This window comes from Dendrobates tinctorius, unplaced genomic scaffold (assembly GCF_039654945.1).
Source record: "Dendrobates tinctorius isolate UK_male_01 unplaced genomic scaffold, ASM3965494v1 ptg000297l, whole genome shotgun sequence".
NCBI classification, from domain to species: domain Eukaryota; kingdom Metazoa; phylum Chordata; class Amphibia; order Anura; family Dendrobatidae; genus Dendrobates; species Dendrobates tinctorius.
The window spans coordinates 1,431,495-1,503,583 of NW_027361964.1; the positions used below are offsets into that span (position 1 = coordinate 1,431,495).

General features: G+C 49.7%; 1 protein-coding gene across 1 annotated transcript; it reads left to right on the forward strand.

The window, feature by feature from the left end:
- The first annotated feature begins 13,006 nt into the window (after nucleotides 1-13,006).
- Nucleotides 13,007-37,082, forward strand: LOC141073133 (uncharacterized). The gene is made up of 7 exons (XM_073560493.1): nucleotides 13,007-13,240; nucleotides 20,378-20,646; nucleotides 22,258-22,488; nucleotides 28,285-28,343; nucleotides 28,987-29,329; nucleotides 29,421-29,627; nucleotides 32,434-37,082. Exons 1-7 carry the CDS (start codon nucleotides 13,209-13,211, stop codon nucleotides 33,615-33,617), a joined length of 2,325 nt encoding a protein of 774 aa, XP_073416594.1. The 5' UTR covers nucleotides 13,007-13,208; the 3' UTR covers nucleotides 33,618-37,082.
- Nucleotides 37,083-72,089: the final 35,007 nt, after the last annotated feature.

A 72,089-nucleotide genomic window follows, 5' to 3' on the forward strand; every position in this document is an offset into this window, starting at 1 on the left:
CTACGACCATTACTACTATTATTACTACTAATGCTGCTTCTTCTAGTGTTATTACACATCTGTACCCGGCCTCTGTCCTCCTCCTCCAGTATATCAGTACATTACTACGAATATTACTACTATTATTACCACTAATGCTGCTTCTTCTAGTGTTATTACCACATCTGTACCCGGCCTCTGTCCTCCTCCTGCAGTATATCAGTACATTACTACGACCATTACTACTATTATTACTACTAATGCTGCTTCTTCTAGTGTTATTACACATCTGTACCCGGCCTCTGTCCTCCTCCTCCAGTATATCAGTACATTACTATGACTATTACTACTATTATTACTACTAATGCTGCTTCTTCTAGTGTTATTACCACATCTGTACCCGGCCTCTGTCCTCCTCCTGCAGTATATCAGTACATTACTACGACCATTACTACTATTATTACTACTAATGCTGCTTCTTCTAGTGTTATTACCACATCTGTACCGGCCTCTGTCCTCCTCCTGCAGTATATCAGTACATTACCATGACTATTACTACTATTATTACTACTAATGCTGCTTCTTCTAGTGTTATTACCACATCTGTACCCGGCCTCTGTCCTCCTCCTGCAGTATATCAGTACATTACTACGACCATTACTACTATTATTACTACTAATGCTGCTTCTTCTAGTGTTATTACACATCTGTACCCGGCCTCTGTCCTCCTCCTCCAGTATATCAGTACGTTACTACGACTATTACTGCTATTATTACTACTAATGCTGCTTCTTCTAGTGTTATTACCACATCTGTACCCGGCCTCTGTCCTCCTCCTGCAGTATATCAGTACATTACTACGACCATTACTACTATTATTACTACTAATTCTGCTTCTTCTAGTGTTATTACCACATCTGTACCGGCCTCTGTCCTCCTCCTGCAGTATATCAGTACATTACTACGACCATTACTGCTATTATTACTACTAATGCTGCTTCTTCTAGTGTTATTACCACATCTGTACCCGGCCTCTGTCCTCCTCCTGCAGTATATCAGTACATTACTACGACCATTACTACTATTATTACTACTAATGCTGCTTCTTCTAGTGTTATTACACATCTGTACCCGGCCTCTGTCCTCCTCCTCCAGTATATCAGTACATTACTACGAATATTACTACTATTATTACCACTAATGCTGCTTCTTCTAGTGTTATTACCACATCTGTACCCGGCCTCTGTCCTCCTCCTGCAGTATATCAGTACATTACTACGACCATTACTACTATTATTACTACTAATGCTGCTTCTTCTAGTGTTATTACACATCTGTACCGGCCTCTGTCCTCCTCCTCCAGTATATCAGTACATTACTATGACTATTACTACTATTATTACTACTAATGCTGCTTCTTCTAGTGTTATTACCACATCTGTACCCGGCCTCTGTCCTCCTCCTGCAGTATATCAGTACATTACTACGACCATTACTACTATTATTACTACTAATGCTGCTTCTTCTAGTGTTATTACCACATCTGTACCGGCCTCTGTCCTCCTCCTGCAGTATATCAGTACATTACTACGACTATTACTACTATTATTACTACTAATGCTGCTTCTTCTAGTGTTATTACCACATCTGTACCCGGCCTCTGTCCTCCTCCTGCAGTATATCAGTACATTACTACGACCATTACTACTATTATTACTACTAATGCTGCTTCTTCTAGTGTTATTACACATCTGTACCCGGCCTCTGTCCTCCTCCTCCAGTATATCAGTACATTACTACGAATATTACTACTATTATTACCACTAATGCTGCTTCTTCTAGTGTTATTACCACATCTGTACCCGGCCTCTGTCCTCCTCCTGCAGTATATCAGTACATTACTACGACCATTACTACTATTATTACTACTAATGCTGCTTCTTCTAGTGTTATTACACATCTGTACCCGGCCTCTGTCCTCCTCCTCCAGTATATCAGTACATTACTATGACTATTACTACTATTATTACTACTAATGCTGCTTCTTCTAGTGTTATTACCACATCTGTACCCGGCCTCTGTCCTCCTCCTGCAGTATATCAGTACATTACTACGACCATTACTACTATTATTACTACTAATGCTGCTTCTTCTAGTGTTATTATACATCTGTACCCGGCCTCTGTCCTCCTCCTGCAGTATATCAGTACATTACTACGAATATTACTACTATTATTACTACTAATGCTGCTTCTTCTAGTGTTATTACCACATCTGTACCGGCCTCTGTCCTCCTCCTGCAGTATATCAGTACATTACTACGACTATTACTACTATTATTACTACTAATGCTGCTTCTTCTAGTGTTATTACCACATCTGTACCCGGCCTCTGTCCTCCTCCTGCAGTATATCAGTACATTACTACGACTATTACTACTATTATTACTACTAATGCTGCTTCTTCTACTGTTATTACCATATTTGTACCCGGCCTCTGTCCTCCTCCTGCAGTATATCAGTACATTACTACGACTATTACTACTATTATTACTACTCATGCTGCTTGTTCTAGTGTTATTACCACATCTGTACTGGTCTCTGTCCTCCTCCTGCAGTATATCAGTACATTACTACAACTATTACTACTATTATTACTACTAATGCTGTTTCTTCTAGTGCTATTACGACTTCTGTACCGGCCTCTGTCCTCCTCCTGCAGTATATCAGTACATTACTACGACTATTACTACTATTATTACTACTAATGTTGCTTCTTCTAGTGTTATTACACATCTGTACCCGGCCTCTGTCCTCCTCCTGCAGTATATCAGTACATTACTACAACTATTACTACTATTATTACTACTAATGCTGCTTCCAGTGTTATTACACATCTGTACCGGCCTCTGTCTTCCTCCTGCAGTATATCAGTACATTACTACGACTATTACTACTATTAGTACTACTAATGCTGCTTCTTCTAGTGTTATTACCACATCTGTACCCGGCCTCTGTCCTCCTCCTGCAGTATATCAGTACATTACTACGACTATTACTACTATTATTACTACTAATGCTGCTTCTTCTAGTGTTATTACACATCTGTACCGGCCTCTATCCTCCTCCTGCAGTATATCAGTACATTACTACGACTATTACTACTATTAGTACTACTAATGCTGCTTCTTCTAGTGTTATTACCACATCTGTACCCGGCCTCTGTCCTCCTCCTGCAGTATATCAGTACATTACTACGACTATTACTACTATTATTACTACTAATGCTGCTTCTTCTAGTGTTATTACACATCTGTACCGGCCTCTGTCCTCCTCCTGCAGTATATCAGTACATTACTACGACTATTACTACTATTATTACTACTAATGCTGCTTCTTCTAGTGTTATTACACATCTGTACCCGGCCTCTGTCCTCCTCCTGCAGTATATCAGTACATTACTACGACTATTACTACTATTATTACTACTAATGCTGCTTCTTCTATTGTTATTACCACATCTGTACCGGCCTCTGTCCTCCTCCTGCAGTATATCAGTACATTACTACGACTATTACTACTATTATTACTACTAATGCTGCTTCTTCTAGTGTTATTACACATCGGTACCGGCCTCTGTCCTCCTCCTGCAGCATATCAGTACATTACTACGACTATTACTACTATTATTACTACTAATGCTGCTTCTTCTATTGTTATTACCACACCTGTACCGGCCTCTGTCCTCCTCCTGCAGTATATCAGTACATTACTACGACTATTACTACTATTATTACTACTAATGCTGCTTCTTCTAGTGTTATTACACATCTGTACCCGGCCTCTGTCCTCCTCCTGCAGTATATCAGTACATTACTACGACTATTACTACTATTATTACTACTAATGCTGCTTCTTCTATTGTTATTACCACATCTGTACCGGTCTCTGTCCTCCTCCTGCAGTATATCAGTACATTACTACGACTATTACTACTATTATTACTACTAATGCTGCTTCTTCTAGTGTTATTACACATCTGTACCCGGCCTCTGTCCTCCTCCTGCAGTATATCAGTACATTACTACGACAATTACTACTATTATTACTACTAATGCTGCTTCTTCTATTGTTATTACCACATCTGTACCCGGCCTCTGTCCTCCTCCTGCAGTATATCAGTACATTACTACGACTATTACTACTATTCTTACTAATAATGTTGCTTCTTCTAGTGTTATTACCACATCTGTACCGGCCTCTGTCCTCCTCCTGCAGTATATCAGTACATTACTATGACTATTACTACTATTATTCCTACTAATGCTGCTTCTTCTAGTGTTATTACCACATCTGTACCCGGCCTCTGTCCTCCTCCTGCAGTATATCAGTACATTACTACGACTATTACTCCTATTATTACTACTAATGCTGCTTCTTCTAGTGTTATTACCACATCTGTACCTGGCCTCTGTCCTCCTCCTGCAGTATATCAGTACATTACTACGACTATTACTCCTATTATTACTACTAATGCTGCTTCTTCTAGTGTTATTACCACATCTGTACCCGGCATCTGTCCTCCTCCTGCAGTATATCAGAACATTACTACGACTATTACTACTATTATTACTACTAATGCTGCTTCTTCTAGTGTTATTACCACATCTGTACCCGGCCTCTGTCCTCCTCCTGCAGTATATCAGTACATTACTACGACTATTACTCCTATTATTACTACTAATGCTGCTTCTTCTAGTGTTATTACCACATCTGTACCTGGCCTCTGTCCTCCTCCTGCTGTATATCAGTACATTACTACGACTATTACTCCTATTATTACTACTAATGCTGCTTCTTCTAGTGTTATTACACATCTGTACCCGGCCTCTGTCCTCCTCCTGCAGTATATCAGTAAATTACTACGACTATTACTACTATTATTACTACTAATTCTGCTTCTTCTAGTGTTATTACACATCTGTACCCGGCCTCTGTCCTCCTCCTTCAGTATATCAGTACATTACTACGACTATTACTACTATTATTACTACTAATGCTGCTTCTTCTAGTGTTATTACACATCTGTACCCGGCCTCTGTCCTCCTCCAGCAGTATATCAGTACATTACTGCGACTATTACTACTATTATTACTACTAATGCTGCTTCTTCTAGTGTTATTACCACATCTGTACCTGGCCTCTGTCCTCCTCCAGAAGTATATCAGTACATTACTACGACTATTACTACTATTATTACTACTAATGCTGCTTCTTCTAGTGTTATTACCACATCTGTACCCGGCCTCTGTCCTCCTCCTGCAGTATATCAGAACATTACTACGACTATTACTACTATTATTACCACTAATGCTGCTTCTTCTATTGTTATTACCACACCTGTACCGGCCTCTGTCCTCCTCCTGCAGTATATCAGAACATTACTACGACTATTACTACTATTATTACCACTAATGCTGCTTCTTCTAGTGTTATTACCACATCTGTACCGGCCTCTGTCCTCCTCCTGCAGTATATCAGAACATTACTACGACTATTACTACTATTATTACTACTAATGCTGCTTCTTCTAGTGTTATTACACATCTGTACCCGGCCTCTGTCCTCCTCCTGCAGTATATCAGTACATTACTACGACTATTACTACTATTATTACCACTAATGCTGCTTCTTCTAGTGTTATTACCACATCTATACCGGCCTCTGTCCTCCTCCTGCAGTATATCAGAACATTACTACGACTATTACTACTATTATTACTACTAATGCTGCTTCTTCTAGTGTTATTACACATCTGTACCCGGCCTCTGTCCTCCTCCTGCAGTATATCAGTACATTACTATGACTATTACTACTATTATTACTACTAATTCTGCTTCTTCTAGTGTTATTACCACATCTGTACCCAGCCTCTGTCCTCCTCCTGCAGTATATCAGTACATTACTATGACTATTACTACTATTATTACTACTAATGCTGCTTCTTCTAGTGTTATTACCACATTTGTACCCCGCCTCTGTCCTCCTCTTGCAGTATATCAGTACATTAATACGACTATTACTACTATTATTACTACTAATGCTGCTTCTTCTAGTATTACCACATCTGTACCCGGCCTTTGTCCTCCTCCTGCAGTATATCAGTACATTACTATGACTATTACTACTATTATTACTACTAATGCTGCTTCTTCTAGTGTTATTACCACATCTGTACCCGGGCTCTGTCCTCCTCCTGCAGTATATTGGTACATTATTACTACTATATCTGGTCCCTCCATTAACGTGGCTCTGACATTGGTATTTTTACTTCTTTTTCTATTACCCCAGTCGTGGCTCCGGCTTCCACCATGACTTACTTTTTAGTACTACCACTGTTACTACGATTATTTGATGCCCCCGTTGTTGCTTGCAGCTTCTTTCTGCAGAGACTTTGGACCTGATTAATAATAATAATAATAATAGTAATCATTTTATTTCTATAGCACCAACATATTCCGCAGCACTTTACATTTCAGAGGGGATTTGTACAGACAATAGACATTACAGCATAACAATAATCACATAGATCATAACAGATACCAAGAGGAATGAGGGTCCTGCTCACAAGCTACAATCTATGAGGAAAGAGGTAGACACGAAAGGTGGGTGGTAACAGTTGCCCTGATTGTATGGACCAGCCATAATGTTAAGTGTGTAACAGTACAGACACAGAGGGCTAATGGATGCATAAAGCATGTGGTAACATGATGCGGAGAACCTGGTGATGGTAAAACTTTTGGCTGTGCCACACAGGGATAGATTAGGGTAATGTGTTGAGGCGGTAGGCCAGTCTGAATAAATGTGTTTTCAGGGCACGCTTAAAATTGTAGGGATTGGGGACTAATCGTCTTGACCTGGGAAGTGCATTCTAAAGAATTGGTGCAGCATGTTTATAGTCTTGGAGACGTGAGTGGGAGGTTCTGATTATTGAGGATGCTAACCTCAGGTCATCAGCAGAACGGAGGGCGCGGGTAGGGTGGTAGACTGAGAAGAGGGAGGAGATGTAGGGTGGTGCTGAGCCATGGAGAGTTTTGTGGGTGAGGGTAATAAGTTTGTACTGGATTCTGGAGTGGATGGGTAGCCAGTGTAATGACTGGCACAAGGTAGAGGCATCGGTGTAACGATTGGCAAGGAATATGATCCTGGCTGCAGCATTCAGGACGGATTGGACAGGGGAGAGTTTGGTAAGAGGGAGACCGATTAGAAGAGAGTTACAATAGTCCAGACGAGAATGAATAAGAGAAACAGTAAAAGTTTTTGCGGAGTCAAAAGTAAGAAAAGGTCGAATTCTAGAAATGTTTTTGAGGTGCAAATAACAAGAGCGAGCCAGTGATCGGATGTGGGGTGCGAATGAAAGTTCGGAGTCAAGTATGACCCCAAGACAGCGGGCATGTTTCTGGGGAATAATAGTGGAACCACACACAGAAATGTCAATGTCGGGTATAGGTACATTAGTAGCGGGAGGAAACACAAGGAGTTCAGTCTTTGCAGGTACAGTTTCAGATAGAGGGAGGACATGATGTTAGACACAGCGTTTAGACAATCGCCAGTGTTTTCTAGAAAGGCTGGCGTGATATCAGAAGAAGTGTATAATTGGGTGTCATCAGCATAGAGATGGTACTGGAAACCAAATCTACTGATTGTTTGACCAATAGGGGCAGTGTACAAAGAGAAGAGGAGGGGGTCTAGAACTGATTCTTGAGGAACCCCAACAATAAGGGGAAGGTGAGAGGAGGAGGAGCCAGAAAAAGATACAGTAAAGGAGCGGTCAGAGAGATAGGAGGAGAACCAGGAGAGAACGGTGTCCTTGAGGCCAATGGAACGGAGCATAGTGAGGAGGAGCTGATGATCCACAGTGTCGAATGCTGCAGAGAGATCCAAGAGAATTAGCATGGAGTAATGACCATAAGATTTAGCTGTTAGTACATTATTAGAGACTTTAGTGAGGGCAGTTTCAGTAGAGTGTAAAGAGCGGAAACCGGATTGGAGAGGGTCGAGAAGAGAGTTATCAGAGAGATAGTGGATAAGACGGGAGTGGACCAGGCGTTCCAGGAGTTTAGAGATGAAGGGAAGATTAGAGACAGGTCTATAGTTAGCGGCACAGTTTTGGTCGAGGGATGGTTTTTTAAGTAGTGGATGTATGATGGCATGCTTAAATGAGAAAGGAAAGATAACAAAAGAGAGAGAGAGGTTAAATATTTTAGTTAAGTGAGTGGTGACAGCAAGGGAAAGGAACTGGAGATGTGACGGAATTGGGTCACTGGTGCAAGTGATTGGGCGAGAAGATGCAAGGAGCCTGCTTACTTCTTCTTCTGTGACTGGTTCAAAATCAGAGAGTGAGCTAGATGCAGTGGGGGAGGGAGGACAGTGCATGGTATGAGGTGATTGGGAGATAATTTCCTGTCGGATATGGTCATTTTTTTCCTTGAAGTAATTGGCCAGATCGTCAGCTCGGAGCTCTGTGGTTGGGGCCTGCACTCTTGGGTTGAGTAGGGAATGAAAAATGTCAAAGTGACGTTTCGGGTTATTGGATAGTGAGGTGATGAGGGAGTTGAAATAGGTTTGCTTGGAGAGGTGAAGGGCAGTGTTGTATGTTCGAAGCATAAACTTATAATGGATGAAATCTTCGTGTAGGTTGGATTTTCTCCACAGACGTTCGGCGCACCTGGAGCACCGCTGCAGGAAACGTGTTTACAGGGTGTGCCAGGGTTGTCGCCGTCTGTGTTGTGGTGTTCTATGTATAGCGGGTGCAAATTCATCCAGGGCACTTTGAAGTGTTTCTTTGTAATAATTCAGTGCAGAATCAGGAGATGAGAGGGAGGAGATAGGGGCCAATGAAGACTGCAAGTTCTTCATAAGTTTCTGGGTGTTAATGGCCTGTATGTTTCTATAAATATGGACAGTGGGGGTGACCTGAGCAGCCTGGCAGTTCTTGATAGAGAATGAAAGAATATTGTGATCAGAGACGGGGAGAGGGGAGTTTGCTAAATCATCCACTGCACAAAACCGAGAGAAGACCAAGTCGAGTTAGTTTCCGTCTTCATGCGTTGGAGAATTAGTAAGCTGCGAAAGGCCAAATGAGGAGGTTAGAGATAAAAGGTGAGAAGCAGATGGTGAGAGGGGAAGAGCAATGGGGATGTTGAAACCGCCCATGATGAGGGTAGGGATGTCACAGGAGAGAAAATGTGGAAGCCAGGTGGAAAAATGATCCAGGAACTGATGGGAGGGGCCGGGTGTCTCATCGCCGTCAGACACAGGAACTGCTGTTCCTGCCTTGGCCACTGGGAGGCGCTGGACTGTCACATCGCCGTCAGACTCGAGGACTGCTGATCCGGTCTCGGCCACTGGGAGGCGCCGGACTGTCACGTCGCCGTCAGACTCGGGGACGGCTGTTCCTGCCTCGACCACTAGGATGCGCTGTTGTTCGGCCTTGATTGGTGGTGACAGAGAATGGGCTCCTGCGCAGGCATCTGGTGGGCGCAGGCTCAGCTCCTCTGTCAGTCATGAAGGGGTTGGTGCATCACCATCTGGCCTGGTCCTGGGGCGGTCCAAATGACGTCATCAGACTGTGAGCCTGTGAGGGATAGCCTGATCCTTCAAATACCTTGGGGCCTGTCTTACCCTCCTGGTTTAAGACTCTGACCTTGGCCTGGATTTTGACTCTGCTACTGTCTGCCGATTTTATACCTCTGCCGCCCGCCTGGTTTAGACCTGGACTCCTGACTACTCCTTCGGTTCCGTTAATTTATCCCTTTCAGGCAACCGTCCTGCTCTGGTCCACTGCTCCTTTACAAACAGCTACCTCCTGGGCTCTGCTGTAATTCCAGATCCCTGTATAGGGGTAAAGGGTCTCAGGGTTGCTCGGGGTGCTGTCTCAATTGCAGTCCAGACTCGCACCAGGCAGTCATCACACCGGGAGGACGATACACCACCACCACTCGCATGGAGAAGGGGGTGTAGAGTCTGACGGCATGGACCTCAAAAGAAGGGAAGACTAGTGAGGGTAGTTGAGGGATAACCTGAAAGGTACATTTTGGTGATAGGAGCAGACCAACGCCTCCACCTGCTCTATTGTCTGATCTTGGGGTATGAGAAAAGTGTAGTCCACCATATGAAAGAGCAGCAGCGGTAGTGTCTGACTGCTGGATCCAGGTTTCAGTAAGTGCCAGGAGGTTAAGAGAATTAGAAAGGAAGAAGTCATGAGTGAAGGAGAGTTTGTTACACACTGAGCGACAATTCCAAAGTGCACAATTAAGAGAGACAGATGGCAGGCAGGGAATATTAATAAGATTAGAGGGGTTTCTGAGTGTAGCAGTCGGGGGGTTTGACTTTCTATAACATGGGGGACCAGGGTTGGGAGCAATGTCTCCCGCGACTAGGAGAAGGAGGATAGAAAGAGTGAGCAGATGGTTAAGTGATTTGTGAGAACGTCTCTTACGTTGAATGGTGGGACTGAATGGTTCTGCGCTGTTTAGCAATGTGAAAAGAGCGTGAGTGCTATACATAGGAGAGGAAAGGAGCGAGGGGCCGATATGGATGGAGTGTAAAGAGTTAATGCCAGAGCTTTGGCTGTGTGAGAATGCAGCGGCCAGGATATAAAGTATACAAATGCATATGGTGAATATTTGTTGCATTCCAGATGTAGAGGGAATAGATGTATATAAAGGTCTTACCTGTCTCCTGCCCTGTATAGCTGCCATGTTATAACTGCCTCGTACTTCGATTAAATGTGCATAAATGCATCCCCAAGCTAGGTCTGAATATATAGGAGGCTAATGCTTAGATGTTTTTTTTTTCTTTTTCTCCCCTCGTTAACAATCAATCAAAATAAACTACAACAGCAGGGCACAATAAATGTACTGATCACATAAACCAATGTCCAGCCCTACATGCTTGCTGGCATAGAATGGAGTGGATATACACAGGGGTGGAAATCAGAGCAGGAATTGAGTAGATATAAGCTTGCAGAGTTGAAAAGACATAGGTAGCATTCATTTGTTTTTTTCCATCACTTTTCTTTTTTCTCTTCTGGTTTTCACTGATTTCTTTTTGCACCAGATTCGTCAGATGTCGCCTGATTCTCGCGAACTTTGCTCAAAGGTAAAAATGTCCATTTCTGTCTTTTCAGGGGAAAATGTCTCGTGTTACAGTAAAGACACAAACTGTGAGCAAAATAAATGTATAATGTCCATAACATCCCTGCAGGGGACGGTGGGGACCGGGGGAATCTGTGCAAAAGATTTGTGACTTTCTAGAACAGTAAGAATGGTTGAATTGACCGCAAACAGAAGAACAAACAGCAAGATCATTGTGGGGACACGAAGACACCAAAAGGCACAAAGTGCAGGAAAAAGAACTTGGTGCAAATCGGAAACAGGAGAGAAAAGGTGCAAAAGTGACAATGGAGGAGAGCGGAAAAGTGATCTTCAGGGGCGCCCTGCCCCGCCATTACCTGATGCCTGGTGCTGCCCCGCCATTACCTGAGGCCTGGTGCTGCCCCACCATTACCTGAGGCCTGGTGCTGCCCCACCATTACCTGATGCCTGGTGCTGCCCCACCATTACCTGATGCCTGGTGCTGCCCCGCCATTACCTGATGCCTGGTGCTGCCCCGCCATTACCTGATGCCTGGTGCTGCCCCGCCATTACCTGATGCCTGGTGCTGCCCCGCCATTACCTGATGCCTGGTGCTGCCCCGCCATTACCTGATGCCTGGTGCTGCCCCGCCATTACCTGATGCCTGGTGCTGCCCCGCCACTACATGAGGCCTGGTGCTGCCCCGCCACTACATGAGGCCTGGTGCTGCCCCGCCATTACCTGAGGCCTGGTGCTGCCCCGCCATTACATGAGGCCTGGTGCTGCCCCGCCATTACCTGAGGCCTGGTGCTGCCCCGCCATTACCTGAGGCCTGGTGCTGCCCCGCCATTACCTGAGGCCTGGTGCTGCCCCGCCATTACCTGATGCCTGGTGCTGCCCCGCCATTACCTGAGGCCTGGTGCTGCCCCGCCATTACCTGATGCCTGGTGCTGCCCCGCCACTACATGAGGCCTGGTGCTGCCCCGCCACTACATGAGGCCTGGTGCTGCCCCGCCACTACATGAGGCCTGGTGCTGCCCCGCCATTACCTGAGGCCTGGTGCTGCCCCGCCATTACATGAGGCCTGGTGCTGCCCCGCCATTACATGAGGCCTGGTGCTGCCCCGCCATTACCTGAGGCCTGGTGCTGCCCCGCCATTACCTGAGGCCTGGTGCTGCCCCGCCATTACCTGAGGCCTGGTGCTGACCCGCCATTACCTGAGGCCTGGTGCTGACCCGCCATTACCTGAGGCCTGGTGCTGCCCCGCCATTACCTGAGACCTGGTGCTGCCCCGCCATTACCTGAGGCCTGGTGCTGCCCCGCCATTACCTGAGGCCTGGTGCTGCCCCGCCATTACCTGAGGCCTGGTGCTGCCCCGCCATTACCTGAGGCCTGGTGCTGCCCCGCCATTACCTGAGGCCTGGTGCTGCCCCGCCATTACCTGAGGCCTGGTGCTGACCCGCCATTACCTGAGGCCTGGTGCTGCCCCGCCATTACCTGAGGCCTGGTGCTGCCCCGCCATTACCTGAGGCCTGGTGCTGCCCCGCCATTACCTGAGACCTGGTGCTGCCCCGCCATTACCTGAGGCCTGGTGCTGACCCGCCATTACCTGAGGCCTGGTGCTGCCCCGCCATTACCTGAGGCCTGGTGCTGCCCCGCCATTACCTGAGGCCTGGTGCTGCCCCATTACCTGAGGCCTGGTGCTGCCCCGCCATTACCTGAGGCCTGGTGCTGACCCGCCATTACCTGAGGCCTGGTGCTGCCCCGCCATTACCTGAGGCCTGGTGCTGACCCGCCATTACCTGAGGCCTGGTGCTGACCCGCCATTACCTGAGGCCTGGTGCTGCCCCGCCATTACCTGAGGCCTGGTGCTGCCCCGCCATTACCTGAGGCCTGGTGCTGGGGTCTCCTCCTCACCCCGAATAACAGGAACCTGCCAGAAAAAGGGAAAGTGAAAGTAGAAAACAGAGGAGGAGGAGGATGGAGGCTGACTTATCGGAAAACACCCAGAGGCAGAGACAGACTGAGGAGAGAAAGAGAGAGACGTAAACGACAGCAACAAGAGAGAGACTACAACCGGAGAGATACAGACATGAGCTACATGAGCTCCAGTCATGGAGGGAGGTGAGTGCTGGACAAGAGCAAAGTCAGCAGCACAGATATGTATACAGTCAGATATATATACTGTCACATATATATACAGTCACCTATATACTGCCACATCTATACAGTCACATGTATATACACAACAGATATATATACAGTCACATCTATACAGTCACATGTATAGTCAGATATATACTGTCACATATATATATACAGTCACCTATATACAGCCACATATATATACACCACAGATATATATACTGTCATATATATACAGTCACATGTATACAATCACATATATATGGTCACATACTGTATATACAGTCACGTCTACACCACAGACATATATATATACGGTCACATAGAAATATTGTCACATATACAGTTCACAATAAAACATGTGAAGTCATATTTGAATGTGACACCAGCAGCTCATGTGCCCCCGACACCAGCAGCTCATGTGCCCCCGACACCAGCAGCTCATGTGCCCCCGACACCAGCAGCTCATGTGCCCCCGACACCAGCAGCTCATGTGCCCCCGACACCAGCAGCTCATGTGCCCCCGACACCAGCAGCTCATGTGCCCCCGACACCAGCAGCTCATGTGCCCCAGACACCAGCAGCTCATGTGCCCCCCCGACACCAGCAGCTCATGTGCCCCAGACACCAGCAGCTCATGTGCCCCCGACACCAGCAGCTCATGTGCCCCCGACACCAGCAGCTCATGTGCCCCCGACACCAGCAGCTCATGTGCCCCCGACACCAGCAGCTCATGTGCCCCCGACACCAGCAGCTCATGTGCCCCAGACACCAGCAGGTCATGTGCCCCCCGACACCAGCAGCTCATGTGCCCCCGACACCAGCAGGTCATGTGCCCCCCCGACACCAGCAGCTCATGTGCCCCCGACACCAGCAGCTCATGTGCCCCCGACACCAGCAGCTCATGTGCCCCCGACACCAGCAGCTCATGTGCCCCCGACACCAGCAGCTCATGTGCCCCCGACACCAGCAGCTCATGTGCCCCCGACACCAGCAGCTCATGTGCCCCCGACACCAGCAGCTCATGTGCCCCAGACACCAGCAGGTCATGTGCCCCCCGACACCAGCAGCTCATGTGCCCCCGACACCAGCAGCTCATGTGCCCCCCCGACACCAGCAGCTCATGTGCCCCAGACACCAGCAGCTCATGTGCCCCCGACACCAGCAGCTCATGTGCCCCCGACACCAGCAGCTCATGTGCCCCCCGACACCAGCAGCTCATGTGCCCCCCGACACCAGCAGCTCATGTGCCCCCCGACACCAGCAGCTCATGTGCCCCCCCCCCCGACACCAGCAGCTCATGTGCCCCCGACACCAGCAGCTCATGTGCCCCCGACACCAGCAGCTCATGTGCCCCAGACACCAGCAGCTCATGTGCCCCAGACACCAGCAGGTCATGTGCCCCCGACACCAGCAGCTCATGTGCCCCCGACACCAGCAGCTCATGTGCCCCAGACACCAGCAGCTCATGTGCCCCAGACACCAGCAGCTCATGTGCCCCCCCGACACCAGCAGCTCATGTGCCCCCCGACACCAGCAGCTCATGTGCCCCAGACACCAGCAGCTCATGTGCCCCAGACACCAGCAGCTCATGTGCCCCCAGACACCAGCAGCTCATGTGCCCCCCGACACCAGCAGCTCATGTGCCCCAGACACCAGCAGCTCATGTGCCCCAGACACCAGCAGCTCATGTGCCCCAGACACCAGCAGCTCATGTGCCCCCCCGACACCAGCAGCTCATGTGCCCCCGACACCAGCAGGTCATGTGCCCCAGACACCAGCAGGTCATGTGCCCCAGACACCAGCAGCTCATGTGCCCCCCCGACACCAGCAGCTCATGTGCCCCCGACACCAGCAGGTCATGTGCCCCAGACACCAGCAGCTCATGTGCCCCAGACACCAGCAGCTCATGTGCCCCCCGACACCAGCAGCTCATGTGCCCCAGACACCAGCAGCTCATGTGCCCCAGACACCAGCAGCTCATGTGCCCCCCGACACCAGCAGCTCATGTGCCCCCCGACACCAGCAGCTCATGTGCCCCAGACACCAGCAGCTCATGTGCCCCCCCGACACCAGCAGCTCATGTGCCCCCCCGACACCAGCAGCTCATGTGCCCCCGACACCAGCAGCTCATGTGCCCCAGACACCAGCAGGTCATGTGCCCCAGACACCAGCAGCTCATGTGCCCCCCCGACACCAGCAGCTCATGTGCCCCCGACACCAGCAGGTCATGTGCCCCAGACACCAGCAGCTCATGTGCCCCAGACACCAGCAGCTCATGTGCCCCCCGACACCAGCAGCTCATGTGCCCCAGACACCAGCAGCTCATGTGCCCCAGACACCAGCAGCTCATGTGCCCCAGACACCAGCAGCTCATGTGCCCCAGACACCAGCAGCTCATGTGCCCCCGACACCAGCAGCTCATGTGCCCCAGACACCAGCAGCTCATGTGCCCCCGACACCAGCAGCTCATGTGCCCCCGACACCAGCAGCTCATGTGCCCCAGACACCAGCAGCTCATGTGCCCCCCGACACCAGCAGCTCATATGCCCCAGACACCAGCAGCTCATGTGCCCCCGACACCAGCAGCTCATGTGCCCCCGACACCAGCAGCTCATGTGCCCCCCGACACCAGCAGCTCATGTGCCCCCCGACACCAGCAGCTCATGTGCCCCCCCGACACCAGCAGCTCATGTGCCCCCCCGACACCAGCAGCTCATGTGCCCCAGACACCAGCAGCTCATGTGCCCCCCCGACACCAGCAGCTCATGTGCCCCCGACACCAGCAGCTCATGTGCCCCCGACACCAGCAGGTCATGTGCCCCCCCGACACCAGCAGGTCATGTGCCCCCCCGACACCAGCAGGTCATGTGCCCCCCCGACACCAGCAGGTCATGTGCCCCCCCGACACCAGCAGGTCATGTGCCCCCCCGACACCAGCAGCTCATGTGCCCCCGACACCAGCAGCTCATGTGCCCCCCCGACACCAGCAGCTCATGTGCCCCCGACACCAGCAGCTCATGTGCCCCCCCGACACCAGCAGCTCATGTGCCCCCCCGACACCAGCAGCTCATGTGCCCCCCCGACACCAGCAGCTCATGTGCCCCCCCGACACCAGCAGCTCATGTGCCCCCCCGACACCAGCAGCTCATGTGCCCCCCCGACACCAGCAGCTCATGTGCCCCCGACACCAGCAGGTCATGTGCCCCAGACACCAGCATCTCATGTGCCCCAGACACCAGCAGCTCATGTGCCCCCCGACACCAGCAGCTCATGTGCCCCAGACACCAGCAGCTCATGTGCCCCAGACACCAGCAGCTCATGTGCCCCAGACACCAGCAGCTCATGTGCCCCAGACACCAGCAGCTCATGTGCCCCAGACACCAGCAGCTCATGTGCCCCAGACACCAGCAGCTCATGTGCCCCCGACACCAGCAGCTCATGTGCCCCCCGACACCAGCAGCTCATGTGCCCCCCGACACCAGCAGCTCATGTGCCCCCGACACCAGCAGCTCATGTGCCCCCCGACACCAGCAGCTCATGTGCCCCCGACACCAGCAGCTCATGTGCCCCCCCGACACCAGCAGCTCATGTGCCCCCCGACACCAGCAGCTCATGTGCCCCAGACACCAGCAGCTCATGTGCCCCCCCGACACCAGCAGCTCATGTGCCCCCCGACACCAGCAGCTCATGTGCCCCCCGACACCAGCAGCTCATGTGCCCCCCGACACCAGCAGCTCATGTGCCCCCGACACCAGCAGCTCATGTGCCCCCGACACCAGCAGCTCATGTGCCCCCGACACCAGCAGCTCATGTGCCCCAGACACCAGCAGGTCATGTGCCCCAGACACCAGCAGCTCATGTGCCCCCCCGACACCAGCAGCTCATGTGCCCCCCGACACCAGCAGCTCATGTGCCCCAGACACCAGCAGCTCATGTGCCCCCCCGACACCAGCAGCTCATGTGCCCCCCCGACACCAGCAGCTCATGTGCCCCCCCGACACCAGCAGCTCATGTGCCCCAGACACCAGCAGCTCATGTGCCCCCCCGACACCAGCAGGTCATGTGGCCCCAGACACCAGCAGGTCATGTGCCCCCCGACACCAGCAGGTCATGTGCCCCCCCGACATCGGCAGGTCATGTGTCCCCCGACACCGGCAGGTCATGTGCCCCCCGACACCGGCAGGTCATGTGCCCCCCGACACCAGCAGCTCATGTGCCCCAGACACCAGCAGCTCATGTGCCCCAGACACCAGCAGCTCATGTGACCCCAGACACCAGCAGGTCATGTGGCCCCAGACACCAGCAGGTCATGTGCCCCCCGACACCAGCAGGTCATGTGCCCCCCGACACCGGCAGGTCATGTGTCCCCCGACACCGGCAGGTCATGTGCCCCCCCGACACCGGCAGCTCATGTGCCCCCCGACACCGGCAGGTCATGTGTCCCTCGACATCGGCAGGTCATGTGCCCCCCGACATCGGCAGGTCATGTGTCCCCCGACACCGGCAGGTCATGTGCCTCAGACACCGGCAGCTCATGTGGCCCCAGACACCAGCAGCTCATGTGGCCCCAGACACCAGCAGCTCATGTGGCCCCAGACACCAGCAGCTCATGTGACCCCAGACACCAGCAGCTCATGTGGCCCCAGACACCAGCAGCTCATGTGGCCCCAGACACCGGCAGCTCATGTGACCCCAGACAGCGGCAGCTCATGTGACCCCCGACACCAGCAGGTCATGTGCCCCTCGACACCAGCAGATCATGTGCCCCCCAACAACAGTAGCTCTTGTGCCCCCCGATACTTGCAGCCCTCACTTTTGCATGCTAGAGCTGCCAATTGTCCCTGGATTTCACCGATTTCGTCTTCTTTGACCATTAGGACTTTACAGTTTGAGCAATTTCCACATCTTTATGTGACAACCACCACCGGCCACTATGGTGCTAATGTGCCGCTGCCGATCTGCAGATACAGAGAGAGTCACCAGAGTTCACCAAGTTTCTGCCCCCTTCCCCCTTGACACAATCCATCGTGCATCAGGGTTGGTTTAGGAAGTGACAATATGGGCGACTGTCCCATGTTTCGCAGGCTCTTGAGGATGGCCACTTCAGGAGCTCGCTAAGGTCTCCCAGGACTGTTCTGTATGTGATGTTATTTGGGAGTTGTTTGTCTTATTGAAGAATACATGGTGTGTTATGTAGGATCGTTAACGGAATTTGCTTGTTTATTATTTGCGCCCTATATTTTATATGGACAGTATACGGCAGGGGTGGGCAAATAATTTTCCTGACGGGCCGTATGAGAGACCATAACTGTTGTGGAAGCCGAACTAATAGCTTGAAATCAATTCTACTCAATATTAGTTTACTACTATTAATTGTATCACTTAATATTGTGCAGAATTAAGTATGGTGACCCCCCTATATATCTTTAAACCCCCCAAACAGCCCCTTATATAAGGCATGAGCCTCACGCAGCCTCTCCATATACTCCATGAGCCCCACACAGCCTCCCTATATACAGCATGAACAGTATACAGCCTTCCCATAGCCTCCCCATGTACTGTTGGTCACCCCATAGAATCCCCATGTTCATACACATGAAAAAAAAAACACCACATACTCACCTCGGTCCCGTTCCCAGGCGCCTTGCTTCTGCAGCTGTCTCCGATGCGCTGACTCTCCGGCGGTCATGACGTCATCGCGTCAGCTGTTTCACACACTGATTGGTGCAGGAAGTGGTCGTAGGCTCCGCCTCCACCATTGCTTTCTGCACCTAGGGAGACAGCGGGCAGGCACGGTGCGGCCGGCGGACCTCAGGTTTCCAGCCCCACAGCTGTCTCGGTCCACGGGCCACACTTTGCCCAGGTCTGGTATATGGCGATGTTACTTTGCCATTTCATAATTCAATTGGAAAACTTTCCTAAAAGGCCAGCAGGAGGGGGAGGCTTTGCTTGTTGTCACATGCCTTATTTTCTAAAGAATGGCGCTATATTCCATTGACTAGTCCTGAACCCAGATCACAATGGAGCTTGATCCTTTATCAGACGCCGAGTCCCACTCACACCCCCCACCGCGGTGATGACCTCACAAGGGGCCCGGTTGTGGGCTGGTCTCAGTCATGATTTTAGGATATCTTAGCGTATACGATAGCTCCTCTCCGGACGAGCGCAGAAGCTTGGGACTGGTCTCGTTTTTTGCATCAGGATTTAATCTATGCTTAGAGACCAAACATGGCCGAGCTGCTGGCGGTTATATGACCTCTGTGGATTTGGGGCCTTATGGCAGGGGTTATAGTAACAAGAATATATATATATTTTTGCCTAGTTATCCCGGTGCTGGAAACGTACGTCTAATTAATATCCGATGTATAGAAATTCCAATATTCTCTGTTTTCTTACGGAGACACGATGTCTGAGCTACTCGTTGTATCTGCAGGGACCATGGCTACTCGGGAAGGGGGCGAGATCTTCCTTTATTCCTCACAAAACCTAATCGCCTTTTCCTGTCTCTCTGTCTATGCCCAATACACGTCCTCCTCAGTCACCGGGGCATAAAGAGGAGTCCATGCGGTGACTGAGCTGCCTCACACCTCTTTGTGCACGGCCATTTTACAGGAAGACAGCTTGAAGTGCTAGCTCCTGTTTTGTTAGGGCAAATGGGAGCGGAAGGAAACAGCAAGGGGGGGATATGAGGGACCTCAAGGATTTTTAACATTTTCTACGACACTAAATATTATTTGGTTGCTCATCTTCATTTTGGTCAATTTTTGGTCTCTCGGTTGTTCCCTTAGTAGTGGTTACTGGAGGTTTGTCGCTGCCATATTGTGGGCATGACCTGTTGGAATTTTGTACCAATCTTTCTCATTTTAAATGTTTTTCACTTGTGTTTTCCTCTGTATAATAAATAATAAAATCTCTACTTTCTATACATCCGGGTGATCCCTTGCATAGCATGCCCCTTGTTCTTGTTTCTGACACCATTGATAAGATATTAAGTGCGCACGGACTATATAACACGGCCTCCACCGCTTTCGCACTTCATGCCGGCGACCGCTCTTCGTCATGTGAAGACCACAGTGCACATGTTGCGTCACACCTTGACTTTTTCTCTTGCAGTAACAAGATTGACGTGGGGATCAGTTCCAGATCTTCAGAGCAAGACTTACAATGGTTAATGGATTTCATAAGAAGGACATTCCGAGATCACGTGTCTGATGTGAAGTATCTGCAGATCTCCAACAGCAATAGAATAGAATGGGAGAGAAACGTGAGGACATGCTCGTACGTGATCCTGTATCACACAAAACGCCAGGGGCGGATCAATATCACAGATGTGGATGGAGCGTTATATGATGAGGAGCTTGAGATACTCTCCATGACTTTAGGTAACAATGATGTCCACACCTTTATTAAATATGGGCGCCATGTAGGTCGCTGACCGCGACTGATATTTTAATAAAACTGTCAAGGTATCAAAGCCTGAGCAGGTCACACAGAACCAGCCACTGTGATCTTTGTGTTGAACATCTCTTCTGTCCGCTATTGTCCAGACAGTTACACGATTGGCCGACGATCAATGAAGAAGGCCGCAGGCTGCTCCCACTAATAGGCCAGTTATCGGGAAACTGACACTGAGCGTATTGTACATACACCTATCATACGATCACTGCAAACCACAATAACCCATGACTACTCGCTACCACCACCAATCATTTTGTATACACAGGCTGACTAGATGCCTGATTTCTGGTAGTGTATGACTTTGAGGTACGGTTTACAGAACAAAAGGAACATAACTATTAAATTATATTTCTAATCTGAAGGGAGGCAGTGTGTATGAAAAATATATAAAAGATTTTACAAAGGGGACAAAACAATACTTCATATACAGTTACAGAAAATAAAAGGGATTAACAAAGGAAACTTGCTAAACCACTCACAGAGACAAGTCAACTTATCCGAAGGAGAGTGCTTCTCAGTGAATGAGACTCTTGTATACACGATGTGTATCTCTCAACATTGAATATAGATCATAATTTGTCTTGAACTTTTATTAGCACCTGAGATCCTGCCTTAGTGTCTAGTCTTGGTTTTCCTTGGCCAACCACAGTCTTACATTTTCAGTATTGGTGACCTCTGTGCAGACTTGGTCTCCACTGGGCAGTAATAGTCTTCTTGTCCTGTCACGTTTTTCCTGGTCAGTATTGGTCTTCACTGTCCACTCTTAGTCACCTCTTTCCAGTCTTGTTTTCCCTTACCCATATTGGTGCTATACACTGACTATTTCTTGTTTCTCCTGTTTAGTTTGTGCCCTCCTTCTCAAATCTTGATTTTCCCTGCTCATACTTTACTGTCCATAATTGATCTTGTCTGTGCAATTTTTGATTACCCCTCTAATTATTAGTCTGTGCTTTCCAGTTTCAGTTTTCTCTAACATGTTCAGGTCTACACTGTATATTTTGGTCTCCCTTTTTAGTCTTGGCAGATTTAGTTTTGGTCTTGCCTGTCATGTATTGTTTTTCCCTGCTCAGTCTTAGTTTTCTCTGTCGATTTTTGATTTTCACTTTCCAGTCTTGGTCTTCACATCATGTCTTGGTCTCACTGTGTAGAAGTGGTCTCCTCTGCATGTCTTGAACTTTGCTGTTTAGTCTTGGTCATCCCTGTCGACTATTGGTCTCCCAGGCCAGTATTGGTGTCACCTGTCCCATGATGGTCTACTGTATTCTCTTGGTCTCTCCCCTGTTCAATCTTTTAGTATTGGTCTCTTTTCCACTTTTGTGCTCTCCTGTACATTTTTGGTCTATGTTGTCTATGTGAGTGGATAAGGAAACATTGATCTTCATCCTGAGACTCTACAGGTGTGAATAAGATCAGACTCTAATGATCGCCAGTGATGTGAGAGGTGTTAGCTGTTTGCCTGTGACTTATCACAGATTCTTTGTCTTCACGTTGTCTTCTCTAATGGTATCTTTTGTTTGAAATGCCCATTTCTTCAGGCAGAAGTAACGTCCTGGTCGTGTTGGATGATTTGGATAATTGCTCAGACACAGAGAAGAAGAGGATCCTGATCTCACAACCCAGCCTAGAGAGGCTTTCTTCTGAGTTCTTCCTTTTTCCTGAAGAAGGCAAAAATAAAGAAGCCATGGAGAAGAAGGCAGATTTCATTAGGTTCCTTGGCATAAAAGCAGCAGCCAGGGATCCACAACCCAACGCCACAAAGAATAAAGGTAGTAAAAGGGGAAAGACATTTGTATGAAATACCAGGTAATGGGATTTGTACTGACAGCATATCCTCACAGACCTTTACCCCGGTTTTAACCCCTCAATGACCACAGCTATTTTTTGTTTTGTGTTTTCGTTTTTCGCTCCCCTTCTTTCCAGAGCCATAACTTTTTTATTTTTCCGTCAATATGGCCGTGTGATGGCTTTTTTTTTGCGGGACGAGTTGTACTTTTGAACAACACCTTTGGTTTTAGCATGTCGTGTACTAGAAAACAGGTAAAAAATCCAAGTGCGGTGAAATTGCAACGAAAGTGCAATCCCACAGTTGTTTTTTGCTTGGCTTTTTTGCTAGGTTCAGTAAATGCTAACACTGACTGGCCATTATGATTCTCCAGGTCATTACGAGTTCACAGACACCAAACATGTCTAGGTTCTTTTTTATCTAAGTGGTGAAAAACAATCCAAAGTTTGTTAAAAAAAAAAAAATTGCACCATTTTCCGATCCCCGTAGCGTCTCCATTTTTTGTGATCTCGGGTTAGGTGAGGGCTTATTTTTTGCAGGCCGAGCTGACGTTTTTAGTGACGCCATTTTGGTGCAGATACAATCTTTTGATCGCCCGTTATTGCATTTCAATGCAGTGTCACAGCGACCAAAAAAATGTCATTTCGGAATTTTGACTTTTTCCTTTCTGCTCCATTTACGGATGGGGTTAATCCTTTTTTTTCATTGATAGATCGGGCGATTCTGAATGCAGCGATACCAAATATGTGTATGTCTGATTTAGTTTTTATTGTTTTATTTTGAATGGGGCGAACGGGGGGTGATTTGAACTTTCATACTTTTTTTTTAATTTTTTTTTAATTGTTAAAAATATTTTTCTTTAACGTTTGGCATGCTTCAATAGTTTCCATGCAAGACTAGAAGCCATAACCCGCTCGGCTCTGCTACATATAGGCAATGATCAGATGACCTCTATGTTGCAGATTTACTCCCTTGCTATGAGCGCCGACCAAAGGTTGGTTCGCATAGCAATCCGGCACTGACAACCATAGAGGTCTCAAGGAGACATCTGGTTGTCATGCCGACGAACCGATGACCCCCGATCACGTGACGGGGGGTCACCGGTGCCCGTATTTCCGACACAATTGCCGAAAGCGTGCATTAAATGCCGCTGTCAGAGTTTGACAGCAATATTTAACCAGTTAGTAGCTGTGGGCGGATCGCGATTCCACCCGCGGCTATTGTTCAAAACAGCTGACATGTCCCAGCTATGATGTGGGCGCACTGCCGGAGCCCTAATCAAAGGGAGGGAGTCTGACATTGGGGTATTGTTATGCCTGATGTCGGTAACGGGTTAATACATTTTTGGAAATTTTCAGCCAGTATTGGCGGGGTGATGGAGAGCGAGGATGCACCAACCACAGGTCCAGGTCCTTGTGGAGGAGCAGAGATTCCCATTAGTTGGAGTTTGCCGTGTGTCTATATAATAAGTGTATAGATGGATAGAGGAGGTTAGACCTTCAGAAGCGGGAGGAGCGGTGAAATATTCTCACCAGTCCAGCCCATAACAACATGTCCATCAGAAGGAGAAGAATGAAGCTCCAGCTCATTGCCCTGACCTCATCTAGTGGCCTGGGCCGGGCCCCCACAGCCTTGTGGCCCCCAACATCCACAGCAGGGGCTACACCGATGATAGCATTAAACAAAATATAAAATACCCATATGTGATATCGCCGCATCCGATCTGTCACAATATAAGGTAAATTATTCCGGCCTAACAAACAAAAAAATCTACCGGCATTTTTGGCCGCCACAACATTGCAGTAAGAGGCGATCAAAACATCTGCCCCAAAATGTATTAATAAAAACATCAGCTCAGCGGCCAAAACAGACCTCACTCAGCGCCAGATCGCAAAAATAAAAATGTAACCGGACAAAAGTAAAAAAAAAAAAAATCCACCACTTAAATAAAAAAATTATATTCACATGTGGGGTATCGGCGCTCTCGTACTGACCCGGGGAGTCACGTTACATGGTCAGTATTACCATATAGTGAACATGGTAACGAAATACCCAAAAAACAATTGTTGAATGGTCATTTTTATTATATTTCACCGCACTTGTAATTTCACTTTCCAGTACATTAAGTGATATGTATTATGGCTGGTGTTATAAAAAGTACAACTCATCCCACAAAACACAAGCCCCCATACGGCTAATGGGCGGAAACATGAAGACGTTATGGCTCTTGGAAGAAGGGGAAGAAAAACAAAAAACTAAAAAATGGAAAATCGCCTAATCGTGAAGGGGTTAATATCCTTGTAATAGCTGTATAATAGCAGCACGGCGCCCCCCGCAGGCTTCAGGCTTTGGATGTTCATGATGCAGTTACTAACAAACTAACGTAATCCTATCTCTAAAATGTCATTGGGGTCTGGCTGGGGTCCGCCTTAATTCCTACAAGTGTCCACAGTTATCAGGCAGAAGCTTAGTGGTCATTAGTGAACCCCCTAGTGACTCCATAACAACACAAGGCAGGAAGTGTTGTCATAGGGAACTTTTTTAGGTCTTTCTTAATTAATTTAGGGAGTCCTTTGTGTGTGGTGGAGCCTGGAATGTATGGAGTCTTGACTGTATATATGTATATATATATGTGGTGACATATGTGTATCTGTGTGCTTTGTGCATACATGCCTTTGTGCTATGTGTATATACCGTTGTGATCGAAAGTTTACACACCCCGGCAGAATTTTTACTTTTTTTGCCTTTTTCAGAGAATATGAAAGATAACACCAAAACTTTTCCTCCACTCCTGGTTAGTGGTTGGGTGAAGCCATTTATTGTCAAACTACTGTGTTTTCTCTTTTTTAATCATAATGACAACCCAAAACATCCAAATCACCCTGATCAAAAGTTCACACACCCCATTTCTAAATACTGTGTATTGCACCCGCTAACAACAATGAGAGCTTGAAGTCTTTTGTGGCAGTTGTGGATGAGGTTCTTTATTTTCTCAGATGGTAAAGCTGCCAACTCTTCTTGGCAAAAAGCCTCCAGTTCCTGTAAATTCCTGGGCTGTCTAGCATGAACTGCGGCTTGAGATCTCCCCAGATTGGCTCAATGATATTGAGGTCAGGAGACTGAGATGGCCACTCCAGAACCTTCACTTTGCTCTCCTGTAGCCAATGACAGGTCGACTTGGCCTTGTGTTTTGGGTCGTTGTCATGTTGGAACGTCCAAGTACGTGATGATGATTGCAAGTTTTCCTCCAGTATTTGCTGATAGCGTGCTGCATTCATCTTTCCTTCAACTTTGACCAAGTTTCCTGTGCCTTTGTAGCTCACACATCCCCAAAGCCATACTTGTTTAACCCACGGAGTGAGAGGACAATACGGTCAGAATATGGTCCCTTAGACTGCTCACTATTAACCCCCAGAACTAAAACCCTACTTGTGCAACAACGATATCACACAGCTAGATTATAGTGAACCCAAGCATCAGTAAAGCAGATTTCGAAGTGATGAATATCAGTCTGTGGCACACACGGGCACATATATACACACAGAGACCCACTGCTCCCAGCCAACCGGCTAATAATGGGCAAAGGGTAACTTACCTATGATGTCTTTGTTGCACAAGTAGGGTTTTAGTTCTGGGGGTTAATAGTGACCTCATTGTCCTAATTGCCCATGTCCTCTCACCCCGTGGGTTAAACAAGTGTGGGTTAATAGAAGGGGAAATACAGGGTCATTAAGGGACAGTCGACGCTGAGCTGGGGCACCAATTCAAATTAGGCTGTTAACCTCCGCTGTCAGGTAGGGATCTCTAAATAGGGACTTGGAGGATATTTTTCCTTTCCCCCTCCCCCCCTTTAATCTAAAAGTAATTTGTCTTTTCAGTCACTGACTAAAATCTCATGTATTCGCATATCTGATTTGGTGTTTAATCTTTATGGTGCTTGTGGCTGGTGATTTGATTGTGCTTTTAGGGGGTACTTCTTAATGTGCATCTTTACCCCTGTGTATCACATCTTGGTTATTTGGAATTTTTTGGTGTTTTGTCCTTTATAATTAGGGTCGAACAGGTTGTTTAGGGACAGCCGCCGTGGAGCAGTGGCGCCATTTGGATCTCAAGAGGGTGTCTACCTATAGTTAGGGCCTAATAGGGCTATACAGGCCTTCCTAACCCCCATTTTTTGGTCACTTTTTTCTTTCATTTTTGTGCACCATTGTGTGATTTTGATCAGCAAATTAGTTGCTTGGTTTTTTCATTTTTTCATTTTTTGTTTTTTGATGGTTTTTAATGTGATTAATTAATAACGGTCATTTTTTATGGTATTAATTTTTTTTTGATGAGCCCCTTTTGTAGAGCTAATCTTTTGTGATTGTCAATAATTACTTGTTTTTACAGAGCCCCTGATTTTCCATTGGTTAATCACAGTTTGAACGCTGCTGACTGGCATTATCAATTTCTTGGATATCTTTTTGTATCCCTTTCCTGTTTAATTACCTTTTCCCGTAGATCCATTGACAATTCTTTTGCTTTCCCCATGACTCACCATCCAGAAATGTCAGTGGCTGGATGAAAGGTGCAAGAGTCTGTCTGGATCCCAGAAAATCAATCCGCTTTTATGCACTCACACTGATTACAAGCAAAGAGTTCACAGGTGAGGATGTTACCTTTAGTAGCCAATCAAACCCATCTGTGTCAACGTCTGTGCAAGTTATCAGGCCACAATCACCAGGGTATGTAAACTTTTGATCAGGGTCATTTGGATGTTTTGGGTTTTCATTATGATTTAAAAAGAGAAAACACAGTAGTCTGACAATAAATGGCTTCACCCAACCACTAACCATGAGTGGAGAAAAAGTTTTGGTGTTATCATTCATATTCTCTGAGAAAAGGCCAAGAAAGCAAAAATTCTGCCGGGGTATGTAAACTTTTGAGCACAACTGTGCATACTGTATGTGTGTAACATAGAATGTATGTGGCATGTACTGTGTGTAACATCCACATTTATAAATCCTAGCGCAGACAAGTTCATAGGTGAAATCATCAGCAATCGCCCAGCGAATGAGAGAAATGCTGCCTAGTCATCAAATGATTGGATTGTTTATGGTGGAACAAAAATCCTTGTTCTCGGCAGCACATCGCGCGGTGTAAACTGCAGATGTGCTGCTGATAACATGATACTGTATGGGGACAGACTGATGTGCTAGTGATCGTTCTGTGCCCATGATTGTTCCTCAGACGGTGTAAAGAGGCCGGAAAACAAGCGTCAAACGACTTCATTATTGCCGATCACACTCGTTTAACGGCCTGAACTCAGCGCACTTAAATACAACCGAAATGTCTGAGTGATGGTGCAATATGTGATCATTTAGGGCCCCACTCTAAACTCTTGCCCAGGGCCCCACGCTGTTTAAAACAGGCCTTAAGGCCAGGTGAAGCCACAGTATCTGATTACTGGGAGCTGCACCTGCAGTTGTCACCATCGCTGCAGTCCGGGACACCATGCACACGGGTCCAGCTTCACCTCGTCTTCAGAAGGGTGAGGACCCCAAACCCCTCCTGAGGTGCAGTATTCTAGTAAAGTGGGCTGACAGGCTGCAGCTCACATCACCACCACCACCGATGGCCACGTGTAGACATAGACGTCTCCCGACAGAGTTTAACAAGAACATTCTTTTGTTTCCAAAGTTGCTCAGTCCGCGGCACTAAACTCAAGACTCAATGATACAAGAGCAACGGTAAGGAAGTCCATGCTGCAGGCGGTTGGTAACTTTCCCTTTCTCCACAGATCCATCCAGCTCCTTCTTTCCTGGCATTCATGGCATCTCTTCATGGTTCTCACGTGATGTAAGTCTGATAAACACTGAGCTTCTCTTCTGCTGTTTTGCCCAATATACAGGATGGACTGTGCCGGGACCCAATGAGACCTGATCATGTCATGTCTTACGGCCAGTCACTGGTGAATTACAAGTCCATAAAGGGAGCTCCTCACTGAGCTTTTAGGGGCAAATATGGCTCCTTCACTAGGGCCCTCAGCGTAGACATTGATGCCTTTGTGCAATTTCCAGAGTCCCTCCTCATATCTGGCCAACTTTGCAGAGGGAGACATAAGCCCCACCATACTCTATAAATGGCCAACAGCTCGTTGATGCCTCCTCGGCCGAGTCTCTCATACTCAGGAGCGCTCGCTTCGGCTATTGGGCGTTCAGCCATCTTTAATCCAATGGGGCATTTTCAGACACATCTCGCCCCTCTACAGTATATAAGAGTAATCTCCTGGGTGGGAGGGGTGGCTGCACCGATACCGAAATCTGGTGATGCATAAAAAACAATTTCCAGGAAAGTTTAGTGCTAACGTGTAGAGGACATGGTGCTCATTGTACAGACCGCTAGCGCTATGGGATTGTGCATTTCCCCAGATGAGAAATGGCGGCCTTCCCCCTATGATTGGTCACATGGCAGCCGCTCACAAATCTTCTTCTACTTTCAGAATAGCAGCAAAACAATTACAAATTACAGACCGAAATTACCTTCCATTGATATTGATATCGCATCATTACGACCACAATCAAGAATGAAAATCGGCATTTTCTCAAGGTCTGCGGAAAATAACTACAGCTGGCTGACGGAATGGCTGAAGACCACGTATATGACGAGACCAGTGGATGTCCATGCTGTCTACATCAGCAATGCCTCCTCACCTTTTTACAGAGAGCTCTCAAACTGCTCCTTCGCCATCTTGTATCACACAAAAAAACACGGACGAATCAACATCACGGACGTCACCGACAACTTATACGATGAGGAGCTCCGGGACCTCTCCAGGACTCTTGGTGGGTAGGACATGACTCCATCATCTCAGAAGTTCTAGAAAGTTTGTAAGAAATTCCGTAGATCTGTGACTTTTTTTCCTTTTCCTTACAGGTAAAGAAAATGTCATTGTGGTGATTGATGACCTGCAGAACGCCGACTCATCTGAGAAGGCCCGAATACTGAGCAACCAGCCCAGCATTGGCCGACGGGCCCAAGGACTGTTTCTGTTCAACGAAAAAAGTAAAAACAGTGAAAACCTGGAAGAAATAAATCAAATCCTGAGGAAGAAAATACCGAGCAATGAAGACATGATCAGTGGTGAGTATCACTGAGCCAGGTTTTCTCGTCGGTCATACTGCCACATGTCTATGATAACTGGTGTCACGTAGGAAATGTCTCCACTGTTTACTGTTTATACGAGGCCAGGGTTAGGGAGAACAGACTGGGCAACTGCCCAGGGCTCTTACACAAAGAGAGGCCTCTGCTGTCTATAAAAGGAGTAGGTGGGCGGCTTCCTATATGGAGTATTCATTCTACAGGCTTAATCTGCCGACTCTGTGGTCCTCAGCGAGCAGAGGATCCGGCGCCCAAACAGGAGGGGAGCCAGAGCAGAAGAGCGCAATGCTGACTGCCGCCCCTGTAATGGAGCTGCAGACAACACCAGGCAGCGCAGCCCTTCGACAGGAGAAGGAGCTGACATGTCTGCATCTCCCCCACTTCTCCTGCAGTGCTCATTGTCATCTGCAGCTCCATTGCGGTGGCCGAGGTCAGCGGTGCACTACGCACCAGTGTTCCGCCTCTTCTCCTGTCTGTGCGCCGGACTGCCGCTGCTGAGCATCTGCGCATAGCGTATGCGGTGCTGCATGTGACACAGTCGTTATATTGCACGGCAGCGCCTGTCCGGGCACAGTGCAGCGGCTGAGATTCCACCTTACAGACGTGCGCCCCTAGCCAGCAGCAGAGGACCGGTCACTGGGGAGCTTGATGCTGCGCCTCGTCAGCAGTCACTCAGTAAACCTACACACCAGGCATCGACCCCCTAAAGTAAGAAATGTGAAAGTACCAAAAATGAGAAAGAAAAACACAAACACAAAGTGATTAAAAATCAAACTGATCGACGCCTCTGGTCCCCGCCTGAATCCAGGACAGGCCGCTCCTTGGCCTCCACCAGCACCAAAGATGATGATGTCACATGCACAGGAGCACTGGGGGCTGTGATTGGCTGCAGTAGTCAGGTGATGTGAGCCATGCTTCCTGTGACACACTGTTCAGATCACGTGACCACTGCAGCCGATCACAGGACGCACTGGTCTTTGCGGTATGCGGTGAGCTATCACTCCTGCTACCTGTAAGGCTACACATCCATAGGCTCACTTTTGAGTCTGTAAATCGTCCTTTGTGCAGCTCTCAAGAGGTGTGAGGACTTCAGAGCGGCGTCTTGTGTGATCAGAGGGGTCACAGGACCCGGACCCCACAGTCAACGGCAATACACAGGCTGCAGTCTATAAATGTTTTAGAAAGCGATAGTTACACTTTAACCCCTTATTGACTTTTTTTGTGCCTCGGCACTTCTGCCTGTTTCCTCCTCTTTTTCCAAGAGCCGTAACTTTTTCATTTTTCCATTGGCTTTGCCATATGTGGGCTGCTTGTCTTTGGGATGAATTGTGAGTGCAATGGATGGCCATGCTGGTAATCATCTTAATATCTGCTATATACTGTGTTGCTGGAGCTGCTCCTCGGTGCCGCCTCACCCTTCGGGGAGGTTACGCCACAGATCTGGGGGCACGGCCAGCCCCCACCAAGCTACATGGCCTGTGTGTTCCAGCTTTGCTTTGCGTGTTTGAGACCACCTTCCCCCTTCCACTCGGGATCTCTGCCTGCTCAGTCACACAGTGTACAGCACCTACTATGGTGATGAATGTCAGCTCTATAGACATGAAGGAGTGTCCAGGAGAATGGTTTATCTCCCTGGAGTTCCCCGGTAACAGCAGTGACTGGAGCTAGTTCTGATCGCTGCTGCTGGAGGCAGATGCCGGCTGTGTAACAGCTCGAGTCTACTCCACACAGACCGACGTGGTTAATAAAAGACATAGTCACATATTAAGAAGTTACACACATTGACTTGACTTCTTTTTGCTGAAAGTCAGACATCCAGCTCGGTGTAATGAATTAGTCTACCGTCGCTGCGGTGGCCACGAGGTCCTGCCCAACATTCAGTCAATGACTGCTGTAAGATGACGAGAAATGGACTTCAAAAGAAAAAACTCAAGACAGTGGGGTATAGTAAACACAACGTCTAGCATGAAACTTATAACCTAAAAACAAATTTTATTATTAAATCATTAAAATACTCACAAGGACAAATTTACCAAAATGTGGCAACCAAGCCGGTCCAACAATAGAAATATGTGGTGGATATCAATGTGTCTTAGGCCCCATTGAACCCTAGTACACCATTCCTTGCAGCGGAGGTTGGCACCTTATCTTGAACGCAAAGTGGCGCCCCTGCTCAATGTCGGCTTGCCCTTAGTATACCCTAAAAATCCCTGGCTGTACAGTGGGACACAAAGTATATGCTGTCAAGGCTCAAACCAACGTGCCGCGATAGTAAGCTGTAAAGGACAGGGTGTACAAGTGAACCAAAGGAGGTGTGTCCACATAATGGTGGTCTATAGTACCGACCAAGAAAGTTACCACCGTAGGAGCCCATACAGTACACTCCAACCACAAAACAACAAAAATAGTCAACCAGATACTTTGGGTTTAACCCCGGACTGGACAAAGCAGCATTTCAAGGGTGCTGATACTGCCTCCATCTTTTGACAATGAGTGAGCTGACTTGGTCAGTTACTACTAATTAATCAATATGTTTGAGAAGATCACTCACCGCACACATGGTGATATATGTGATATTGAAAAAAAACTGTGATTCTGTACATCGAACAGTCAGTTAGGAATGGACTTCACCACAGAAGCCATTAACATAAGACCCAAGTCAGCCTTTCCACGGCCCAAATAGTTCCCTTCCTGACGTCACATTCACAGAGGCTCACGTGCAGATGATTGGATGTAGACTGAATCTTTGCTCATGATGATCACTTCTTTTTTATTCCTTTACATGTAGATTATCGACAGGACACTGCTGTTAGGAAACATAAAGACTCAAGCATGTCTGGAAGGTCCCCAGATTCATCTCATTCCCAGGACAGCAGGGTACACAAGGAGCCCACACCTTCATGGAGTCAACCTACAGAAAGCAGACAAAAATCTGAGAACTTCACTGCTTATGTCACAACGTGGAAAGGAGCTGATGATTCAGGACCAGAAGCAAAAAAGAGAACTCTTGACCCCACCGGGCTGAATCCTGATAGTTCTCAGGTCTCTGCTGACTTGGGAAGTGCAATCCAAGAAGCAATCACTTATTCTACCTTATTTTCTGAGGCAATTAGTTTGGCAAATAGGAAATGGCAGGAGTATCTGCAACTCAAAGAAAAAGAGTCCAGAGACATGAGGGAGGAAAAAGAAAGGATCCAAAGAGAAAATGCAGAACTGAAATGTGAGAATAACCATCTAGTTATGAAGCTGAGAGAAAGTGAGGACAAACACAAACAGCAACGAGAATCATACGTCAAGACCTTGGAAGAGAAGGAATGCACCATACAGAAGTCCCGCCAAGATCTGCGCGACAAGGATAGCATTATGGCAAAAAATCAAGAAACCCACCGTAAGATGGAAGACAAAATAAACGAGTTAAAGGAGAAACTCGGAGAAAAAGAAAAACTATTAATAGAGGAAATGCGAAGCAGGAATCAGACAGAGCGCGCCATGGAGAAGCTCCACCAAGATCTGCGCAACAAGGATAAAATCAGAGAGGAAAATCGAGACACAATCCGGAAGATGGAAGAGAAAATCCAACAGCTACAAAATCATAATCATGGAATGGAAACTAATGCAAGACAAGAACAAGGTGGACATGAATCCCAACGATGCAAAGTGAGGAGCCCAATACCTGGACAAGAAGCTGATAAAACAAGTCCTAATCAGGACGTGAAGAAATATGAGTGGAAGGAAGAAGGGTCTTCATGGGACCGAACTCAATGGAATACTGCTATGTCTAATCCGGGGCAGAGACCTGCAGAGGCACAAAGTCTGAGAGAAGCGAACGAGCAGATACAGGAGCTGAGACGTAGAATACAACAGAAGGACGAGGAAATCCAGAATCTGAAGACTCGGCTGCAGAATCATGAAATATTAATAAACGATCTACTGGAGGCATCTGAGGGAACGAAAAAGAAACCAAAGAGTTGATCAAAGTCTACACCCTACAGGGACTGCAGAACAGATGATCTAATCTTCTCTGCTAGCCTGTCCTCAATGCAAACAGCCTGAACCAGGACGTGCGCCCCCGCCCCATCTCACCATGATCTAATCACATAGTAACCTAGTTAGTAAGGCCGAAAAAAGCCATTTGTTCATCCAGTTCAGCCTATATTCCATCAGAATAAGTCCCCAGATCTCCGTCCTTCTAAAGAACCTAACAATAACTGTAAGATACAATATTGTTACGCTCCAGGAAGACATCCAGGCCTCTCTTGAACCCCTCGACTGAGTTCGCCATCACCACCTCCTCAGGCAAGGAATTCCAGATTCTCACTGCCCTAACAGTAAAGAATCCTCTTTTATGTTGGTGGACAAACCTTTTCTCCTCCAGACGCAGAGAATGCCCCCTTGTGACTGTCACCTTCCTTTGTATAAACAGATCCTCGGAGAGATATTTGTATTGTCCCCTTATAGACTTATACATGGTTATTAGATCGCCCCTCAGTCGTCTTTTTTCTAGACTAAATAATCCTAATTTTGCTAATCTCTCTGGGTATTGTAGTTCCCCCATCCCCTTTATTAATTTTGTTGCCCTCCTTTGTACCCGCTCTAGTTCCATTATATCCTTCCTGAGCACCGGTGCCCAAAACTGTACACAGTCCTCCATGTGCGGTGTAACCAGGAATTTGTACAGAGGCAGTATAATGCTCTCATCATGTGTATCCAGACCTCTTTTTATGCACCCCATGATCCTGTTTGCCTTGGCAGCTGCTGCCTGGCACTGGCACGTATTCAATAATTTTTAAAAAACAAGTGTCTCTGAGGAATGTGCACTGGGATTTGGTCCTGATAAATCACCTCTTATAAGGCCGCTAAGGCTCCCTACTGTAGTGCCAGACGCTTCTACACTAAGGCTTATTTTCACCTGATTCCTGACATATGACCCCACACAGCTGAATGTGCAGTGTGTCGGACCCTTGGATTATCTGTAGGTACGTAATGATGCGTTACCATTATTTGTGAGCGAATCTGCAAAATTCTACTTCCAGATCTAATCGGATTTGACTGGGAAATTCAATTCTGGACAATTTTACTGGATGAAAATGAATTTCTGGTGAAAGCTGTTAATCATGTTCTGAGGTTTCCCCAGACCCCGGGGCAAAATAAGCAGAAGGGTTAAAATACACAGATATTGTACTCACCTGTCCTAGGCCCTCACCTCTCCTGGTGCTGCAGCTCCTCGCCTGCTCCTCCGCTGGCTTGCTTACTCTCACGGTCTTCTATTATGTCTTCCCTGTTCGGTCCCACCTGTGCTGACTAGTCCTCAAGTGACGGTGTGATGTTATGATGTCCACTCAGGACAAGACAGTGCCGGCGGGGCAAAAATGTGAAGAACTGAGCCGGAGCGAAGAAGTGAGTCAGCGGAGGACCAGGGGCAGGGAGCGGCGCGCTGGACTGGTGAGAGGAGGGTATAAAGGTCTTTCTATTATTTTTCCCCTTCTCAGTCCTGCATTCCAGTGAATCGAATTATAGATATTTTGTGTTATAACAAATACAAATTTTTAGTGAAATTCGTAGTGAATTCTAATTGGCTGAATTCGATTTGCCCCTCTTCAGTTACCAAGCGATGTCCCTATTGTGTGTATTATGGGGGTTGTAGTAATCACAGAAAAAGTGATCATATGGAATGAATGATGTAAAGTTTCATTATGATGAGCTGCCTACCCACGTGACTACAGCAGCCAATCACTGGCCTTTATGGTGTTGCTCCAGCCAAGTGGGCAGCACTCGGGTGTGGAGCTGGAACACAGAGGGTTAATAGGGGAGATTGTTTTTTTATTTTATCACACTCTTCCATTTCTTTGATGTCAGACAGCCCCTTTATTGGTTCAGACGACAGTAATCCAGCCCCATAGAAGTTTCCATCCACATCTCCCCCAGAATGAGTGGTCGACCTGTCATAATCTAATCCAGTAATTCCTGCCATAAACTATAGATGCAGGTGTGATCGCTCCATGTGAGCTGGGGGGTGGATCATCTACTGAGGGCTCCAGTCCTGTAATGTCCTCACAAGCTAGACATCATGCCGCGATCCAGAGAAATTCTAGAACAAATGAGAAACAAAGTAATAATAATAATAATCTTTATTTTTATATAGCGCTAACAAATTCCGCAGCGCTTTACAGTTTTCACACATTATCATCACTGTCCCCAATGGGGCTCACAATCTAAATTCCCTATCAGTATGTCTTTGGAATGTGGGAGGAAACCGGAGTACCCGGAGGAAACCCACACAAACACGGGGAGAACATACAAACTCCTTGCAGATGTTGTCCTTGGTGGGATTTGAACCCAGGACCCCAGCGCTGCAACGCTAACCACTGAGCCACCGTGCCGCCCTAAGTAATTGAGATCTATCAGTGTGGAAAAGGTGATAAGGCCATTTCTAGAGCTTTGGGACTCCAGCGAATCTCACATAGAGCTATTATCCACAAATGGCGAAAGCAAGGAACAGTGGTGAACCTCCCCAGGAGTGGCAAACTGACCAAAGTTACTCCAAGAGCGCAGCGACGATTCATCCAAGAAGTCATAAAGACCCCAACATCCAAAGAACTGCAGGTCTCACTTGGCTCAGTTAAGGTCAGTGTTCATGACTCCACCATAAGAATGAGACTGGGCAAAAAAGGCCGGCATGGCTGAGTTCAAACACAAAAACCACTGCTGAGCAATAAGAACAAAAAGAGTCGTCTCCGTTTTGCCAGAAAACATCTTGATGATCCCCAAGACTTTTGGGAGAATACTCTGAGGACTGATGAGACAAAAGATGAACTTTTTGGAAGGTGTATGTCCCATTACATACAGCATAGAAGTAACACAGCATTTCAGAAAAGGAACATCATACCAACAGTAAAATATGGTGGAGGCAGTGTAATGGTCTGGGGCTATTTTCTGCTTCAGGACTTGGAAAACTTGCTGTGGTAAATGGAACTATGACTTCTGCTGTTTGCCAAAAAATACTGAAGGAAAATGCCCGGCCATCTGTTCGTGACTTCAAGCTGAAGCGCACTTGGGTTATGCAGCAGAACAATGATCCAAAACACACCTCTAAATGGCTCAAGAAAAAAAAACTAATTACGACTTTGGAGTGGCCTAGTCAAAGTCCTGACCTTAATCCGATTGAGATGTTACCATGACCTTAAAAAGGCGGATCATGCTCGGAAACCCTCCAATATAGCTGAATTACAATAATTCTGCAGAGATGAGCGGCCAAAATTCCTCCAGAGCGTTGTAAAAGACTCATTACCAGTTATCGCAAACGATTGATTGCAGTTGTTGCTGCTAAGGGCGGCCCAACCAGTTATTACTTTTAGGGGGCAATCACTTTTTCACACAGGACCCTGGAGGTTTGGATTTCTTTTCCCTTTAATAATAAAGAGCTTCATTTATAATCTGCATTTTTGTGATTACTTGTGTTATATTTGTCTAATATTTACATTTGGTGATTTGAAACTTTTAAGTGTGAGAAATATGCGAAAGAATAGGAAATCGGGAAGGGGCAAACACTTTTTCACACAACTGTATCTCTCCTATTCACGAGTGTCACCTGGTATTATATGACTGTTATAGAGCCCACTGGGGTTATATCAGTGTTATTGCTCCCCAAATTTTACCTACATCTTAATACACCCCTACAGTAACATACATGTTATTGTATCTCTTTTCATGGAAAAAAGCAAGTAAAACTTACGAAATTCATTGCTCAAGGACAGATCAACTGTTGAAAATAGTTTGGGTTATGATCGTCTTGGGCTATGTGGGTGGAGCTACAGCAAAAAAAGGAGGAGCACTGAGGAGCTGTGAATCAGGCTAGGTGGGTGGAGATTCATCCTCAGGGGGAGGGGCACTGATAAACTATCATTTGGGCAAGGTGTTGTCACACTTGCACTGTACTTGGAAGCCTGGCAGCTGTTACCAGAGCTTTCAAGAACAGGCTCAGGACAAGCCACTCCACTTCAAAGATCCGAGTGGATGCCCTGGAGTTACAATAATAATAATAATTTTTTTTTCTATAGCGCCGACATATTCCGCAGCACTTTACATTATAGAGGGGACTTGTACAGACAATAGACATTACAGCATAACAATAATCACATAGATTATAACAGATACCAAGAGGAATGAGGGCCCTGCTCGCAAGCTTACAGTCTATAAGGAAAGAGGTAGACACAAAAGGTGGGTGGTAACAGTTGCCCTGATTGTATGGACCAGCCATAGTGTTAAGTGTGTAACAGTACAGACGCAGAGGGCTAATGGATGCATAAAGCATGTGGGAACATGATGAGGGGAGACTGGTTATGGTAAAACTTTTGGCTGTGCCACACAGGGATAGATTAGGGTAATGTGTTGAGGCGATAGGCCAGTCTGAATAAATGCGTTTTCAGGGCACGCTTAAAATTGTGGGGATTGGGGACTAATCGTATTGACCTGGGAAGTGCATTCCAAAGAATTGGCACAGCACGTGTAAAGTCTTGGAGACGGGAGTGGGAGGTTCTGATTATTGAGGATGCTAACCTCAGGTCATCAGCAGAACGGAGGGAGCGGGTAAGGTGGTATACTGAAACAAGGGAGGAGATGTAGGGTGGTGCTGAGCCATGGAGGGCTTTGTGTGTGAGGGTAATAAGTTTATACTGGATTCTGGAGTGGATGGGTAACCAGTGTAATGACTGGCACAAGGTAGAGAAATCGGTGTAACGATTGGCGAGGAATATGATCCTGGCTGCAGCATTCAGGACAGATTGGAGTGGGGAGAGTTTGGTAAGAGGGAGACCGATTAGAAGAGAGTTACAATAGTCGAGACGAGAATGAATAAGAGAAACAGTAAGAGTTTTTGCAGAGTCCAAAGTAAGAAAAGGTCGAATTCTGGAAATGTTTTTGAGGTGCAGATGACAAGAGCGAGCCAGTGATCGAATGTGGGGGGCAAAGGAAAGCTCGGAGACAAGTATGACCCCAAGAGAGCGGGCATGTTGCTGGGGAGTAATAGGGGAGCCACACACAGAAATGGCAATGTCGGGTATAGGTACATTAGTAGCGGGAGGAAACACCAGGAGTTCAGTCTTTGACAGGTTCAGTTTCAGATATAGTGAGGACATGATGTTAGACACAGCGTTATTCATATAACACCAGTACAGGGATCTGGACTTACACAGGGACCCCTGGCCTGGGTCCACAGAGTCCGTTGTCACCTGGTGAAGCAAGCTTTTGACAAAAAGAATGTCACGCAAGGTCAAGACCAAATGATCACGTCAGAAAAAAATCAGAAAGCAAACGGGTCTAAATTTAAGATGAGGTCAAAGAACTGGATAAATCAGGACGACACAAAAGGAGCATAGAACAGAGCTATAGACCAGGAAAGCGGTGATGTGGATGAGTGGTTGGAGAGCGCATGGGAGCTGTACATAGAGGGAAGGAGAGAGAGGCTGATGTGGATGAGTGGTTGGAGGGCGCATGGGAGCTGTACATGGAGGGAAGGAGAGAGAGGCTGAGTTGAATGAGTGGTTGGAGAGCGCATGGGAGCTGTACATGGAGGGAAGGAGAGAGAGGCTGATGTGAATGAGTGGTTGGAGAGCGCATGGGAGCTGTACATAGAGGGAAGGAGAGGGGCTGATGTGGATGAGTGGTTGGAGAGCGCATGGGAGCTGTACACAGAGGGAAGGAAAGAGGGGCTGATGTGAATGAGTGGTTGGAGAGCACATGGGAGCTGTACATAGAGGGAAGGAGAGAGGCTGATGTGGATGAGTGGTTGGAGAGCGCATGGGAGCTGTACATAGAGGGAAGGAAAGGGGCTGATGTGAATGAGTGGTTGGAGAGCGCATGGGAGCTGTACACAGAGGGAAGGAGAGAGAGGCTGATGTGAATGAGTGGTTGGAGAGCGCATGGGAGCTGTACATAGAGGGAAGGAGAGAGGGGCTGATGTAAATGAGTGGTTGGAGAGGGCATGGGAGCTGTACATAGAGGGAAGGAGAGAGAGGCTGATGTGGATGAGTGGTTGGAGAGCACATGGGAGCTGTACATAGAGGGAAGGAGAGAGAGGCTGATGTGGATGAGTGGTTGGAGAGCGCATGGGAGCTGTACATAGGGGGAAGGAAAGAGGGGCTGATGTGAATGAGTGGTTGGAGAGCACATGGGAGCTGTACATAGAGGGAAGGAGAGGGGCTGATGTGGATGAGTGGTTGGAGAGCACATGGGAGCTGTACATGGAGGGGAAGAGAGAGAGGCTGATGTGGATGAGTGGTTGGAGAGCGCATGGGAGCTGTACATAGGGGGAAGGAAAGAGGGGCTGATGTGAATGAGTGGTTGGAGAGCACATGGGAGCTGTACATAGAGGGAAGGAGAGGGGCTGATGTGGATGAGTGGTTGGAGAGCGCATGGGAGCTGTACATGGAGGGAAGGAGAGAGGGGCTGATGTGGATGAGTGGTTGGAGAGCGCATGGGAGCTGTACATAGAGGGAAGGAGAGAGAGGCTGATGTGGATGAGTGGTTGGAGAGCGCATGGGAGCTGTACATAGAGGGAAGGAGAGAGTTGCTGATGTGGATGAGTGGTTGGAGAGCGCATGGCAGCTGTACATAGAGGGAAGGAGAGAGTTGCTGATGTGGATGAGTGGTTGGAGAGCGCATGGCAGCTGTACATAGAGGGAAGGAGAGAGAGGCTGATGTGGATGAGTGGTTGGAGAGCGCATGGGAGCTGTACATAGAGGGAAGGAGAGAGGGGCTGATGTGAATGAGTGGTTGGAGAGCGCATGGGAGCTGTACATAGAGGGAAGGAGAGAGAGGCTGATGTGGATGAGTGGTTGGAGAGCGCATGGGAGCTGTACATAGGGGGAAGGAAAGGGGCTGATGTGAATGAGTGGTTGGAGAGCACATGGGAGCTGTACATAGAGGGAGAGAGAGAGGGGCTGATGTGGATGAGTGGTTGGAGAGCACATGGGAGCTGTACATGGAGGGGAAGAGAGAGGCTGATGTGGATGAGTGGTTGGAGAGCACATGGGAGCTGTACATGGAGGGGAAGAGAGAGGCTGATGTGGATGAGTGGTTGGAGAGCACATGGGAGCTGTACATAGAGGGAAGGAGAGAGAGGTTGATGTGGATGAGTGGTTGGAGAGCACATGGGAGCTGTACATAGAGGGAAGGAGAGAGAGGCTGATGTGGATGAGTGGTTGGAGAGCGCATGGCAGCTGTACATAGGGGGAAGGAAAGGGGCTGATGTGAATGAGTGGTTGGAGAGCACATGGGAGCTGTACATAGAGGGAAGGAGAGAGGGGCTGATGTGGATGAGTGGTTGGAGAGCACATGGGAGCTGTACATGGAGGGGAAGAGAGAGGCTGATGTGGATGAGTGGTTGGAGAGCACATGGGAGCTGTACATGGAGGGGAAGAGAGAGGCTGATGTGGATGAGTGGTTGGAGAGCGCATGGGAGCTGTACATGGAGGGAAGGAGAGAGGGGCTGATGTGGATGAGTGGTTGGAGAGCGCATGGGAGCTGTTCATAGAGGGAAGGAGAGAGAGGCTGATGCGGATGAGTGGTTGGAGAGCGCATGGGAGCTGTACATAGAGGGAAGGAGAGAGTTGCTGATGTGGATGAGTGGTTGGAGAGCGCATGGCAGCTGTACATAGAGGGAAGGAGAGAGAGGCTGATGTGGATGAGTGGTTGGAGAGCGCATGGGAGCTGTACATGGAGGGAAGGAGAGAGGGGCTGATGTGAATGAGTGGTTGGAGAGCGCATGGGAGCTGTACATAGAGGGAAGGAGAGAGAGGCTGATGTGGATGAGTGTTTGGAGAGCGCATGTGTGACGTATGCTGTGATAACAAATAGGTTACGTCAGAGAGTGGACCCTCTGGATCGCGGCACTGGAGCTCCCAGGGGTGAGCGCGCCAGGTGGTGCCGACCCCTATACAAGGGCCGTTAGGGGCAGACCCTAGGAAGACAGATGCCGCGACTGCTAGAACCAAGAGGGGCGGCTCGAAGGACTGAGTGGAGGGTGCCGTACTGAGAACTGGAGTGTAGGACTGGGCACTGGAGTAGAGGACGGAGACACGGAGTACAGGACGGAGTCACGAAGTACAGGACTGGGCAGTGGAGTGTAGGACTGGGCACTGGAGCACAGGACGGAGGCACGGAGTACAGGAGGGAGACCCGGAGTACAGGACTGGGCAGCGGAGTACAGGACTGGGCAAAGGAGTAGAAGGAGTGAGAAGGGGAGAAACCCCTCAACACCCAGGCCAGGATACCGTAAGGCAAATCCACACGATAATCAGGCGTCTCCACCATGTTGGAGACACCTGATATACCCTGTTGCAGTCGGCTGATTGGGCGCTCAGACCGCTGGGCGGGCGCTGCAGGGTTAAAGGATCTGCAGAGCACGCGCCCGCGGCCTAAGGTGCCCACAGGAAGCAGGCACACGCCGGACGGAGGAGAAGGAAGAGGAGGCGGGCACAGAGCGGCGCGGGCACAGAGCGGCGCGGCCAGCGCGGGTAAGTAAAGGCGGCGGCGAGCCCCGCTGTTGCTGGGACGGCGGCGGCTACAACCGCCGACGTGACAGCATGGGAGCTATACATGGAGGGAAGGAGAGAGGGGCTGATGTGGATGAGTGGTTGGAGAGCGCATGGGAGCTGTACATAGAGGGAAGGAGAGAGAGGCTGATGTGGATGAGAGGTTGGAGAGCGCATGGGAGCTGTACATAGAGGGAAGGAGAGAGAGGCTGATGTGGATGAGAGGTTGGAGAGCGCATGGGAGCTGTACATGGGAAGGAGAGAGAGGCTGATGTGGATGAGTGGTTGGAGAGTGCATGGCAGCTGTACATGGAGGGAAGGAGAGAGAGGCTGATGTGGATGAGTGGTTGGAGAGTGCATGGCAGCTGTACATGGAGGGAAGGAGAGAGAGGCTGATGTGGATGAGTGGTTGGAGAGCGCATGGGAGCTGTACATGGAGGGAAGGAGAGAGGGGCTGATGTGGATGAGTGGTTGGAGAGCACATGGGAGCTGTACATGGAGGGAAGGAGAGAGAGGCTGATGTGGATGAGTGGTTGGAGAGCGTATGGGAGCTGTACATGGAGGGAAGGAGAGAGGCTGATGTGAATGAGTGGTTGGAGAGCGCATGGGAGCTGTACATGGAGGGAAGGAGAGAGAGGCTGATGTGGATGAGTGGTTGGAGAGCGCATGGGAGCTGTACATAGAGGGAAGAAGAGAGAGGCTGATGTGGATGAGAGGTTGGAGAGCGCATGGGAGCTGTACATGGGAAGGAGAGAGAGGCTGATGTGGATGAGTGGTTGGAGAGTGCATGGCAGCTGTACATGGAGGGAAGGAGAGAGAGGCTGATGTGGATGAGTGGTTGGAGAGCGCATGGGAGCTGTACATGGAGGGAAGGAGAGAGGGGCTGATGTGGATGAGTGGTTGGAGAGCACATGGGAGCTGTACATAGAGGGAAGGAGAGAGAGGCTGATGTGGATGAGTGGTTGGAGAGCGCATGGGAGCTGTACATGGAGGGAAGGAGAGAGAGGCTGATGTGAATGAGTGGTTGGAGAGCGCATGGGAGCTGTACATGGAGGGAAGGAGAGAGAGGCTGATGTGGATGAGTGGTTGCAGAGCGCATGGGAGCTGTACATAGAGGGAAGGAGAGAGAGGTTGATGTGGATGAGTGGTTGGAGAGCGCATGGGAGCTGTACATGGAGGGAAGGAGAGAGAGGCTGATGTGGATGAATGGTTGCAGAGCGCATGGGAGCTGTACATAGAGGGAAGGAGAGAGAGGCTGATGTGGATGAGTGGTTGGAGAGCGCATGGGAGCTGTACATGGAGGGAAGGAGAGAGAGGCTGATGTGGATGAGTGGTTGCAGAGCGCATGGGAGCTGTACATAGAGGGAAGGAGAGAGAGGCTGATGTGGATGAGTGGTTGGAGAGCACATGGGAGCTGTACATAGAGGGAAGGAGAGAGAGGCTGATGTGGATGAGTGGTTGGAGAGCGCATGGGAGCTGTACATAGAGGGAAGGAGAGAGTTGCTGATGTGGATGAGTGGTTGGAGAGCGCATGGCAGCTGTACATAGAGGGAAGGAGAGAGAGGCTGATGTGGATGAGTGGTTGGAGAGCGCATGGGAGCTGTACATGGAGGGAAGGAGAGAGGGGCTGATGTGAATGAGTGGTTGGAGAGCGCATGGGAGCTGTACATAGAGGGAAGGAGAGAGGGGCTGATGTGGATGAGTGGTTGGAGAGCGCATGGGAGCTGTTCATAGAGGGAAGGAGAGAGAGGCTGATGCGGATGAGTGGTTGGAGAGCGCATGGGAGCTGTACATAGAGGGAAGGAGAGAGTTGCTGATGTGGATGAGTGGTTGGAGAGCGCATGGCAGCTGTACATAGAGGGAAGGAGAGAGAGGCTGATGTGGATGAGTGGTTGGAGAGCGCATGGGAGCTGTACATGGAGGGAAGGAGAGAGGGGCTGATGTGAATGAGTGGTTGGAGAGCGCATGGGAGCTGTACATAGAGGGAAGGAGAGAGAGGCTGATGTGGATGAGTGTTTGGAGAGCGCATGTGTGACGTATGCTGTGATAACAAATAGGTTACGTCAGAGAGTGGACCCTCTGGATCGCGGCACTGGAGCTCCCAGGGGTGAGCGCGCCAGGTGGTGCCGACCCCTATACAAGGGCCGTTAGGGGCAGACCCTAGGAAGACAGATGCCGCGACTGCTAGAACCAAGAGGGGCGGCTCGAAGGACTGAGTGGAGGGTGCCGTACTGAGAACTGGAGTGTAGGACTGGGCACTGGAGTAGAGGACGGAGACACGGAGTACAGGACGGAGTCACGAAGTACAGGACTGGGCAGTGGAGTGTAGGACTGGGCACTGGAGCACAGGACGGAGGCACGGAGTACAGGAGGGAGACCCGGAGTACAGGACTGGGCAGCGGAGTACATGACTGGGCAAAGGAGTAGAAGGAGTGAGAAGGGGAGAAACCCCTCAACACCCAGGCCAGGATACCGTAAGGCAAATCCACACGATAATCAGGCGTCTCCACCATGTTGGAGACACCTGATATACCCTGTTGCAGTCGGCTGATTGGGCGCTCAGACCGCTGGGCGGGCGCTGCAGGGTTAAAGGATCTGCAGAGCACGCGCCCGCGGCCTAAGGTGCCCACAGGAAGCAGGCACACGCCGGACGGAGGAGAAGGAAGAGGAGGCGGGCACAGAGCGGCGCGGGCACAGAGCGGCGCGGCCAGCGCGGGTAAGTAAAGGCGGCGGCGAGCCCCGCTGTTGCTGGGACGGCGGCGGCTACAACCGCCGACGTGACAGCATGGGAGCTATACATGGAGGGAAGGAGAGAGGGGCTGATGTGGATGAGTGGTTGGAGAGCGCATGGGAGCTGTACATAGAGGGAAGGAGAGAGAGGCTGATGTGGATGAGAGGTTGGAAAGCGCATGGGAGCTGTACATAGAGGGAAGGAGAGAGAGGCTGATGTGGATGAGAGGTTGGAGAGCGCATGGGAGCTGTACATGGGAAGGAGAGAGAGGCTGATGTGGATGAGTGGTTGGAGAGTGCATGGCAGCTGTACATGGAGGGAAGGAGAGAGAGGCTGATGTGGATGAGTGGTTGGAGAGTGCATGGCAGCTGTACATGGAGGGAAGGAGAGAGAGGCTGATGTGGATGAGTGGTTGGAGAGCGCATGGGAGCTGTACATGGAGGGAAGGAGAGAGGGGCTGATGTGGATGAGTGGTTGGAGAGCACATGGGAGCTGTACATGGAGGGAAGGAGAGAGAGGCTGATGTGGATGAGTGGTTGGAGAGCGTATGGGAGCTGTACATGGAGGGAAGGAGAGAGGCTGATGTGAATGAGTGGTTGGAGAGCGCATGGGAGCTGTACATGGAGGGAAGGAGAGAGAGGCTGATGTGGATGAGTGGTTGGAGAGCGCATGGGAGCTGTACATAGAGGGAAGAAGAGAGAGGCTGATGTGGATGAGAGGTTGGAGAGCGCATGGGAGCTGTACATAGAGGGAAGGAGAGAGAGGCTGATGTGGATGAGTGGTTGGAGAGTGCATGGCAGCTGTACATGGAGGGAAGGAGAGAGAGGCTGATGTGGATGAGTGGTTGGAGAGCGCATGGGAGCTGTACATGGAGGGAAGGAGAGAGGGGCTGATGTGGATGAGTGGTTGGAGAGCACATGGGAGCTGTACATAGAGGGAAGGAGAGAGAGGCTGATGTGGATGAGTGGTTGGAGAGCGCATGGGAGCTGTACATGGAGGGAAGGAGAGAGAGGCTGATGTGAATGAGTGGTTGGAGAGCGCATGGGAGCTGTACATGGAGGGAAGGAGAGAGAGGCTGATGTGGATGAGTGGTTGCAGAGCGCATGGGAGCTGTACATAGAGGGAAGGAGAGAGAGGTTGATGTGGATGAGTGGTTGGAGAGCGCATGGGAGCTGTACATGGAGGGAAGGAGAGAGAGGCTGATGTGGATGAATGGTTGCAGAGCGCATGGGAGCTGTACATAGAGGGAAGGAGAGAGAGGCTGATGTGGATGAGTGGTTGGAGAGCGCATGGGAGCTGTACATGGAGGGAAGGAGAGAGAGGCTGATGTGGATGAGTGGTTGCAGAGCGCATGGGAGCTGTACATAGAGGGAAGGAGAGAGAGGCTGATGTGGATGAGTGGTTGGAGAGCACATGGGAGCTGTACATAGAGGGAAGGAGAGAGAGGCTGATGTGGATGAGTGGTTGGAGAGCGCATGGGAGCTGTACATAGAGGGAAGGAGAGAGAGGCTGATGTGGATGAGTGGTTGGAGAGTGCATGGCAGCTGTACATGGAGGGAAGGAGAGAGAGGCTGATGTGGATGAGTGGTTGGAGAGCACATGGGAGCTGTACATGGAGGGAAGGAGAGAGAGGCTGATGTGGATGAGTGGTTGCAGAGCGCATGGGAGCTGTACATAGAGGGAAGGAGAGAGAGGCTGATGTGGATGAGTGGTTGGAGAGCGCATGGGAGCTGTACATGGAGGGAAGGAGAGAGAGACTGATGTGGATGAGTGGTTGCAGAGCGCATGGGAGCTGTACATAGAGGGAAGGAGAGAGAGGCTGATGTGGATGAGTGGTTGGAGAGCACATGGGAGCTGTACATAGAGGGAAGGAGAGAGAGGCTGATGTGGATGAGTGGTTGGAGAGCGCATGGGAGCTGTACATAGAGGGAAGGAGAGAGAGGCTGATGTGGATGAGTGGTTGGAGAGTGCATGGCAGCTGTACATGGAGGGAAGGAGAGAGAGGCTGATGTGGATGAGTGGTTGGAGAGCGCATGGGAGCTGTACATAGAGGGAAGGAGAGAGGCTGATGTGGATGAGAGGTTGGAGAGCGCATGGGAGCTGTACATGGAGGGAAGGAAAGAGAGGCTGATGTGGATGAGTGGTTGGAGAGTGCATGGCAGCTGTACATGGAGGGAAGGAAAGAGGGGCTGATGTGGATGAGTGGTTGGAGAGCACATGGGAGCTGGACATAGAGGGAAGGAGAGAGAGGCTGATGTGGATGAGTGGTTGGAGAGCGCATGGGAGCTGTACATGGAGGGAAGGAGAGAGAGGCTGATGTGAATGAGTGGTTGGAGAGCGCATGGGAGCTGTACATGGAGGGAAGGAGAGAGGGGCTGATGTGGATGAGTGGTTGGAGAGCACATGAGAGCTGTACATAGAGGGAAGGAGAGAGAGGCTGATGTGGATGAGTGGTTGGAGAGCACATGGGAGCTGTACATGGAGGGAAGGAGAAAGAGGCTGATGTGGATGAGTGGTTGGAGAGTGCATGGCAGCTGTACATGGAGGGAAGGAGAGAGAGGCTGATGTGGATGAGTGGTTGGAGAGCGCATGGGAGCTGTACATGGAGGGAAGGAGAGAGAGGCTGATGTGGATGAGTGGTTGGAGAGCACAAGGGAGCTGTACATAGAGGGAAGGAGAGAGAGGCTGATGTGGATGAGTGGTTGGAGAGTGCATGGCAGCTGTACATGGAGGGAAGGAGAGAGGGGCTGATGTGGATGAGTGGTTGGAGAGCACATGGGAGCTGTACATAGAGGGAAGGAGAGAGAGGCTGATGTGGATGAGTGGTTGGAGAGCGCATGGCAGCTGTATATAGAGGGAAGGAGAGAGGGGCTGATGTGAATGAGTGGTTGGAGAGCGCATGGGAGCTGTACATAGAGGGAAGGAGAGAGAGGCTGATGTGGATGAGTGGTTGGAGAGTGCATGGCAGCTGTACATGGAGGGAAGGAGAGAGAGGCTGATGTGGATGAGTGGTTGGAGAGCACATGGGAGCTGTACATAGAGGGAAGGAGAGAGAGGCTGATGTGGATGAGTGGTTGGAGAGCGCATGGGAGCTGTACATGGAGGGTAGGAGAGAGAGGCTGATGTGAATGAGTGGTTGGAGAGCGCATGGGAGCTGTACATGGAGGGAAGGAGAGAGAGGCTGATGTGGATGAGTGGTTGCAGAGCGCATGGGAGCTGTACATGGAGGGAAGGAGAGAGAGGCTGATGTGAATGAGTGGTTGGAGAGCGCATGGGAGCTGTACATGGAGGGAAGGAGAGAGAGGCTGATGTGGATGAGTGGTTGGAGAGCGCATGGCAGCTGTACATGGAGGGAAGGAGAGAGGGGCTGATGTGGATGAGTGGTTGGAGAGCACATGGGAGCTGTACATAGAGGGAAGGAGAGAGAGGCTGATGTGGATGAGTGGTTGGAGAGCGCATGGGAGCTGTACATAGAGGGAAGGAGAGAGAGGCTGATGTGGATGAGTGGTTGGAGAGCACATGGGAGCTGTACATAGAGGGAAGGAGAGAGGGGCTGATGTGGATGAGTGGTTGGAGAGCGCATGGGAGCTGTACATGGAGGGAAGGAGAGAGAGGCTGATGTGGATGAGTGGTTGGAGAGCACATTGGAGCTGTACATGGAGGGAAGGAGAGAGGGGCTGATGTGGATGAGTGGTTGGAGAGCACATGGGAGCTGTACATGGAGGGAAGGAGAGAGAGGCTGATGTGAATGAGGGGTTGGAGAGCGCATGGGAGCTGTACATGGAGGGAAGGAGAGAGAGGCTGATGTGGATGAGTGGTTGGAGAGCTCATGGGAGCTGTACATAGAGGGAAGGAGAGAGAGGCTGATGTGGATGAGTGGTTGGAGAGCACATGGGAGCTGTACATAGAGGGAAGGAGAGAGGGGATGATGTGGATGAGTGGTTGGAGAGCGCATGGGAGCTGTACATGGAGGGAAGGAGAGAGAGGCTGATGTGGATGAGTGGTTGGAGAGCACATTGGAGCTGTACATAGAGGGAAGGAGAGAGAGGCTGATGTGTATGAGTGGTTGGAGAGCGCATGGGAGCTGTACATAGAGGGAAGGAGAGAGAGGCTGATGTGGATGAGTGGTTGGAGAGCGCATGGGAGCTGTACTTGGAGGGAAGGAGAGAGAGGCTGATGTGGATGAGTGGTTGGAGAGCGCATGGGAGCTGTACATGGAGGGAAGGAGAGAGAGGCTGATGTGGATGAGTGGTTGGAGAGCGCATGGGAGCTGTACATGGAGGGAAGGAGAGAGAGGCTGATGTGGATGAGTGGTTGGAGAGCGCATGGGAGCTGTACATAGAGGGAAGGAGAGAGAGGCTGATGTGGATGAGTGGTTGGAGAGCGCATGGGAGCTGTACATGGAGGGAAGGAGAGAGAGGTTGATGTGGATGAGTGGTTGGAGAGCGCATGGGAGCTGTACATAGAGGGAAGGAGAGAGAGGCTGATGTGGATGAGTGGTTGGAGAGCGCATGGGAGCTGTACATAGAGGGAAGGAGAGAGAGGCTGATGTGAATGAGTGGTTGGAGAGCGCATGGGAGCTGTACATAGAGGGAAGGAGAGAGGGGCTGATGTGGATGAGTGGTTGGAGAGCGCATGGGAGCTGTACATGGAGGGAAGGAGAGAGAGGCTGATGTGGATGAGTGGTTGGAGAGCGCATGGGAGCTGTACATAGAGGGAAGGAGAGAGGGGCTGATGTGGATGAGTGGTTGGAGAGCACATGGGAGCTGTACATAGAGGGAAGGAGAGAGAGGCTGATGTGGATGAGTGGTTGGAGAGCGCATGGGAGCTGTACATAGAGGGAAGGAGAGAGAGGCTGATGTGGATGAGTGGTTGGAGAGCACATGGGAGCTGTACATAGAGGGAAGGAGAGAGGGGCTGATGTGGATGAGTGGTTGGAGAGCGCATGGGAGCTGTACATGGAGGGAAGGAGAGAGAGGCTGATGTGGATGAGTGGTTGGAGAGCACATTGGAGCTGTACATGGAGGGAAGGAGAGAGGGGCTGATGTGGATGAGTGGTTGGAGAGCACATGGGAGCTGTACATGGAGGGAAGGAGAGAGAGGCTGATGTGAATGAGGGGTTGGAGAGCGCATGGGAGCTGTACATGGAGGGAAGGAGAGAGAGGCTGATGTGGATGAGTGGTTGGAGAGCTCATGGGAGCTGTACATAGAGGGAAGGAGAGAGAGGCTGATGTGGATGAGTGGTTGGAGAGCACATGGGAGCTGTACATAGAGGGAAGGAGAGAGGGGATGATGTGGATGAGTGGTTGGAGAGCGCATGGGAGCTGTACATGGAGGGAAGGAGAGAGAGGCTGATGTGGATGAGTGGTTGGAGAGCACATTGGAGCTGTACATAGAGGGAAGGAGAGAGAGGCTGATGTGGATGAGTGGTTGGAGAGCGCATGGGAGCTGTACATAGAGGGAAGGAGAGAGAGGCTGATGTGGATGAGTGGTTGGAGAGCGCATGGGAGCTGTACTTGGAGGGAAGGAGAGAGAGGCTGATGTGGATGAGTGGTTGGAGAGCGCATGGGAGCTGTACATGGAGGGAAGGAGAGAGAGGCTGATGTGGATGAGTGGTTGGAGAGCGCATGGGAGCTGTACATGGAGGGAAGGAGAGAGAGGCTGATGTGGATGAGTGGTTGGAGAGCGCATGGGAGCTGTACATAGAGGGAAGGAGAGAGAGGCTGATGTGGATGAGTGGTTGGAGAGCGCATGGGAGCTGTACATAGAGGGAAGGAGAGAGAGGCCGATGTGAATGAGTGGTTGGAGAGCGCATGGGAGCTGTACATAGAGGGAAAGAGAGAGAGGCTGATGTGGATGAGTGGTTGGAGAGCGCATGGGAGCTGTACATGGAGGGAAGGAGAGAGAGGCTGATGTGGATGAGTGGTTGGAGAGCGCATGGGAGCTGTACATAGAGAGAAGGAGAGAGAGGCTGATGTGGATGAGTGGTTGGAGAGCGCATGGGAGCTGTAAATAGAGGGAAGGAGAGAGAGGCTGATGTGGATGAGTGGTTGGAGAGCGCATGGGAGCTGTACATAGAGGGAAGGAGAGAGGGGCTGATGTGGATGAGTGGTTGGAGAGCACATGGGAGCTGTACATAGAGGGAAGGAGAGAGAGGCTGATGTGGATGAGTGGTTGGAGAGCGCATGGGAGCTGTAAATAGAGGGAAGGAGAGAGAGGCTGATGTGGATGAGTGGTTGGAGAGCGCATGGGAGCTGTACATAGAGGGAAGGAGAGAGAGGCTGATGTGGATGAGTGGTTGGAGAGCGCATGGGAGCTGTACATAGAGGGAAGGAGAGAGAGGCTGATGTGGATGAGTGGTTGGAGAGCGCATGGGAGCTGTACATGGAGGGAAGGAGAGAGAGGCTGATGTGAATGAGTGGTTGGAGAGTGCATGGGAGCTGTACATGGAGGGAAGGAGAGAGAGGCTGATGTGGATGAGTGGTTGGAGAGCGCATGGGAGCTGTACATAGAGGGAAGGAGAGAGAGGCTGATGTAGATGAGTGGTTGGAGAGCGCATGGGAGCTGTAAATAGAGGGAAGGAGAGAGAGGCTGATGTGGATGAGTGGTTGGAGAGCGCATGGGAGCTGTACATGGAGGGAAGGAGAGAGAGGCTGATGTGGATGAATGGTTGGAGAGCGCATGGGAGCTGTACATGGAGGGAAGGAGAGAGAGGTTGATGTGGATGAGTGATTGGAGAGCACATGGGAGCTGTACATTGAGGGAAGGAGAGAGAGGCTGATGTGAATGAGTGGATGGAGAGCACATGGGAGCTGTACATAGAGGGAAGGAGAGAGGGATGATGTGAATGAGTGGTTGGAGAGCGCATGGGAGCTGTACATAGAGGGAAGGAGAGAGAGGCTGATGTGAATGAGTGGTTGGAGAGCGCATGGGAGCTGTACATAGAGGGAAGGAGAGAGGGGCTGATGTGAATGAGTGGTTGGAGAGCGCATGGGAGCTGTACATGGAGGGAAGGAGAGAGAGGCTGATGTGGATGAGTGGTTGGAGAGCGCATGGGAGCTGTACATAGAGGGAAGGAGAGAGAGGCTGATGTGGATGAGTGGTTGGAGAGCGCATGGGAGCTGTACATAGAGGGAAGGAGAGAGAGGCTGATGTGGATGAGTGGTTGGAGAGCGCATGGGAGCTGTACATAGAGGGAAGGAGAGAGAGGCTGATGTGAATGAGTGGTTGGAGAGCGCATGGGAGCTGTACATAGAGGGAAGGAGAGAGGGGCTGATGTGGATGAGTGGTTGGAGAGCGCATGGGAGCTGTACATGGAGGGAAGGAGAGAGAGGCTGATGTGGATGAGTGGTTGGAGAGCGCATGGGAGCTGTACATAGAGGGAAGGAGAGAGGGGCTGATGTGGATGAGTGGTTGGAGAGAGCATGGGAGCTGTACATAGAGGGAAGGAGAGAGAGGCTGATGTGGATGAGTGGTTGAAGAGCGCATGGGAGCTGTACATAGAGGGAAGGAGAGAGGGACTGATGTGGATAAGTGGTTGGAGAGCACATGGGAGCTGTACACAGAGGGAAGGAGAGAGGGGCTGATGTGGATAAGTGGTTGGAGAGCGCATGGGAGCTGTACATAGAGGGAAGGAGAGAGGGGCTGATGTGGATGAGTGGTTGGAGAGCGCATGGGAGCTGTACATAGAGGGAAGGAGAGAGGGGCTGATGTGGATGAGTGGTTGGAGAGCGCATGGGAGCTGTACATAGAGGGAAGGAGAGAGAGTCTGATGTGGATGAGTGGTTGGAGAGCGCATGGGAGCTGTACATAGAGGGAAGGAGAGAGAGGCTGATGTGGATGAGTGGTTGGAGAGCGCATGGGAGCTGTACATAGAGGGAAGGAGAGAGAGGCTGATGTGAATGAGTGGTTGGAGAGCGCATGGGAGCTGTACATAGAGGGAAGGAGAGAGAGGCTGATGTGGATGAGTGGTTGGAGAGCGCATGGGAGCTGTACATAGAGGGAAGGAGAGAGGGGCTGATGTGGATGAGTGGTTGGAGAGCGCATGGGAGCTGTACATAGAGGGAAGGAGAGAGGGGCTGATGTGGATAAGTGGTTGGAGAGCGCATGGGAGCTGTACATGGAGGGAAGGAGAGAGAGGCTGATGTGGATGAGTGGTTGGAGAGCGCATGGGAGCTGTACATGGAGGGAAGGAGAGAGAGTCTGATGTGGATGAGTGGTTGGAGAGCGCATGGGAGCTGTACATAGAGGGAAGGAGAGAGAGTCTGATGTAGATGAGTGGTTGGAGAGCGCATGGGAGCTGTACATAGAGGGAAGGAGAGAGAGGCTGATGTGGATGAGTGGTTGGAGAGCGCATGGGAGCTGTACATAGAGGGAAGGAGAGAGAGGCTGATGTGAATGAGTGGTTGGAGAGCGCATGGGAGCTGTACATAGAGGGAAGGAGAGAGAGTCTGATGTGGATGAGTGGTTGGAGAGCGCATGGGAGCTGTACATAGAGGGAAGGAGAGAGAGTCTGATGTGGATGAGTGGTTGGAGAGCGCATGGGAGCTGTACATAGAGGGAAGGAGAGAGAGTCTGATGTGGATGAGTGGTTGGAGAGCGCATGGGAGCTGTACATAGAGGGAAGGAGAGAGAGGCTGATGTGGATGAGTGGTTGGAGAGCGCATGGGAGCTGTACATAGAGGGAAGGAGAGAGAGGCTGATGTGGATGAGTGGTTGGAGAGCGCATGGGAGCTGTACATAGAGGGAAGGAGAGAGAGGCTGATGTGAATGAGTGGTTGGAGAGCGCATGGGAGCTGTACATAGAGGGAAGGAGAGAGAGGCTGATGTGGATGAGTGGTTGGAGAGCGCATGGGAGCTGTACATAGAGGGAAGGAGAGAGGGGCTGATGTGGATGAGTGGTTGGAGAGCGCATGGGAGCTGTACATAGAGGGAAGGAGAGAGGGGCTGATGTGGATAAGTGGTTGGAGAGCGCATGGGAGCTGTACATGGAGGGAAGGAGAGAGAGGCTGATGTGGATGAGTGGTTGGAGAGCGCATGGGAGCTGTACATGGAGGGAAGGAGAGAGAGTCTGATGTGGATGAGTGGTTGGAGAGCGCATGGGAGCTGTACATAGAGGGAAGGAGAGAGAGTCTGATGTGGATGAGTGGTTGGAGAGCGCATGGGAGCTGTACATAGAGGGAAGGAGAGAGAGGCTGATGTGGATGAGTGGTTGGAGAGCGCATGGGAGCTGTACATAGAGGGAAGGAGAGAGAGGCTGATGTGAATGAGTGGTTGGAGAGCGCATGGGAGCTGTACATAGAGGGAAGGAGAGAGAGTCTGATGTGGATGAGTGGTTGGAGAGCGCATGGGAGCTGTACATAGAGGGAAGGAGAGAGAGTCTGATGTGGATGAGTGGTTGGAGAGCGCATGGGAGCTGTACATAGAGGGAAGGAGAGAGAGGCTGATGTGGATGAGTGGTTGGAGAGCGCATGGGAGCTGTACATAGAGGGAAGGAGAGAGAGGCTGATGTGGATGAGTGGTTGGAGAGCGCATGGGAGCTGTACATAGAGGGAAGGAGAGAGAGGCTGATGTGAATGAGTGGTTGGAGAGCGCATGGGAGCTGTACATAGAGGGAAGGAGAGAGAGGCTGATGTGGATGAGTGGTTGGAGAGCGCATGGGAGCTGTACATAGAGGGAAGGAGAGAGGGGCTGATGTGGATGAGTGGTTGGAGAGCGCATGGGAGCTGTACATAGAGGGAAGGAGAGAGGGGCTGATGTGGATGAGTGGTTGGAGAGCGCATGGGAGCTGTACATGGAGGGAAGGAGAGAGAGGCTGATGTAGATGAGTGGTTGGAGAGCGCATGGGAGCTATACATGGAGGGAAGGAGAGAGGGGCTGATGTGGATGAGTGGTTGGAGAGCGCATGGGAGCTGTACATGGAGGGAAGGAGAGAGGGGCTGATGTGAATGAGTGGTTGGAGAGCGCATGGGAGCTGTACATAGAGGGAAGGAGAGAGGGGCTGATGTGGATGAGTGGTTGGAGAGCGCATGGGAGCTGTACATGGAGGGAAGGAGAGAGAGGCTGATGTGGATGAGTGGTTGGAGAGCGCATGGGAGCTGTACATAGAGGGAAGGAGAGAGGGGCTGATGTGGATGAGTGGTGATGGAGGGGGATGGGGCAGTGAATGTGGATGGCAAACGCTCAAGGAAGGTAGACTAATGGCCCCTTTACATTTAGCGATGTACCAGCGATCCCGACCACGATACGACCCGGTCAGGATCGTTTGTGCATCGCTAAATGGTCGCTAGTGAGCTGCCACACAGGTAGATAGCTTGTGGGCGCCAGCAGGAATCCGACGACGAGAAATGGACGTGGACGATCTCGCGCGATCAGCGATATCCAGCGGGGGAGCCGGTTGGAGGTAAGTATCACATGTAGACATAGCGCTATGTGTAAAGTTCCCTCTAGAAATAAAGCACATCGTTAAAAGGAAGTACAAAGTGTGGGCTACCTGACTCCTGCCCTGACTCATTGCCATTGAAGTAACTGCCAGACACTTGGCTATGAGGACACTTCCATTGAAGTAACGACTCCTCACCCCCATTTCTGGGAGAACCACCCCTCTATAGGTCTGTGTGCAGACAGGAGAGGTCTAGCACTTCCTGCTGTTGATGGATCTGATATTATCACAGGAGCCTATTAGTCCTCTGTTTACTGCCTCTCAGCTGCTGTTCACACTTTTGTGTCTTTGTCGCTGATTCTCCCATCTCGTGAGTCTCCTGTGCACATTTGTGAAGGAAGCGCTGCAGGAACCTCCTGTAAAATGTGGGGAAACAACCAGTGATAATCAAGAGGAAAGTGAAAGTCTGAGCGATTCCTGGAAATGAGCAGCAGAAGAGAAACAGGAGAAGGGGAGTCGTGTAGGCCATGTGTGGAGTGGCCGAGAAAAGAGCAGAGACTGCAGTAGAGACTGCAGCAGAGACTGCAGCAGAGACCACAGCAGAGACCGCAGCAGAGACCAGAGTAGAGACCACAGCAGAGACCAGAGCAGAGACCAGAGTATATACTGTAGGGTTCAGCAGGTTCACAGGATGCAGTGACGAGACACGAGACTGAGTGTGGTTTGTGGAATAAACTTTTATAAAACTGTAGCCGCTGGGGCTATATTGAGCAAACCAAAAGTATTAACAACAAACTAGTCCACGCAGGGACTCAACAATCCTAACAACACATCCTTATTGTAATGCGAATAACCCGGTTTGCCTCGGTGCTATAGGCCACGTATGACCAAACTACGGGTCCTTGTCTCCTATATTTAAACTTATCTTTCCGGTTCGGACAGTGTGTGCCTTGTGGTACTTCTGGCTCTCTGAGGTGTAGATATGCGGGATCGCATGCTATATGGTCCCGAGATTGGCTGTGTGCTCCGGTTCGTACAGTCTCTGCCTTGTGGTACTTCTGGCTCTCTGAGGTGTAGATATGTGAGATCGCATGCTATATGGTCCCGAGATTGGCTGTGTGCTCCGGTTCAGACAGTGTGTGCCTTGTGGTACTTCTGGCTCTCTGAGGTGTAGATATGCGGGATCGCATGCTATATGGTCCCGAGATTGGCTGTGTGCTCCGGTTCAGACAGTGTGTGCCTTGTGGTACTTCTGGCTCTCTGAGGTGTAGATATGCGGGATCGCATGCTATATGGTCCCGAGATTGGCTGTATGCTCCGGTTCGGACAGTGTGTGCCTTGTGGTACTTCTAGCTCTCTGAGGTGTAGATATGCGGGATCGCATGCTATATGGTCCCGAGATTGGCTGTGTGCTCCGGTTCAGACAGTGTATGCCTTGTGGTACTTCTGGCTCTCTGAGGTGTAGATATGCGGGATCGCATGCTATATGGTCCCGAGATTGGCTGTGTGCACCGGTTCGGACAGTGTGTGCCTTGTGGTACTTCTGGCTCTCTGAGGTGTAGATATGCGGGATCGCATACTATATGGTCCCGAGATTGGCTGTGTGCTCCAGTTCGGACAGTGTGTGCCTTGTGGTACTTCTGGCTCTCTGAGGTGTAGGTATGCAGAGCTCTTTACACTACTACCAACTATACAAATGTCTTCGTCATACACAAAATTGCGCGCTATGTCTACTGAGGCATCCGGCCGATGATCTCGATCCTGTTGAGTGGTGGGATCCTCTTTCTTTTGTCGGGTGCCGACACGTGTATCTACGGCTAGCGCCATGAGCTGTTATAGTGACTCGGATCTACTAGTATATTATACAGTGGGGCAAAAAAGTATTTAGTCAGTCAGCAATAGTGCAAGTTCCACCACTTAAAAAGATGAGAGGCGTCTGTAATTTACATCATAGGTAGACCTCAACTATGGGAGACAAACTGAGAAAAAAAAATCCAGAAAATCACATTGTCTGTTTTTTTTTCATTTTATTTGCATATTATGGTGGAAAATAAGTATTTGGTCAGAAACAAGCAATCAAGATTTCTGGCTCTCACAGACCTGTAACTTCTTCTTTAAGAGTCTCCTCTTTTCTCCACTCATTACCTGTAGTAATGGCACCTGTTTAAACTTGTTATCAGTATAAAAAGACACCTGTGCACACCCTCAAACAGTCTGACTCCAAACTCCACTATGGTGAAGACCAAAGAGCTGTCAAAGGACACCAGAAACAAAATTGTAGCCCTGCACCAGGCTGGGAAGACTGAATCTGCAATAGCCAACCAGCTTGGAGTGAAGAAATCAACTGTGGGAGCAATAGTTAGAAAATGGAAGACATACAAGACCACTGATAATCTCCCTCGATCTGGTGCTCCACGCAGAATCTCACCCCGTGGGGTCAGAATGATCACAAGAACGGTGAGCAAAAATCCCAGAACCACGCGGGGGGACCTAGTGAATGAACTGCAGAGAGCTGGGACCAATGTAACAAGGCCTACCATAAGTAACACACTACGCCACCATGGACTCAGATCCTGCAGTGCCAGACGTGTCCCACTGCTTAAGCCTGTACATGTCCGGGCCCGTCTGAAGTTTGTTAGAGAGCATTTGGATAATCCAGAGGAGTTTTGGGAGAATGTCCTATGGTCTGATGAAACCAAACTGGAACTGTTTGGTAGAAACACAACTTGTCGTGTTTGGAGGAAAAAGAATACTGAGTTGCATCCATCAAACACCATACCTACTGTAAAGCATGGTGGTGGAAACATCATGCTTTAGGGCTGTTTCTCTGCAAAGGGGCCAGGACGACTGATCCGGGTACATGAAAGAATGAATGGGGCCATGTATCGTGAGATTTTGAGTGAAAACCTCCTTCCATCAGCAAGGGCATTGAATATGAAACGTGGCTGGGTCTTTCAACATGACAATGATCCAAAGCACACCGCCAGGGCAACGAAGGAGTGGCTTCGTAAGAAGCATTTCAAGGTCCTGGAGTGGCCTAGCCAGTCTCCAGATCTCAACCCTATAGAAAACCTTTGGAGGGAGTTGAAAGTCCGTGTTGCCAAGCGAAAAGCCAAAAACATCACTGCTCTAGAGGAGATCTGCATGGAGGAATGGGCCAACATACCAACAACAGTGTGTGGCAACCTTGTGAAGACTTACAGAAAACGTTTGACCTCTGTCATTGCCAACAAAGGATTTATCACAAAGTATTGAGATGAAATTTTGTTTCTGACCAAATACTTATTTTCCACCATAATATGCAAATAAAATGAAAAAAAAAACAGACAATGTGATTTTCTGGATTTTTTTTTCTCAGTTTGTCTCCCATAGTTGAGGTCTACCTATGATGTAAATTACAGACGCCTCTCATCTTTTTAAGTGGTGGAACTTGCACTATTGCTGACTGACTAAATACTTTTTTGCCCCACTGTATGCGGGATTGCATGCTATATGGTCCCGAGATTGACTGTGTGCTCCGGTTCGGACAGTGTGTGCTTTGTGGTACTTCTGGCTCTCTGAGGTGTAGATATGCGGGATCGCATGCTATATGGTCCCGAGATTGGCTGTGTGCTCCGGTTCAGACAGTGTGTGCCTTGTGGTACTTCTGGCTCTCTGAGGTGTAGATATGCGGGATCGCATGCTATATGGTCCCGAGATTGGCTGTGTGCTCCGGTTCAGACAGTGTGTGCCTTGTGGTACTTCTGGCACTCTGAGGTGTAGATCTGTGGGATCGCATGCTATATGGTCCCGAGATTGGCTGTGTGATCCGGTTCAGACAGTGTGTGCCTTGTGGTACTTCTGGCTCTCTGAGGTGTAGATATGCGGGATCGCATGCTACATGGTCCCGAGATTGGCTGTGTGCTCTGATTTGGACAGTGTGTGCCTTGTGGTACTTCTGGCACTCTGAGGTGTAGATATGTGGGATCGCATGCTATATGGTCCCGAGATTGGCTGTGTGATCCGGTTCGGACAGTGTGTGCCTTGTGGTACTTCTGGCTCTCTGAGGTGTAGATATGCGGGATCGCATGCTATATGGTTCCGAGATTGGCTGTATGCTCCGGTTCGGACAGTGTGTGCCTTGTGGTACTTCTGGCTCTCTGAGGTGTAGATATGCGGGATCGCATACTATATGGTCCCGAGATTGGCTGTGTGCACCGGTTTGGACAGTGTCTGCCTTGTGGTACTTCTGGCTCTCTGAGGTGTAGATATGCGGGATCGCATGCTATATGGTACAGAGATTGGCTGTGTGCTCCGGTTCGGACAGTGTGTGCCTTGTGGTACTTCTGGCTCTCTGAGGTGTAGATATGCGGGATCGCATGCTATATGGTCCCGAGATTGGCTGTGTGCTCCGGTTCGGACAGTGTGTGCCTTGTGGTACTTCTGGCTTTCTGAGGTGTAGATATGCGGGATCGCATGCTATATGGTCCCGAGATTGGCTGTGTGCTCCAGTTCAGACAGTGTGTGCCTTGTGGTACTTCTGGCTCTCTGAGGTGTAGATATGTGGGATCGCATACTATATGGTCCCGAGATTGGCTGTGTGCTCCAGTTCGGACAGTGTGTGCCTTGTGGTACTTCTGGCTCTCTGAGGTGTAGATATGTGGGATCGCATGCTATATGGTCCCGAGATTGACTGTGTGCTCGGGTTCAGACAGTGTGTGCCTTGTGGTACTTCTGGCTCTCTGAGGTGTAGATATGCGGGATCGCATGCTATATGGTCCCGAGATTGGCTGTGTGCTCCAGTTCAGACAGTGTGTGCCTTGTGGTACTTCTGGCTCTCTGAGGTGTAGATATGCGGGATCGCATACTATATGGTCCCGAGATTGGCTGTGTGCTCCAGTTCAGACAGTGTGTGCCTTGTGGTACTTCTGGCTCTCTGAGGTGTAGATATGCGGGATCGCATACTATATGGTCCCGAGATTGGCTGTGTGCTCCAGTTCGGACAGTGTGTGCCTTGTGGTACTTCTGGCTCTCTGAGGTGTAGATATGTGGGATCGCATGCTATATGGTCCCGAGATTGACTGTGTGCTCGGGTTCAGACAGTGTGTGCCTTGTGGTACTTCTGGCTCTCTGAGGTGTAGATATGCGGGATCGCATGCTATATGGTCCCGAGATTGGCTGTGTGCTCCAGTTCGGACAGTGTGTGCCTTGTGGTACTTCTGGCTCTCTGAGGTGTAGATATGCGGGATCGCATGCTATATGGTCCCAAGATTGGCTGTGTGCTCCGGTTCGAACAGTGTCTGCCTTGTGGTACTTCTGGCTCTCTGAGGTGTAGGTATGCGGGATCGCATGCTATATGGTCCCGAGATTGGCTGTGTGCTCCGGTTCAGACAGTGTGTGCCTTGTGGTACTTCTGGCACTCTGAGGTGTAGATATGTGGGATCGCATACTATATGGTCCCGAGATTGGCTGTGTGATCCGGTTCGGACAGTGTGTGCCTTGTGGTACTACTGGCTCTCTGAGGTGTAGATATGTGGGATCGCATGCTATATGGTCCCGAGATTGGCTGTGTGATCCGGTTCGGACAGTGTGTGCCTTGTGGTACTACTGGCTCTCTGAGGTGTAGATATGTGGGATCGCATACTATATGGAAAAAACCGTGCGCCGAATTTTGGCTCATCTTTCATCGTTTTTAAGAAATCTCAAGATGGAAGAGGCCAGGAGCCATTTGGTGAGCTGCATTTCTTGCTACATGTTCACAGATTTACCAGTGGAAAAGCCAAACTTCACATGCCACAAATGCAGCTTGTGTCCCTGTTGGAGGAAAAGGTGCAAAATCTCGGAGAGAGGTTAGCTACGTTGAAGATCATTAAGGAAGGTGAAAAGTTCTTAGAGCAGAATTACTGTATCTCTTCATGTTACAGAAAGAGAAGAAATTCGAAGTGCACCTGAAGAAACAGAGGAATGGAGACATGTGACCCAGAGAAGCAGGAGGATCAGGAGGCAGTCAGCACCCATACTGCTCAGGAACCAGTACCAGGCTCTCACGCAGGAGAACGATGAAGAAATACATCAGGATAAGACTTTGCCAACAAACAGCAACCTTGTACGCCTTCAGAGTCCTCCTGGATGGAGAAAGAAAAATGTTGTGAAGAAGAAACGGAGAGTGGTGGTCATGGGGGATTCCCTGTTGAGAGGAACAGAGGCCGCTATCTGCAGACCGGATATAACTTCAAGAGAAATGTGCTGTCTTCCAGGTGCAAAAATTAAAGATGTGTCTGACAGGATATCAGGACTCTTCAGACCTACAGATGACTACCCATTCCTGCTACTACATGTGGGGACAAATGACACCGCAAGAAACGACCTGGAAACTGTGATGTACAATGTCTGTGAGGTATGGGGTTTTGTCTACAAAATATGATGTTTTCTGTTGTAACTTTCCAGAAAAATCCAGCCCTCTATGCCAATGCAGGCTGTCAGCTCATGCAGCACCTTCCCCCCTCCTCTTTTCGCCCATGGCTCACTCACACACTGACCAGTGCCCCCCTGCCTGGGCTAGCTCTGAAACCTTAAACCAACTTCCTCTCGAAGAGCAGGGGGAAGGGATCCCTTTGTTCGGAAAAACACAGGCTGTATGCCGGTATATGGGAAACATAAAAGTCATATTACGAAAACCATACCCAGTAGAGATATGAAAATCATATTTTTGTAACCTGAGCGGTCCCAGCTTCGATACCGTGTCTCTTTCGAAGTTCCACCCTGCCCAGAACATGAGATATGATTTGCGCCCAAATGGACGGTCATATCGCATAGATGTTTGATGTTTTCTTGATGGGCTCATTACGCTGGGAAACATGATACCACTGATGAGTCCATACCAGCTTCTCCCATAAAGTTATAGCTAATCTAAGTTTTGTAGCCAAAACATAACTTGGATAAGAGAGGTGGGATCAACCCAGAATGCACCTCTCCGTGATGTCACATAGGAAAGTCTATAAGGCATTTCCTGGGCAAACCAGCTCAGAACAGCTGCAGAGTCGGTGCTGACAAGAACTCCAGATGAATGGAGACGTGTGGCTCCTCCCCCCTTAAAGCCGCATGGTCTGCCTAAGGAACAATATGGAACTGTGAGTGTAATCTCTTTGTTTTCTCCACTTTTATTTTATACCTGTACTGTACATATTTTATGTCTCAATTTTATAGCAACTTTTATCTGTAATCACTGTCCTCTTTCGGAAAATAAATGAAATTATTTAGATCTGTCTCCATGCTCTAAGAATCGAACTATACGCCTTTGATAGATAATCGCTACTAATTCAAGGGGTTTGCCACGGACCCTCTTAATTTAACACTGTGAATTAAGTAACCGTGACTGGTGGCAGCGCGTTGTGTACGGCTATTACGGCTTGCTGGCAGTCTAGAAGGGTCTTATATTGCTGAGTAAGGGGCTTCAGCCACAGCATTGATAATTCCCTTACTGCAGAAGCCTAATTGCCGGTTCACAACAGGCAGCCCGTCCGGCGACTAATTATCCTAGGTGCAGTTCCCTGACTGACCTGAGGGTAAGGGGGGCGCCGGAGAGCTGCGAGTTCCAAAGTGGAACTGAGAAAGTGGGATATACATAAATCCCCGCAGTACTTGGAAGATTGATAGCAGTGGTGGGGCATCCAAATTAAACTCCCCCTGCGGCAAATTGTAGAGCGAGATTAGCTTGCTGGATATTTTTGGTCACATGGTGCCAGTGTTGGGATAGCTAAGATAAGCCCCACTGCGCCTGTGATAGCCGTGTGCCGGCATTGTGTCACGCCCCTCCGTCCGCTGATACACCCGTGTCAGTGGTGGGACTGTGACATAGTGGTGACACAGGGTCCGCTGTCCGTCGCGTTTTGGTGGCAGCGGGACCCCCGTTAGTCGTCGCCCGTAAGTGGACGAACGGCCGTGGGCTGTTCGTCACATATTGGTGGCAGCGGTGGGATAATCCTAGAGCATTAGTGATTTGGTTTGAGCAATCATTCCTCTCACTAAAGACCTGCACGGTTCCTGCGGGAATCCTGCATCATAGGTTTTGGAGAACAGACTCAGTGGTTACTAGTCCTGAGACATTAGTGTGTACTTGCAAGTATCCCCCTCCCGTTTCTTCGTTTTTCTTTTTCTATCTTTTATTTGGCAACCATGGCGGCGATGACAGTGGAGTGGTATCAGAAGCAGAAAAAGGACACCCTTGCTGGGTTATGCACGTACCGAGGCATAGACGCCGCAGGAGGAACCAAAGATCAAATGATCGCGGCTCTAGTGCAGCTGGACAACGACCAGAATCCAGCGAGCGCAGAAGTTGGCCCAAGTTGCCATGGGGCTGCAGCAGAGGCTCCACTCCTGAGCGCTGGCCCCACATTCAACCAGAACGGGGTGGACCCCTATCTGCAAATGGCCTTGGACGAACTCCCCGCCGAAGACAGGGATGGGCGGGTGAGGCTGATCCAGCAATATCGGCAGGAGGCCCAAGCCGAACGTGAGCGCCAAGCTGAAGCTCAGAGGGCCCATGAGCTGGAGATGCTCCAGCGGGGGTGGAATGCCCCCACAGCCCGAAGCCGTGAGCCCAGCAGCGTCCAGACTCCTAAACCCCGGCCAGAGCATTTTCCCGTGATGGAAAAGGACGGGGACTTGGACACATTTCTGCGAGCCTTTGAGAAAGCCTGCAGACAGTACCAGCTGCCTAGAGACCAATGGGCAAGGTACTTGACCCCAGGGCTAAAAGGCAAAGCCCTGGAGGCATTTGCTTCTCTTCCGCCAGAAGCCGATGATGACTATGACGCCATAAAGCAGGCGCTGATCGCCAAATACCGGCTGACCCCTGAGGTATACCGAAAGAAGTTCCGGCACCTCCAACGTGGCCCACATGATAGCTACAGTGATGTGGTGCAAGGACTCAGGACCCACTTTGACCAGTGGATCCATGGACTGTCCGTTGAAACCTTTGAGCAGCTACGGGACCTGATGATCAAAGACCAGTTCCTGCATCTCTGCCCAGCTGAGGTCCGACAGTTCATCCTGGACCGCGAACCAACGAACGCGGACAAAGCGGCGCAGATCGCCGACAACCACGAGGCCAACCGGAAGCCCGAGACGCGGAGGCCAGTCGCCACCAGCTGGAAAGGGGGTAAGCCAGCAACCAACCCCAATGCCCCAGCTAGCCGTCCCTCCGGAGGCCCTGTCCCTGTTGCCAACAACAGGCCGGCTACTGACAGTCGCCTGTGTCACCACTGCCAGCGGCCTGGTCACTTCTTTTACACCTGTCCGAACAGGCCGAAGAACCCCCCAGCCAAGGCCCCCGGGCCCAATGCCTCTGTTCTTTTGGTGGGAGGTGTGGTTGGGAGGGCTGACGACAACGTTCAACCTGTTCAGGTGGGGGCCCGTCTTGCTACAGGCCTCAAGGACACCGGGGCTGAACGAACCCTCATCCGTCCTGGACTGGCGGCCCCTGAAGAGTTTGTTGAGGGGAAAACCCTGACTGTCACCGGGATTGGAGGCACCCGTTGTCCCTTGCCAGTGGCACGAGTTTTTCTTGATTGGGGTGCCGGGAGCGGGTTGAGGGAGGTGGGAGTGTCTGAAAATTTGCCCACTGATGTTTTATTGGGGACGGACTTGGGGAGGATGGTTGCATACTATGTCCCTGACACCCTTCCCCAAACTGATAATAAGGGTAACGTTAACCCTGATGATGTTGATGATGGGAAACTGAATGTGTTACCTGCTAATGCCTTGATGAGTAATGATGCAACTAACAACCATTCTTTCCCCAGGTACGATGCTGATGCTGATGTGAATGTACCAAAGCAAACTGATAACCATTCTTTTCCTAGGAATGATGATGTATCTGTGCCGACTGAACCCGTTAACCCTTTCTTTGAAACGGTAGATGTGTCCACAGGTACCGAGGTGCTCAGCCCCGTCACTCTGCGGAGTGAGACGGCTGAGGAACCCCTGGCAGGAGCAAGCAACGGTGCTCAAGGAAATGGGGAGGTGCATGGGGACCATGAGGAAGGTAATGCCATGCAGCTGACCAGTGCCACCGAGGAAGGTAACTGGCCCATAAGTAGCACTGCTCCTGAAGTGTTGGGGGTGGATGGGGAGGTAGAGCCCAGGGCAGCACCAGCTGGTGGGTCTGTAGAAATCCCCAGGGAGACAGCATACATAGCAGCTGTCACACGCAGTCAGAGTGCCCAGATCGCAGGTAACGCACTGTCTTCTGGACCCTCTGCTGCTACAGGAGAGACTGAACCAGAGGTGAACCCAGAGCCGGTTCCAGAGGGTCCCAGTAAAGGAGGTACCCTGACGTCACTTCTGGCAGCCTCCAGCATGGAGTTCCAGGCTGCTCTGCACTCAGATGCCAGCCTGGAGAAATTGAGAGGTCTCGCCGAGACGCCCACCTCCAAGTCTGATAAGGAGAGGGTGTTCTGGGAACGAGGAAGGTTGTACCGGGAGACAGTACCCGGAGATCCTAAAAAGGAGTGGTTGAGGGAAAGACAGCTGGTCGTCCCCTATCAGTTCAGAACCGAGTTGTTGCGGATTGCCCATGAGATTCCACTCGCTGGACACTTGGGGATCAGCAAAACAAAGGCACGGCTGTCTCAACACTTCTATTGGCCCAAGATGGGGACAGATGTATCACACTACTGCCGCTCCTGCGCCACCTGTCAAAAAGTGGGTAAGGCGGGGCCTGCTCTTAAGGCTCCCCTTATTCCTTTGCCGGTGATAGAGGAGCCTTTCCAGAGAATCGCGGTGGACCTTGTAGGACCGCTGTCCGTCCCCAGCAGCTCCGGAAAGCGATACATACTCACCGTGGTAGACTACGCTACCCGGTACCCAGAGGCAGTAGCTCTGTCTTCAACCAGGGCAGATAAGGTGGCTGACGCACTGGTGACCATCTTTTCAAGGGTAGGATTTCCCAGGGAGATGCTTACCGATCAAGGGCCCCAATTCATGTCTCGCCTAATGGAGGCTCTCTGTGAGAAAATGCAGGTGACGCACCTGGTATCGAGTCCGTATCACCCACAGACTAATGGTTTGTGTGAACGCTTCAACGGTACCCTCAAACAGATGCTCCGCATACTGGTTGAGACCCAAGGGCGCGACTGGGAGCGGTACCTCCCACACCTGCTGTTCGCTTACAGAGAAGTTCCGCAGGCCTCGACCGGGTTCTCCCCCTTCGAGCTCCTGTATGGCAGGCGAGTCCGGGGACCCCTTGGGTTGATAAGAGAATCCTGGGAAGATGAGCCAAACCCCACAGAAGTGTCCATCGTGGATTATGTCATGCGCTTCCGTGACAAGATGCAGACCTTGACGCAGTTGGTGCATGACAACATGACGCAGGCTCAGGCTGACCAGAAGCGCTGGTACGACCAGAACGCCCGGGAGCGGACCTACCAGGTGGGTCAAAAGGTGTGGGTGTTGGTCCCGGTACCAACGGATAAGCTTCAGGCAGCCTGGGAAGGCCCATACGTCGTCCACCAACAGCTCAACCCGGTCACCTACGTGGTCACGCTTGACCATGCTCGGGGTAGGCGCAAGGCCTTTCACGTCAACATGCTGAAGGCGCACTACGAACGTGAAGCTTGCGTCCTACCGGTCTGCAATCTGCCAGAGGATGGGGAGGAAGATTCCCTCCTGGACATGCTGGCCCAGGCCAAGGCCAATGGGTCCATTGAGGACATGGAGATAAGTGGTTCGCTCACCGTGTCCCAGCGGTTGCAGTTGATGGCCACCCTGGAACTCTTCCGGCCCGTGTTCACCAACCGTCCTGGGAGGACGGAGTTAGCGGTTCATGAGGTGGACACCGGGAATCATGCCCCATTACGGCGAACACCTTATCGGATCTCTGAAACGGTGCAACAAGTCATGCGCCAAGAGATCGATGAGATGTTAAGGCTGGGGGTGATTCGACGTTCAAAAGGTGCGTGGGCTTCACCTGTAGTCCTCGTGCCTAAAAAGGATCGAACCACCCGGTTCTGCGTGGACTACAGGGGGCTCAACGCCATCACAACCTCTGATGCCCACCCGATGCCGCGCATCGAGGATCTGCTCGAGCGGTTGACAAACGCCAACTACATATCCATCATGGATTTGAGTCGGGGATACTGGCAGATTCCCCTGAGCCCTGAGGCGCAGGTGAAATCCGCCTTTATCACCCCCTTTGGACTGTACGAGTCCACGGTCATGCCCTTCGGCATGAAGAATGCCCCTGCCACTTTCCAGCGGATGGTCAACCACCTGCTTCGGGGACTGGAGGAGTACGCCGTGGCATACTTAGACGATATTGCCGTCTTCAGTTCCACCTGGGAGGAACACCTTCAGCACCTCCAGGAGGTGCTCAAGCGTCTTCACCAGGCAGGCCTGACCATCAAGCCGGGGAAGTGCCAGATAGGCATGCACAAGGTCCACTACCTGGGGCACCGGGTAGGCGGGGGTTCCATGAGTCCGGAGCCAGAAAAAGTGGACGCAATCGTGTCCTGGCCCACCCCCAGGACCAAGAAACAGGTGAAGTCCTTCTTGGGCACTGCAGGGTACTATAGGCGGTTCGTACAGGACTATAGCGCCCTTGCCAAACCCTTGACTGACCTCACCAAGCAGAGGCTACCCCAAACAGTCAACTGGACAGATGACTGTGAGGCGGCTTTCCAAGCTTTGAAAGCAGCCCTGTGCAACTCTCCAGTGTTGAGAGCAGTCGACAGCAGTCGCCCGTTTCTGGTACAGACCGACGCCAGCGAGTTTGGCCTCGGTGCTGTGCTTAGCCAGGTCGACTCGGGGGACCAAGAGCACCCCGTGTTGTACCTGAGCCGGAAACTTTTGCCGAGGGAAGTGGCATACTCGACCATCGAGAAGGAGTGTCTGGCCATGGTGTGGGCACTGCAGCGTTTGCAGCCCTACCTGTATGGGCGCGCCTTCACGGTGGTAACCGACCACAACCCTCTGAGCTGGTTGCACACAGTGTCCGGAACCAATGGAAGGTTGCTCCGCTGGAGCCTTGCCCTTCAACAGTACGACTTCACTGTAAAACACAGGAAGGGCAGCGAAAACGGCAATGCCGATGGGTTGTCCCGCCGGGGCGAACCCGCTGAGGTGCGCATGGCCGATTACCGAGAGGTAATGCCTCCTTAGCGCCCTCTTAAGGGGGGAGGTGTGATGTACAATGTCTGTGAGGTATGGGGTTTTGTCTACAAAATATGATGTTTTCTGTTGTAACTTTCCAGAAAAATCCAGCCCTCTATGCCAATGCAGGCTGTCAGCTCATGCAGCACCTTCCCCCCTCCTCTTTTCGCCCATGGCTCACTCACACACTGACCAGTGCCCCCCTGCCTGGGCTAGCTCTGAAACCTTAAACCAACTTCCTCTCGAAGAGCAGGGGGAAGGGATCCCTTTGTTCGGAAAAACACAGGCTGTATGCCGGTATATGGGAAACATAAAAGTCATATTACGAAAACCATACCCAGTAGAGATATGAAAATCATATTTTTGTAACCTGAGCGGTCCCAGCTTCGATACCGTGTCTCTTTCGAAGTTCCACCCTGCCCAGAACATGAGATATGATTTGCGCCCAAATGGACGGTCATATCGCATAGATGTTTGATGTTTTCTTGATGGGCTCATTACGCTGGGAAACATGATACCACTGATGAGTCCATACCAGCTTCTCCCATAAAGTTATAGCTAATCTAAGTTTTGTAGCCAAAACATAACTTGGATAAGAGAGGTGGGATCAACCCAGAATGCACCTCTCCGTGATGTCACATAGGAAAGTCTATAAGGCATTTCCTGGGCAAACCAGCTCAGAACAGCTGCAGAGTCGGTGCTGACAAGAACTCCAGATGAATGGAGACGTGTGGCTCCTCCCCCCTTAAAGCCGCATGGTCTGCCTAAGGAACAATATGGAACTGTGAGTGTAATCTCTTTGTTTTCTCCACTTTTATTTTATACCTGTACTGTACATATTTTATGTCTCAATTTTATAGCAACTTTTATCTGTAATCACTGTCCTCTTTCGGAAAATAAATGAAATTATTTAGATCTGTCTCCATGCTCTAAGAATCGAACTATACGCCTTTGATAGATAATCGCTACTAATTCAAGGGGTTTGCCACGGACCCTCTTAATTTAACACTGTGAATTAAGTAACCGTGACTGGTGGCAGCGCGTTGTGTACGGCTATTACGGCTTGCTGGCAGTCTAGAAGGGTCTTATATTGCTGAGTAAGGGGCTTCAGCCACAGCATTGATAATTCCCTTACTGCAGAAGCCTAATTGCCGGTTCACAACAGGCAGCCCGTCCGGCGACTAATTATCCTAGGTGCAGTTCCCTGACTGACCTGAGGGTAAGGGGGGCGCCGGAGAGCTGCGAGTTCCAAAGTGGAACTGAGAAAGTGGGATATACATAAATCCCCGCAGTACTTGGAAGATTGATAGCAGTGGTGGGGCATCCAAATTAAACTCCCCCTGCGGCAAATTGTAGAGCGAGATTAGCTTGCTGGATATTTTTGGTCACATGGTGCCAGTGTTGGGATAGCTAAGATAAGCCCCACTGTGCCTGTGATAGCCGTGTGCCGGCATTGTGTCACGCCCCTCCGTCCGCTGATACACCCGTGTCAGTGGTGGGACTGTGACATAGTGGTGACACAGGGTCCGCTGTCCGTCGCGTTTTGGTGGCAGCGGGACCCCCGTTAGTCGTCGCCCGTAAGTGGACGAACGGCCGTGGGCTGTTCGTCACAGAAACCATCTGCAGAGACTTTGAAGACTTAGGCAAGAAAGTGAAAGAACTGGGAGCGCAGGTGGTCTTCTCTTCCATCCTCCCAGTGGGTGGCCATGGAACAAGGAGGTGGAATAAGATTCTGCAGGTGAACAACTGGCTACGTCGATGGTGCCGTCAGCAACGATTTGGATTTCTGGATCACGGAGTGAACTACTTATACGATGGACTACTTGCTAGAGATGGGGTGCACCTTACGAAGACTGGAAAGCATGTATTTGGAAGCCGCCTTGCTACACTTGTAAGGAGAGCATTAAACTAGAACAACATGGGAAGGGAAGCAAAAGACCAGAAAAAGCCATACACCTGACAAATGCTATTGAGAACTCTGCTATTAGAAGTGGAAAGGAAGAACAAAGACGAAAGAATCTAATTAATAAAAACATTGGAGAAAGAGAAACCAATCACAAACTAAAATGTTTCTATACTAATGCACAAAGCATGGGCAACAAACAAGGAGAATTGGAACTACTAACACAGGAAAAGAAATATGATGTCATTGGAATCACTGAAACTTGGTGGGACAATACACATGATTGGAATACAAGACTAGAAGGATACAACTTATTTGCAAGAAACAGACTTGATAAACGAGGAGGGGGTGTCGCATTGTATGTTAGATACGCGTATATCTGCACAGAGATTGAAGCTTCAGAGACTGGGAGTTCTGTGGAAACTGTTTGGGTAAGAATACAAAGACAGAACAATGGAAAGGACACCATTGTAGGCATTTACTACAGGCCGCCTGTGCAAGCTGAAGATATGGATGAACTCTTTATGCATCAAATGGCCAAGTTCTCCAAAAAATATGACATAGTTGTCATGGGAGATTTCAACTATCCAGACATTTGTTGGGAATCTCTCTCAGGCAAAACTAACAGGTCAAGGAAATTCTTATCCTCTCTTGCTGACAACTTTATCTTCCAAAAGGTAAGGGAGAAAACAAGGGGAACTGCTACCTTGGATCTAATCCTTATAAACAGGGAGGAAATGGTTGAGGAGGTAAAAGTGGCTGGGACCCTAGGAGGCAGCGACCATGCTATTTTAGAATTTTGGATAACTAGAGGAGGAAGACCTGTGAAGACTCAGACGTCAAGGTTAGATTTCAGAAAGGCAGATTTTAAGGGATTCAGAAAGAGAATTGGAGGGATCCAATGGCTGGATATCCTTAAAGACAAAAATGTCCAGGAAGGATGGGAAATCTTGAAAAATACAATTCTCAAAGCACAGTTGTTAACAATTCTGAAAAGAGGGAAGAATAGGAAGCATTTAAGGAAACCTGGATGGATGAACACAGAACTTAAGCACATGCTAAAAAGGAAGAAAAACATGTTTATAAAATGGAAAGAGGGAGGCATATCTAAAGAAGAATATAATGCTGTCTGCAGAACCTGCAGGGCACAAATCAGATTATCTAAAGCTGAAAATGAATTGAGGCTTGCAAGAGATGTCAAAAGCAATAATAAAGGATTTTGGGGATATGTCAAAAGTAAAAGAAAAGTGAAAGATGCTATAGGATTTTTACAGGATGAAAATGATGAAATGGTAAGACAGGATGTTGAGAAGGCTGAACTTTTAAATTCCTATTTTGCATCTGTTTTCTCTCAGAAAGGAAATGTAACATCAACTGTTCTTCACTGTCCTATTAAGGGAATAGAAGAATCCAGGATATCTATAAACTGAAAGATAGTGAGGAAACACTTAGCTAACCTAAATGAATTCAAGTCTCCAGGTCCAGATGAATTACACCCCAGAGTACTGAAGGAGATAGCAGAAGAAATTTTTGAACCCCTCTCCATAATCTTTGAAAATTCTTGGAGAACAGGAGAAGTCCCAGAAGACTGGAGAAGAGCAAATGTTGTTCCTATCTTCAAAAAGGGGAAGAAGGTGGACCCAGGCAACTATAGGCCGGTGAGTCTGACTTCTATACCAGGAAAGATCTTTGAACAAATTATTAAACAACATATATGTCAATACCTGGATAAGAATGAAGTGATTAAACAGAGTCAGCATGGGTTTGTAAC

Excerpts from the sequence above, each read along its gene's own strand:
- LOC141073133 (XM_073560493.1), top strand. The coding sequence starts at position 13,209 with ATGAGCTACATGAGCTCCAGTCATGGAGGGAG. Across the intron at positions 20,647-22,257 it reads GATACTCTCCATGACTTTAG|GCAGAAGTAACGTCCTGGTC; the intron begins GTAACAATGATG and ends CCATTTCTTCAG. Across the intron at positions 29,628-32,433 it reads CAATGAAGACATGATCAGTG|ATTATCGACAGGACACTGCT; the intron begins GTGAGTATCACT and ends CTTTACATGTAG.